This window comes from Muscardinus avellanarius, assembly GCF_963383645.1.
Source record: "Muscardinus avellanarius genome assembly, chromosome: 19".
Lineage (NCBI taxonomy): Eukaryota > Metazoa > Chordata > Mammalia > Rodentia > Gliridae > Muscardinus > Muscardinus avellanarius.
The window spans coordinates 7,929,067-8,001,155 of NC_137805.1; the positions used below are offsets into that span (position 1 = coordinate 7,929,067).

Sequence of the window (72,089 nt, forward strand, 5' to 3'; positions counted from 1 at the left end):
CCTGGTGGTTTTTTTGTTTTTTCTGGTGATGGTGTTTTCTGGCTATGAAAGGCGCTCTTTTTGTGGTAATGGAGATTGGTTGTTAGCGGGACTCTTAAGCCCCGCTTTTCTCGGTCGCCATCTTCCCGGAAGTCCCTTATTGCTATTCTCAATGTGTCTTCCAAACGAGCGTGGTTTGTAGAAATGAAAATGAATTGCAGCTCTTCTTGGTTTAGAAATGTGGGCAGTTGATGCTCTGGTGAATGCATGTCCCGTTTTCCTCCTGTGTGAAGACAGCGAGCTCTCTCCTTCTCCTTGTCTGTCTAGTGTTCCTTTGGAAGTACGTTTTGCAGAGGGGACAAGAGGAAATTTTGCATTATGGAAACTGTTTTAGAAATCGCAAGAAATCACGATCAAGTCAGCTGTGGAAACAAAGCCCTGCAGTCATTCTCCCCCAAAGGCCCTTGTTCCTAGTTTTTAATAATTCTTGTCATATTTCTCATGAAGTGAACCCAGTAGAAATTAAGGAATGAATATGGAGATCGTTTCAATAAAGACTATATGTGAAATATGGATATTTTTTATTTTAAGGAGGCAATTCAAGTATACCCAGATGGAACATTTGAAAAGTCACAGTTCTGCATCAACATTTTTTTTATCAGTAGCAGCAACAGCAGCAGCACAGATGGTACCTTTCCATTCGCACCATGTGCCAAAGTAGTCAGTAAGTCCAGCTGCCTGCCCCACCCCATCCCAATTCCAAGTTCACAAGGAAGAGGATAATGTTGGTTAAGTCAGAAACTCCTGGGAGACCGCACGGCCTGGAGCCCTGACATTATTCTTTTATAATGTTTCCTTCTTGAAGGAAGTGGATGGGATTGCCAGACCATGACTTTAATCTACGGTTCCTGACTAAGGCCTCCAGGGCTTTCTGCCCTTTCTCAGAGACAGGCCACCGATCTGCAGCCATGGACAGAGCCAGGCGACATCTGCAGACTTGAGAAAAGACTTTGTTTGTTTAAATATCCCATTGCCTGGCTATTTAGCATCCTAGAAATTAGGGAGATCCTTATCCTTTCTTGTCCCAATTAAAGTTAAAAGTTATATTGATATCATCAGGGGCCCATCATTTATGTCACGAGTTTAAATATTTTCAGAAAAAGAAATAGAGGGGAAGCATACTGCCCCCAAGCGCTACCCCACTCACCTTACTGTCAGAACAGGCTGTGTGGGAATAGGAGCAGAAATTCTCCCTCTCTAGAAGATTCTGTGGTCTTCTGGGGATAATGCAGCCAGGGAAGGCAGCAAGTAACTAATTACTGGCAAGCATTATAATTGTGTTTAAAGGGAACGACACAGAGAACAAATTGTCTGCCATCTATGTCATGCTGAACTGAAATTTCTGTTTCATTGTGATAAAACAGCAGTGTTCAGAGAGCAGAGAGTCCCTAATTTTGGCATTCTAGGGCCCTGAGGCATTGCATAGTCTAGCATTGACTTATCACTTAATTCTTAGCTTACTAGGCTGACTTATTTTACTGACAGGGATAGACATTTATTTTCAGCATTTCATAACGACTTAACCTCTGTTGTCTCCTCTCCTTGGCTATTACTAATGCGTTTATGAATAAGTTCTCTGAAAAGTACTGTCTGCCTGTTCTTCCTTTTCTTTATTTTTTCCTGCACTGGGGCTTGAACCCAGGACCTTGCACATGTTCGGCAAGTGATCTCCAGCTGAGATAGAGCCCCAGCCCTATATTTTCCTTCTTCTGCCTTCCTGTGTCCTGCACTTTGCAGCCTGTGGAGGCAGCTCCAATTTCTCTTCCTTGATTCTAATCTTTTTAAAAAAAATTTCCCCTTATGGTACCGGAAATCTAACCCAGGGGCACCACCACACCCAGCTCCTTGATTATAATCTCACCATGTAATTTGGTTTGGCCAACAGGATATTAGCAGACAAGTGTCAAGCAGAAGCTTGAGAAAGAACTTGCTTGTTTCTGGATTTCCCCTGTGGTCACCAGGAGCAGGTGCTCAGGCTTTCCTGCTGGGGATAAGAGACATGTGAAGCAAGATGGCTTTTTCCATCTGCCCCAGGAAAGGACAGACTAAATCAGCTACCAAACAGACAGACTCCCAGACGAACACATTATCTTTCAATCCATGGTCAAATTCTAGTTTTATCTCCCATATACTGACAAGTTTGATGTGGGCCCCTGATATAGTCTGTAGAATTTTAACTTTATTTGAAGCAAGAAGAGATACGCATCTCCCTGATTTCTAGAAGGATACATAACAAGGAAACAGGATGTCTAAATGAACGAGGTCTTTTACCGAAGGTCTGGAGATACGAGCCTACCTTATCCATAAGATTACATAGCATTCCTTTGACTGAATCCATCATAACTTGTTTTGCTTGCCTGAACTAGATCCGAGGAGTTCCCATTGTATTGAGGAGTAAACAGAGGATGAAAAAGGTAGTGTGCCCAAGCCAGCCAACACTAATAGATTGGGTCTGCGTCCCACTGGTGGGCGAGGGCAGCTTAGAGCTAAACCCACTTGCCCACAGCATGTTCCTGGCTGGAGGAATGTTTGTCGGATGTCAATTCAGTTTCTGTTGCTGCTGTACCTTTTTTTTTAATAGTCTGTGATTTTTCTGTTGTCCATTCTTTCTCCAATAAAACGATCTCTCAGCACGTTGAAGGAGATGCTATGTCCGAGCCATTTTCTAACATTAATGCCTATAAAATTCCCCAGAGGTCTTGTTAAAACACAGATTGCTGGAGCCAGCTTGAGACTCTCATTCAGCAGATAAAGGGTAGAAGCTGCAAAGCAGCCTTTCTAGTAAGTTCTCAAGTGATAAGATGCTACTATTGCATGGACTAGACTTTGAATATGTGAGGTGCCTCCGATGTTCCTGAAGGCACACAAACCCAAGAGCATGTGCACTGTGAGCCTGTACACATGGGGACAGCCCCGGGGACAGGTGTGATGGGAAGGAAACGTTAACACCATGTGGAACCCCATTCATGACAATTGTGAATTTAGTTGATGAAAAGAAAGCATGGATAAAAAAAAAAAAAAAAGTTTCGGTTCAAGGAAGAACGAGACAAGTGCCAAAGGAACTGTCTTTAATTAAAAACCAGTGATGGGGAAATACTCCATTTAGTGCAGACTACTGGACTGGGGACATCTTCTTATTGACTATCAGTTTTGTTCATAAAGCTTTCTTCTCTCACATGAGTGTGAGCAGAATTAGCACGCGTCAGAACTCAGTGATGATTGGCTTGAACCTCAGCTTGCTGGCCCAAATTAGGTAAGACTTTTCCAAGGGCTGCATCTCTGGAAATGGAGGTCTTGAGTCAGGTTCCCTCCCCAGAGGCCGAGATAAGGATTCTGGGCAAGTGACTTATGTATGGAGTGCTCACAGAAGAAATCTGAAATGGGATGAGGAAGCAGGATGGGGAAGGAACCGGAGCAGAGGAAGGATGTGGTCTCAGCTGATACCACAGCCTGACCCTGTGGGGAGCTCTGGAGCAGGAGAGGCACCAACAGCAGCCCCAGCTGGCACCTCAGTGTCCATCGGCCACTGAGGGTGGGGTGCCCTGTGGAGGGCATTATCTGCAGGGCGAGGTGGCTCCAACGGGCACTGACTCTTCCATGAGAACCTTGTAAGCCAAGTGACCCTTACACTGTGTCACAGGTTCCTGAATTCTCCCCATTTTTTTAAACCTCAGTTTTCAAGTCATTTTTAGAACTAGAATTTTTCTCTTCTCTCTTTCCTTTCTTTTCCCTTTCCTTCCCTTCTTCCTTCCTGCCTGCCTGCCTGCCTTTCCTTCCTTCCCTCTTTCTCCTCCTTTTTTTTTTTTTTTTGTGGATTGAACTCAAGGGCATTCTACTTATGAGCTATACCCCTAGCCCTATTTTTTTCTTTTAATTTTGGAACTGGGTCTCACTAAGTTGCTGAGGACCTTGCTCAGTTACTGAGGCTGGCCTCAAACCTGTGATCATCCTGTCTCAACCTCCCAATTATTGGGACTACAGGCATGTGCCACCACACCCAGCATTAGAATTCTTGATTCTTATTTAGCAAGTGTGTCTTGCATACATGTTCTAGGTACTATATGTGGACTTGTGAGGTCCTTTGGAGGCCTTGATCTCTGTATTTCAAATTCCGTAGCATTGCCGGGCGTGGTGGCACACGCTTGTAATCCCTGCGCTTGGAAGGCAGAGACAAGAGGATCGTGCTGGTTCGGAGCCAGCCTCGCTGGCTTAAGAGACCCTGTTTCCAAATAAAAAAATGTAAAATAGGTCTGGGAGTGTAGCCTGGAGGTAGAAGGGCTTCCCGGAACCCCAGCACCACCAAAAAAAAAAAAAAAAATTTGTAGCATTATAATTTGATGACAGAGTCTGACTTGATGGTTACAAAAAAGTCTCTGGTCCTTCCTTCTAGGACTTAACACCTGTATTTTATCTGTGTGTATGTGTGTGTGTGTGTGTGTGTGTGTGTGTGTGTGGTACTGGGGTTCCTGGAAACCCTTCTACCTCCGGTTACACTCTCAGATCTATTTTATATTTTTATTTGGAAGCAGGGTCTCTTAAGCCAGCTGAAGCTGGCTTTGAACCTGCATGATCCTCCTGTCTCTGCCTCCCAAGCGCGGGGATTACAAGCGTGCGCCACCACGCCCAGCTCATTTGTGGTTTTTGAAAGATAATTCCTAGTGTAAGATTTAGCAGCCTGCCATAGTTTACTTCTTTTCTACTCTACTCTACTTCAGTTACAGGAATCTCCAGTATAGAGAATCTGACACACTTAAAATCTTATTTAAGGATGCTCTTTGGCCTTCCAGGGAAAGCCTGTATTTCTTGTCCTGCTCTAAAGGACCTCTCACTCTGATGTTTGTCCTCTTTGTCTTTCACTTCTCCTGGAACTGGAGGAATGATGAAATGTCCATGCTCTTGAGCACCTGCCTGTCCAGGGCTTAGTTTGTTCTAATAAGTTGAGTAATGACCACATGAGGATCTCAGGGCCTGATCTCTGGAAACTTCCTGTTGTTTAGGAAAGAAAGTATCTTTAAAGATGTGATTGTGTGTGTTGAGATAAAGAGATTATCTTGGGTAAACTGGATCGGCCCTAAATACAATTACAAGTGTCTTTTAGGACATACACTGAGGGCAGGTTGACATACAGAGGGGGGCTTGGAGGGAAATGGCCACAGCTCAAGGAATTCCAGCAGCCACCAGGAGGTGGACAAGGCAAACAGAGAAACCCTCTGTTAGAGGCTCCTTAGGGAGCATGGTTCTGTCAACACCTTGATGTGGGACCTCCAGCCTCTATCAGTGACAAAGTAAATGTCTTGTGGCGATTTGTTACAACAACTATAGGGAAATGATAGAGTTGAGGTTTTACTCTTCCTGGGTGACCTTGCCCTCCTGGCCCCTGGCCACAAACACCTCATCAGATGATGCCCCGTCCAGCTGCTCTCAGCCACCTCTTCCGCTATCCTCAGATCTCTCCTCCTACCACTTCTCAGTTTGGACTTAAACACGCTTGCTAGCCTATAATTCCTTGAGCACCATGTTCATTGCCACGTGTGTTTTTTTTTTTGTATTTGTTACTGGGTCAAGCTCCTGTTAAATCCTCAAGGGCCTTAATCATTTTGTACTCTCTGGGTTTGGCATGATGCCAGGCAAGAGCGGCTTCTTACTGAGTCTTCCCGCCATGAAGGGGAGCTGCCTCGTCTCCTGTCCCGTGCTCACAGGACCTCATATCACTGGACAAAACTCTCTGTACGTGGGTGAGTAAGTGGCTTTCCCCAACTGCGTCCAGTGCAGCCTCTGGAGCTGTCTGAGGCCCAAGGCTGGGATGCTTCCTTTGGCTTCCTGTCTGCAGAGATGGTGTTGTTGTTATTTTTTTTTAAACTCAATTCTTTTTATATTCTCCTCTTCTTTCTGCTCTCCTCCTGCCTCCTAAACAACAGTGACTCACAACCTCAAGCACTGCTCTCTTTTTTCACTATTTTTAGGAGCCCATGATTTTATCGCCTCTGGGCTAGGCCAGCGGTGGCCTGCAGGGTTTTATTTTCTCGGGGCAAGCTGCAGAGTGCAAACCAAGTGATATTCTAATAAACAGGAGGGCATGTTAGTGTTCTAGTAACCTAGTCTCTGTGAGAAGGTAGCAGCTGATATTTGAATTTGAAAAAGAAGGATTTGGCTTCAGGGATGATCCTATATTTGTTTTTCAATTCTTCCACTACAAATAAACTTCTAAATTCGGAATTCTTGGCCAATAATTATAGTCCAATTTGTCATTCTATTCCCCAAACTTGAAAGTAACTTATTAGACTTAAGTAAAGATATATAATTTTTTTTATCTTTTCTAAACATTTCTAAATAAAGGTATTTCAAGGTGGGACAAGAGTAGATATAGTTCATATACTTTTTGTTATACAGAAGCAGCAGCAATATTATAATAATGAATGAGCTTTGGAGAATTTAATAATGTATTCACAAAGTGACTGAGTTAGCTCATCCTATAGGGTAGATTCTACCCTCCTAAGCCCATATGTCAAAGTCTTAGTCCCCATGATGGCAATACTGGGAAATGGTGGAAACTTTGAGAGGCGTGGCCTGGTGGAGGCGTGGCCTGGCGGGGCGTGGCCTAGCAGGAGGTCTTTTTGCTGTTGGGGGAAATGTGCTGGAAGGGACTATTGGTGCTGCTTTGCCATAGGACCAGAGCAATGGATCTAACCAATTAGAGACTGAACTCTCTAAAACTATGAGTCAAGGTCAACCTATTCTCTTTATAAGTTGATTATCTCAGGTATTTTTATAGAAATGTTAAAGCTGACTAACACAATTGTCTCTTGCCACACAACACATTATTCTCACACTTGGCAGCTGAAAACAACAAACGTGTTAGCTCATGAAGTTCCGGAGACTCAGGATGCAGGAGCGGCATAGCTGGGTGGATCTAGCTCAAGGCCTCTCATGAAGCTGAAGTCTAGGTGTTAGTTGTGATGATGGTCTCCAGAGGATGCTGGATTGTCTGCTTTCACAAAGGTTTACTAGTAGGGCTGAGGGCTGGAGGCTTACTTCTTGTCTTAGGAACGTCTCTAGGATTGCATGAATGTTTATATGACATATAGCTGGCTTATTCCAGAGCAGGTGATCCAGAGTAGGGTCTTCTGAAAGCCTAGTCTCCGAAATTACATACATTATCACTTCTACCATATTTTAATCCTTAGAAGTGAGTCACTAATCTCACAATTAGGCTTCCCCTCTTAAACAGAACATCAAATAATTTGTGGGCATATTTTAAATCATCAGGATGACTCCTTCAAAGAATAGTTCCAGGGAAGGAAAACAAGTCATTGTTTAAGAAAAAAAAAAAAAAGCACCTGGCATTTGAATGTTCTGTTAAGAGACTGAGAAAGATGAAAGTCTTTTTTTTTTTTTTTTTTTTTTTTTTTTTTTTGGTGGTGGTACTGGGGTGGTGGAACCCAGGGGCTTTCTACCTCTAGGCTATACTCCCAGACCTATTTTATACTTTATTTGGAAACAGGATCTCACTAAGTAGCTGAGGCTGGCTTCAAACTTGCTTCCCAAGCGCTGGGATTGAAAGTCTTATATTCCTTGAGAGAGTGAAAAACAATAATACCTATCAGGAAGGGTGAAAGGATATTTTTCTCCCTTAGGTATGGGTACAGGAAGAGTTTGAAAAGTATAGGGGGTATAAATGGCTTTAATTTAGTATTTTTTGCTTAATACATGTAATATTAATCAGCTCTGTCATCGTGCTCTTTGATTCAATAATTTCATACCAGGTACTATAATGAATAAAATAAAATTCCTTACTTCAAGGATGAGAAATAGATGAAATGAAGCTAATCCAGCTAAGTTGTCCAAACCCAGCAAAGCCTACATAGAACCCTAGCTAACCCAAAGATGCATGCATGAGCCCAAGAGAGACAAGTAAAATTGCTTGGCTGAGCACAGATAATATCTGCTGAACCCTGCAGAAATTGAGCCATCAATACTTATTGTTGTAGACCATTGAAACTGAGTGATTACTTGTTATGTGCCAATAGTAACTAATATAGGTTTATAGTATCATAAAAGAGGCAAGCATAAAGATAAATTCTGCAAAGCAATATGATAAATATCATTACTGATTATTATATTAGGCTGCTTTAAGGAGAGCAAAGCAATGCTTAAGTCTGTTTTGAGGTGGTCAGGCCAGTTGTAGACTTCCGTTGATGCCTGAATGAAGTCTTATGGTTGAGCAGACATCTCCCAGATGGAGTAAAACACACAAGTCCTTTCCAGGTAGTCACAAGCATGTAGTACTAGAGAATGATAGTACTGGATGGGCCCAAAACGTTGATTTAAATGAATCACCAATAGCTTCGTATAGTACATATATGAATTTGTACTTTATATTAAGGTAACTTTTGAAGGATTGAAGAAGCAGAATGTGAGCAGATTAATGGGTTATAAGCTCCCCTCAGGAGTAATGTGGAGGAAGGGGCTAGACTCAGGCAGGAAATAGCGGGAGGGGTTTGTCTTCAGTCTGTGCTTTTCCAGATACGGCCCTGGAAAAGGAAAAGGTAGAGGAGAGAGATATTCTGAGGTGGTATAGACAAGGCTTAGAGACTTACTTAATGAGGGGGTGGTACCTGGCTTCAGTCCCAAGGCAGAGAAGTTTAGAAGGAGGTGGTGGTGAACATTTCCTTGTAGGTCTTGACGAGTTTGAAGTGTCTGTGGGTGATCTAGAAGGAGGTGTTTAGTAGGCAGGCAAAAATGTGGTTTTGAGCCTCAGAAGAGAAACCTGCCGCAAATACTGTTTGGGGGCTGCTTCTACATAAAGGTACTAGCCAAAGCTACTATAGACAAAGCTGGGTTTATATACACTGTACTTTGAGAAGAAAACCAGATTTAGTACCTGAGGGAAATACCAACACCTAAAAGATGAGCAAATGAGCAGAAATCAAAGAAAATTGAGAAAAAGGCCAGAAAGTAAGAGAAGGTTCAGGGGAATATGGTTTTATATAAAAACAGGAAGTAGCTTTGAAGTAGGAGATTAATTTTGTTAAATATCCCAGAGAAGCTGAGGATTGAAACATTTTTGTTAGTCGGTTTTTTTTTGTTTTGTTTTGTTTTCTTTTTTGGTGGTACTGGGATTCCTGGAAACCCTTCTGCCTCTGGGCTACACTCCCAGACACCTATTTTTTCTATTTTTATTTGGAAACAGGGTCTCCTAAGCCAGCACGGCTGGCTTCAAACCTGCCTGATCCTCCTGTCTCCTCCTTCCAAGCGTGGGGATTACAAGCGTGCACCACCAAACCTGGTTGTTTGTTAGTTTTATACCCCCAAACTATGTGAGTTTCCTGGTGACTTGGGCAAGAGTTTCATCAAAGGACAAAAGGGATGAGAACTATATTGCAGAAAGTAGAACAAAAATAAATAACTATATAAAGAAAGAAAGGAAGGAAGGAAGGAAGGAAGGAAGGAAGGAAGGGAGGGAGGGAGGGAGGGTCAGGAAAAGAAGACAATTAGAAGTGATCACACTTAGCAGAAATGAATTAGGGTTCATCTTTTAAAGGTAATTTAGTGCCTGGCTTGGTGGTGCACGCTTGTAATCCCAGCATTCGGGAGGCTGTGACCAGAGGATCGTGGTTCGTGGACAGCCTCAGCTACCTAGTGAGGCCCTCTGCAACTCAGTGAGACCCAGTTTCAAAATAAAGAAAAAAAAATAGGGCAGGGAGTATAGCTCGGAGGTTGAATGCCCCTGGGTTCTATCCCTAGACCCTCAAAAAAAAAAAAAAAAAGATAATTTAGTTACCAACTACTTCTTAGTAGTAGAACTATCTATAGTCTCTTGGCCTTCACCTTGACTTCAGCCATGGATGGGTAGACAGTTCTCTGCAAACTTCAACTTTTTCATGTTGGCAACATCTTGAATTCAATGTGTACCCTGGGCTTTCTGTTCTATCCCAGGGCTTCTCCAGCACCATGAGCAAGAGAGGACTAAGTCCCAGGCATGCAAGCTTGGCAGTGTGGAGGAGCCTGCACTTCAAGAAACAACCTTCCACCCAAGGAGATGAGTGCTGACGAGCAAATGCTTCGCCTTCCATCTCTCTGCTGGACGGTTCTTAGGATGCTCTGTCAATTCCTCAGCAGTCCCATGGAACAGAGCCACATTGCTCAGAGTAGCGACCTGGACAACAATGCTTATTTTGACTTATCTTGACTTTTATTCCATCACGAATCCCTTACTTCTTCTCCCTAGGATTACCTAGCAAATACACTACCCCAATCTAACTTTAAATCGTAGGCTCTATTTTGGGAACTCTAAACTAAAAAGAAAATGTTTTAGAAGCACTGCAAAAATTTCAAAATCTTAGCGATATAAGGTAATTATGTTGATATCAAAAGATACCCATTGCAGGTACTCTCCCAAGGACAGATTTTCCTGCGTCGGTAGCCATGCTGGATGTCACATGACCTACCTCTCTGGCTACAGCGATTTGGACCAAGGGTCAGCACATAACAGAAGGCAGCCAATCCAAACATCGGTTGTTCAGAAACTCATGGCGAACTCCCATGGTACTTTTCACCAGACATCAGAAAAGATGGGGAAAAGAGTCAGTGGTGAACAGAGATTACAGAGATTGGCAGCATCCAGACTCAGAATACACTGTAGAGGGTGGACGACCTCTAAGGTTGCCTGTTGTTAATGTAAGGCAAGAACCAAGAGGTTCTTTGGGGGGACTTTGATCAGGAGATAGATATTTAGAGAATGAGAGTAAACAATGAAAGCAAAAGCCAGAGGCCAATATGGAAAGGAGGGATGTGGAAAATGTGGCTCATGGCAGAGCAAAAGCAGGAAGAGTACAAGGACTGCTGGGCGTTTTGGTGCACGCTTGTAATCTCAGTATTTAGGAAGCTGAGACAGGAGGATCGCAGGCTCCAGAACAGCCTCAGCAAGTAGGGAGACTCGCAAAGTTAGTGAGACCCTGTTTCCAAATAAGAAACGTTTGGGGCGTGGTGGCGCACAGTTGTAATCCCCGTGCTTGGGAGGCTGAGACAGGAGGATCACGCAGGTTTGAAGCCAGCCTCAGCTACTTACTGAGGCTCTCAGCAACTTAGTGAGACCCTGTTTCTAAATAAAATAGAAAATAGGTCTGGGAGTATAGCCTGAAGGTAGAAAGCCTCTGGATTCCACCCCAAGTACCACCAAAAAAACCCCAAACCTGAAGCCTCTTTGTCTTTGCCTGGCGTGGTGGTGTACGCTTGTAATCCCTGTGCTTGGGAGGCAGAGACAGGAGGATCGCGCAGGTTCGAAGCCAGCCACACGCGCTGTCTTAGGAGACCCTGTTTCCAATAAAAATGTAAAAATAGGTCTGGGAGTGTAGCCTGGAGGTGGAAGGGCTTCCAGGAACCCCAGTACCACCAAAAAAAAAAAAAAAAAAAAAAAAAAGAAAGAAAGAAAGAAAAGAAAAGAAACGTTTGGCTTTTGGTGGGCTCACACATGGAAGTTCTGATGGGGCTTCATACACTGGAATAAAAAGGTCTGATAGCAGAGGGCAGGGAGACTGTGGCATTTATTCCCAGCTTCTCCACTATGTTGCCATAGCTGGCTCCATCTCTACCAAAGGCTGACTCCAATCAGGTTCAGGGAAACTGCTCCCTTTCTTGCCTCTTTGGGACCAGGGAGGAGAAGGGTACCCCGCTGTGGCCAGTCCCAGGGAACTGCTCTCCCTCTTGGTCTTCCTAGACCTGCCCACACTTTCACAAATAGCTCCTGTTATTAAGTTCTTACATTACCCAGTCATACCAGGAGATTGCTTCATGTAAAAAGGCAATTCCACATCACTGGAAAGGAGACATTCTGAAACTAGGCAGACAGGAAATGGATGTACTTTCTGCCAGATAAATGCAGGCTGTGACATTGTTCTACTCCAGGAAGCATTTTTCCGCTTTGGGTTGGAATTATGTAACCTGTGCCCCTGCTGGTAATTTCACTTTTCCTTTTCAAATACAAGGTAAAGTCTTGATAACAGAAAGGAAAGGAAAAGGGTGGAGAGGGCGAGGTTCCTTTGTATTTAGAAGGCCTTAGGAAGTGAAAGGAGAGCCAGATGAAGGTGAGGACTGTATACTTTGTTCTTGTTTTTTTAATAACTATTTTAAAATTTCTTAAGCCAGGCATGGTGGGGAATGCTCGTAATCCCAGCATTTGGGAGGTTGAGACAGGAGGATCATGGTTGGAGGACAGTCTCAGCTAGTACTTAGTGAGGTTCTTTGCAACTCAGTGAGACCCTGTTTCAAAATAAAACAGTAAAAAAATAGGACTGGGGGTATAGCTCGGAGGTTGAATGCCCCTGAGTTCTATCTGCAGTACTGCAAAAAAAATAAATAAATGAAATTTCTTGTTGATGTATAACGTACACACAGAAAAGTGCATAGATAATATATTGTACGGCTTAGTGAAATTTCCCTAACTGAACTTAACCAGGTCACCAGTACTCATATCAAGAAGCAGGATATTAGCAACATCCCAGAAATTTCCTTTATGCCTTATTTTAGTCATTTACTATTTATCCACAGGCGAAACCCACTATTTTAACTTCTAACACTATTGATTCATTCATCTTGTTTTTGAACTTTGTATGCAAGAAATAAAATATGTTCTTTTTTGTATCTGGCTTCTTCCCTTCTGCATGGAGCTAGAAAGGTGTTTATCTATATTGCTTTAACTATTGCTAGTACTTCTGCTATGAATATTCTAGTACATGTCTTTTGGCTAACAAAAGTATATATTTCTGTTGGGTAGCTATCTAGGAATGGAGTTGCTAGGTCATAGTGTAGGCACATATTTAGCTGTAGCACATCCTGCTAAATCATTTTCTAAAGTGGTTGTACCCATTTACACTGTCACCTGCGAGGAATGAGAGTTTCAGGTGGACTATATGTTTTGTAATGCCACCAGTCCAGTATTTGCACACTTTTCTTGGAGTTTCTTAGGAGCCCAAGCATGAGAGGGGAACAGGCAGAGAACTGCATTGATTGAGTTTGGGGTTTATAGTCCAGAGTTGGAGGGCAGAAAAAAAGATGTGGACACGAAGGTGGAGGGTTTCATGCACTGGGGCTGTTGGTAGGACTGGAAAGTAAATTGGATGAAAAAGTGTAGGAACAATGCTAGAAGTTTAGGTGAGTCCTGAGATATATACAATTTTTAAATATTTTTATTGGTGCATTGTAGTCACACATCTTAATGGAGTACAAGATGGTAGAGGCACCATGCACACATCACCCAATGAGCCCTTCCCCCATTCCCACTCCATTCCCTCAATCTCTTTTTTTCCCTGACTCTTACTCCAGCCACGGCGCTGGCCACCAGCGTCATGCAGCTTCAGCCATCCTTGCAGAAGGATGACAATGCTTACCACAGCCCCACCTCTCTCTGTTGCCCTGGAGTTTTTCTGGCCCTCTGGTGCAGGGCTTCTGTGACTTTTGTTTCTGGTCCTCTGGTGCAGGACATCTGTGACCCTTTGGCTTTTGTGCACACACCCCAGGAGAGCGGGATTTAATGCCCTGACCTGTGGTGGTCCTTGACCAGAGGCAGATGGGAGCTGAGAGACGAGTGCCTCTCCTGTCTTTGCCTAGGAAGCTGGGCCTGGCGCTTATTTCATAGACTTTTCAGCTGTGCCATGGGATCAGACACCAAGGTGCCTGAGAACACTGACTGGCTGCCCCCTCCCCGTGCTTTCCCACACTGGCCTCCAATGAGTCTCTTCAGTTCACGTCACCACCCCCCCCTTCACTGCTGTTGCCTGGAATTACATTCCCAGATAAACTACTTATGGTTATGCCTCTATCTCAGGCCCCTCCCTTTCTCTCTTCCTCCCTTCCTTCTTTCTTTGTATCTTTCCTTCCTTTGTTCTTTCCTGGGGTTCCAGAGATTGAATCCAGGGACATTCTACCTCTGAGCTACAGCCCCAGACCAATTGTGGGGAGCCATTAAGGCTTTCCCCTAGATTAGTGTCTCTGACTCAGCTGACTGTCCTTCGCCCAGAGTCAGCAAAGTTTGGGGAGAAGATCAGGTGGTGATGGCATGAGGGTATTGATTGATCTACCTGTAATGTATGTGTTTTGTATTGGTCTGTATTGTATTCTGGTGGTGATGGCACGAGAGTGTTGATTGACCTGTAGCTGTGTATAAATACCTGTGGAAAAACAAAACCGTCATCGGTGCAATAAAGATGAGGTTGACCCAGAAGTAGGCATTGGCCAGGAGCATCGGCACAATAGAGAATACTGACCCAGGCATAGTCGTTGACCAGTAGGAAATATTGACCGAGAAACAGGGGTCCACCACTAGAGATAGTAGGCTGGCGGCTCTCCCACGTTAGAATTAAAAATTTGTCATCCCCACGCCTCTCTTCAGAACCCGTACTCTTGCCGGCTGGCTCCAGCAACCAATTTTATTTTTTATTTTGAGACAGGGTGTTGAAAGGTTTGAGTCCCCCTTCCCCGCAGGGGGCAGGGCCGGAAGCTAGGAGGTGGAGCTCTGCGATTCTGGGAGGGAACCAAGCCTCCCGGTCAGGAAGAAGAGAGTGCAGAGTTCAGAGAGGAGCCCGAGAGGGAGGCACGCACTCTCTCCCCGCCACCAGCCCCCGCGGCCATGCGGGGGCTGGAGGCCGATCTCCCACGAATAAAGGCATCCATAATATCTACTATTGATCTCCGCATGTCTCTATGCGACTGGGGGACACACACGCTCATCAACCTTTTATATTGGTGCCGAAACCCGGGTCATCAACCTTTTAGGTGTCACTAAGTTGCTGAAGGCCCTCCTAAAGTGCTGAGGCTTTCCTCAAACCTGTGATCCTCCTGTCTCCGCCTCCCAAGTTCTGTGATGGCAGGTGTGTATCACCATACCTGACTGCAAGCTTTGTTTTCTGAGAAGCCGGTCTATAACATCCTCTAATTTAGGAAAAGCGTTTCCAAGGCACTCCAAAATATCTTCTCGGCTTGAAATCATTGCCCAGGAATAAAATTATGCTTGAGATAGTGGGTAGAGACATCTTGACTGAAGAACTGCTATTTATGCTCAGAGGTGAGCAGGCTATTTGCATTAGAGGTGTTAAATAGAAGTTCAGAGGGTAGATGCTCAAATGGGCCACAGTTAAGTCAATAGGCATGGAAAATAGAGTTTTAGGGGAGAGGTTTAAAAGCTCCAATTTTTCTGATAATCTATGTGGCCTAGTTTGGAGTCCTGCCCTTTAATAACAAATAAGTGCAGGGATTTAGGCCTCCAGGGTTTTCTATCCCCATAGCCTCTGATGGTTTAAACACACACACACACCATTAGTAGATGCCTCATCTGTCCTAAACTGGCGATTTCATGGTTCCTTTAAAGAAGTAGAGGTGCGACGAAGACAGCAGTCACCTCCCACACCACACGCCCCCAGACACCCGAGATACATCTTGTGTGTACTTAAGCTGTCGCTGACACACATAATTTCGTTTTCATCCTGAGTAATCAGTCTCTTTTGTCCCCTCAGCACAGAGAACAGTGTATTTTTGTACAGAAGTGATTGGGAAGAAGATAAAAGTATATCCCCCGCCCTGTCAAATCCAGTGTAAATTTCCACAGAATAGCAACAAATAAAAGATGGGGAGGGGAAATCAACAGAAGTTCCCAGAATAAGGATATTGGTTAAGTGATGGTTGAGGATCCGGTTCCATTTTGTATATTTTACAAGTTTTTCTTTCTATGTCTGGGTGTGGAGGGGTTAACAATGGAGACTGAAATCCTATGGCTTTGAATAGGAGGGATTAGTTTTGTTATTTCAGGATTAAGGTCATTCTTATGGACGGGCAGCCACATCCTGTCAGCAGCCACCCTGCCTCTGCTGCTCTCAGCTAATGGTTTTCAAATCCTCCCTTTGGGCTGCTGACCCTCTGAGCCACGTCCTTTTTCTTTTGAATGGGGAAGAATATTCATATATGCCTAGGCTAGAAACAGAAAAAACTGGCTCACCCCGGTCTTTGGTTGCTGTTAAGATTCTAAGGACACGGAGGAGAGAAAGAGATTTCCATCTGCCTTTTTGAGATGGTTAGACTGATTGCAAAGATTGCCATATCATTCACCACTTTTTGTACGCACATCCTTTGCAATATGACTTGGAAGCCCTTCCCATCAAGAGAGGGCAGTCTCTTTCCCTGGCTTTCGGTGTGGCTGGCATGTGACTTGCTTTTGGGTGGCAGGCTGTGGCAGAAGAGAGGGGCCCGAGCCTCGGCTGGACCCTCGTGCTTCCTCTCTTTCCTGGACTCCTGCTCCTCGAGCATAGCCCCAAAGGCCAAATTGCAGAATTGTGAGCGAAATAAGTGTTTATTGTCTAAGACACTATGTTTGGGAGACAATTTGTCAGCAGCAATGGTGAGCTGTTAACAGGGTTCATAGCTTCCACTATATTCTTTGAAGCCGTAGCCTGGTTTCCCCTTATCATAAGTAGTATTGACAAAAAAAATAGGGGATATTTGGATAAAACCATAGAGGTAAAAACACTAAAGATAGGTAAGATTTTGAATATGCCATGTTGTTCACAAAGAAACACCTAGGGAATCATTCTAGTTTTTGGACATGAATAATATGAAAAGCAGTACTAATGCCCTTGATTTTTTTATGACCTTTGGGTATAAGTCAGAGGGACCCACTGAGCTTAAGTAGTGAACAGTTCAGCCGACCAACTGCTTGTTAGGAAAATGCAGGTACTCCAGGCAAGAAACATACTCAATGTAAAATTAATTTATTATAACCCAAGCAAAGTCCAGTGACTACGTCCTAAGTACATGCGAGGAGTGAACTCTAATTGAAACGGGCCAGTGAAGCCCCTTCCTATCCCCAGTGGTGCTGTGTTTCTGGTAAACACAGTCATCTTGTCATCTTGGTGGCAAGTAGGATGCGCAAGGCATTTAAGTGACTATTAGGCTCAGTTGGTCTTCTCACTACTCTTAAATCGGTAGGGTGAGCCTATCGTTGCTATTTTGCTTGGGCACACATGGACTAAAGCTCCGGGAGATCCTGAGAGTCCTGGTTGAATTCTCTTTCCATAGTGACTGTGTGCTGCTCTTTATAACATTGGGAGGCAGTGTACTATTGTTTGCTGTATATTTTCAGGAATGCAACCATTGTTTGGGGAGGAGAGCGGGGTGCATGAGGGGCAGAGGCTGGACTTCACTTACAGGGCATTGGCTTCGGGCAATAGTTGTTACTACTTTGCATGGGGTTCCCTGCTCCCTAGTGAGGAATGCTGGTTTATAATGCAGTCAGTAAGTATTCAGGGGCATTACTAGAAGAATGACAGAGCCCAACTGCTGGCACGTAGGCAAGAGGCGGAATATTTGTGTATCTCATGATGGTGTTGTCTTAGGTGGGACTTCCTTAGATGTGCACCCTCGGACAAGGACTTCAGGACAAGTCATTGATTTGAGAAGAGATTCTAGGGAGCATCAGTCATAAGGCAGGAAAGAGACAGAGAAGGTAACCGATAAAGACAATGACAATTATCAGATTAAGTTATCATGGGAGCAACTAGAAACTGGTTGAGCCGGGGTGCCCTGGGAAATAACACGGAGCACATACCTCAGGGTCACCCCAATCAGGACCAAGGATGCTGGGGTGTCCACCCACTCATCCCCATCCATCTGGGGCTAAGCAGTTTCTCAAGATTGAATTTTAATGCATGCAGAGAATTTCCCCCAATTGGTTTTTGTTTCCATTACTGATGTACTCATAATACTTAGAACAGGTCCTGGCACAGTATTTCTTTCTTTTCTTTATTTTTATGGCATTGGATATTAAACGAGGGGCATTCTACCTCTGAGCTACATCCATAGCCCTATTTTATTTTGAAACAGGATCTCGCTAAGTTGTGGAGGGTTTCACTAAGTTGCTGAGGCTGTCCTTGAACCTGTGATCCTTCTGTCTTAGCCTCCCAAGTTTATAAGCATGCACTACCACACCAGTAAATATTTCTTGAAGGAGTAAGTAAAAGGCAGGCTCCTGAGAGCTCCCGTGAAATCCAGTGATTTTGTCTTCTTTTCTCCTCCTGGAGTTGCCTGGCTGGCTGAATTTAAAGAGGTACAGTCTTGGAATGTATCTGGCAGTCCTTTCTATAACATGTTTAGAGCTACACACATATGGCTTGAATCACACCTTTTTGCCACTTATTAGCTAAAAACTCTTGTTCAAATATCAATGTTTCTTTTCTGCAAAAGATGTGAATCTCACAGGGTTTCTAAGAAGGTTTGGCTGGGCATGGTGGCACATGTCTATAATCCCAGTACTTGGGAGGCTGAGACAGGATGATCACAGGTTCGAGGATAGCCTCAGCAAGTAATGACACTCTCAGCATTCTAGCCAGATCCTGTTTCAAAGTAAAAATAAAGTAGGGCTAGAGGTGTAGCTTGGATGTAGAATGCCCCTGAGTTCAATTTCCAGTACAGAAAAAAAAAAAAAAGGGGCTTAACAGTGTCTGGCAGGCACTCAGTGATCACAACACCTGAGCTGTCTTTTCTCTCAGATCCAGTGCAACAGTCAATTTGGTAATGGATTAGTGATGCAGAATTTGGGGAAAGTTGGTCAAAGCAGATAGTAAAAAGAGGGGCAACAGAAAAAAGATGTAAAAAGAGGGATAACAGAAACTAGAATGGAGAGGAGGACAAGAGGCCAGGACTCTGTTGCTAGGATTGAGGGCCACCCTCCAGCTTCTGGTCCTCTGTAGAAGGGTCTTTTCCCTGGTGTCATGTAAGGGGAAGTGGAAGATTTGGCTTTCACGTTGTTTCGTCTTGCCCTAATCAATGCGTTTCTCATGTCCTGGGTTGACACGTTGCCCAAGATGGCTCCTCCCTGGGGGATCTGTCCTGTAGCCAAAAGTTACTGAGTGCATAAGGGCAGTGGCCACATACATGCCATCATCAAAGGAAATACACTTCACAGTGAATTCTGTGACCGGCCTTAAAGCAGTAGGCATATATCTTACCTTTTGTGTGTCCAGTGTGTGATTTTTAATTTCTCAAACAATGTGTAACCACACTCACAAGCCTGGCTGAGAACAGATGAAGTTTGGAATGGACGTTTTTAACATGGTTCATATCTGACCCTTTGGTAGCTTTGACATAGACAGTGCATATTCACTGTCTCTGTCTTCTAGCATCCTTTGTGCCACCATAATGTGTGTGTGTGTGTGTGTGTGTGTGTGTGTGTGTGTGTGTGTGTATTACTAGGGCTTGAATCCAGAGGTATTTTACCTTTGAGCTATACCTCCAGCCTTATTATTATTATTATTATTATTATTATTATTATTTAAATTTGGAAACAAGGTCCTTCTAAGTTTCTAAGGGCCTTGCTAAGTTGCTGAAGCTGGCTTCAAATCTGTAATCCTCCTCCCTCAGTCTCCCAAATATTGTCATTACAGATGTGTACTGCCACATCCGGCACTGTACTATACCATCATTTTAAGGAATAAATGAGTTCGTTTTGCTGTTCCTTAGCATAGCTTCTCAGAACGTCTGGAGACCTCCTGGACCTATTCTGAGTGTTGGGAAGAGGTTAAAGAACCATCAACATTTATCAAGAAGGACAATGCTGTCATCTCTGCTCCTGCACTTTAATCACTCACCCCAAAACTCTTGGAGGCACCTTCATGGGTAAAATTATCTGAAGTCAACCAGGGGACCAGGAGAAACTTGTCTGCATGCTACTGTGGGGTTATGGAGAGAGGGAGTGGAGGTGGGTGAGGTGATGGCGGTGGAGGCTGTGTGGTGGTACAGGCAGTGGTGTGATGGTGGCAGTGGGGATGGCGGGACATGGCTTGAATATGGCAGTAGAGGGGTGGACATGGTGAAGTGCTGGTTAAGGGGGTGTTGAGGTGGTGTCTGTGGTATAAAAACCGAAGGTGGTAGCAGTCAAAGTGGTGGTGGAGGTGATGTTGGTGGTTGTGGTGGTGGAGGCCATGATGTTTGTAAATGTGTGGGGGCAAGAGAATTGAAAACATCTCTCCACCTAAAAACTTGTACATGAATTTTCACAGTAGTATTCCTTAGAATAGTTCAAGCAGAAACAACCCAAAAGTTCATTATGTAATGAATGGATAAACAAAATGTGGAAGATCGATTTAATGGAATGTTATTTGTCCCTATAAAAGAAAGTACTGATACATGTTGCAACACGAATGAACCTTGAAACATGCCAAGTGACAGAAGCCATTCTTAAAGGACTGCTGTAAGATTCCTCCCATGAGCCGGGCATGGTGGCGCACGCTTGTAATCCCAGAGCTTGGGAGGCTGAGACAGGAGGATCGCACAGGTTCGAAGCCAGCCTCAGCTACTTAGTGAGGCCTCTGCAACTTAATGAGACCCTGTTTCAAGGTGAAGAATAAAAAATAGGGCTGGGGTGTAGCTTGGAGGTGGGATCCCCTGGGTTCCATTTTCAGTTAACACTTGATTCACATACATGTATTTCTTTTCATTTTTTTGGTGGTACTGGGATTCCTGGAAACCCTTTTCCGGGCTACACTCCCAGACCTATTTTATATTTTTTTATTTGGAAACAGGGTCTCTTAAGCCAGTGAGGTTGACTTTGAACCTGTGCGATCCTCCTGTCTCTGCCTTCCAAGAGCGGGGACTACAAGTGTGCGCCACCACGCCTGGCCACATACATGTATTTCTAAAAGAGATTATGAAAAATGAAGCCAAGTTGTCAGGTGCCTTTGGAATCACATTTAACAAGACCTCCTCGTTTTCCCCACCATTGTCCTGCTCACTTGCAACTGGCTTCTCGGAGGCAACGGACTAGTGTAGCTGGGCTTTGTCTTCTTGGGTGAGTGCCAGATCAGACGAGTCCATGAAGAAATCAAAGCGCAGATTTGGGGTCTATAATTTTTAATAATTTTAAACTAGCTACAAAATGTCAATCACTTCACAAACCAACAGAGGAGACAGGGGCAATTTAATATTACATGCTGTAATGATATTTATCTCACAGTTTATCTATATTTCATTCATTTATATTATTTTTTAAAGGTTTCTTTATCAGCTACTAAACATCTCAGCAATTTGGTGTGCATAGCTCTAGATTAAGCAACAGAGAATTGCACTGATAACAAACCACAGGGGAAATAGATGGTGATCGACAAGAGTCAGCCTTATAAAGTGTACGTCTCCACACTGTTTCACAGCAAGGTTGTTTTCTCCAAAACAGAGCCTTCAAAAGCAGCAAACAAACCCTATATTACATCTATCTGACATAATTTCAGCTGAACATATATTTTGCTGGAAATGATTAAATGGTGAATGTGTCAAATCCATCTTTCTTTAAAAACTTTTTTTTTTAAAAAAAGGATGATTTTATGATTAGTAAATCTCTATGTTGACAGAAAGAAAGTGACACTACTGCAGTTTTGCTGGTAAAACTTAATCTCGACAGTGTCTCGATACTGAGCATGCTTTGTTGTTCTGTTGTTATTGTTGTTGTTGTTGTCATTGTGTGTGTTCTCATCAGTATGCTACTGTCATGGAAAGTTTTTGTTTAAGTAGGAATCTAAAAATCTATTTAGTTCTCATGCATAAATGCATAAATCACATCACTTTTAGTGCAATGCCTGTTATGTAATTCCACATTGTCTAATCATGAAATCATAAAGACAGACAACAGCCGTGAAGAACCAAAGACAGCACATTTTGAGAGATTCAGAGCCTGACACCCAACGAAAGGACCGTGGCAGTGGCTCTGTGGAATGTCACAGTTTTACAAGAACAATACTGTGTACTGAGAGAATCAACAGCACATGGAGCATTCCTAAAGTTTTGTCATTCAGCAAACGCCACTGAGGAGAGAAGAGGAAAAATGAAACCCAGGACCTCGTAGAGAGTCAGAGCCACCGAACGACTGCTATATACAACCTTTGGAAAGAAAGAGACCCAGAGAGAATAAGAGACACGTAGCATTGTCAGGAAGCTGACAAATGACACAGGACAACATTCATGATGGGGTGGACTGGTGTGTGTGTGTGTGTGTGTGTGTGTGTGCAAGACCTACTGGGTAATACCATGAGAAAAGCATGAAGGAGCTATCTTGCCCGACAGCATTCGGCATAGAGCACAGGTAAGCACATTTAACCACTTCCCAGCATCTTTGTTGCACGTTGGTTGGCCTCATCGATTCTGGTTTTGTTGGAATCAGCCTAGAAAAAAGGGAAAGAAAACAAAACTTGGGTTACCCCTTAAGATCCCCTTCATCCTTCAGGGTCCCACTCATATGCTTCTCTTTGGGTGAGATCATTTGAAGCTTCTCTGATCAGGAGTGACCACCCTTCCTTTGTGTGACCAGAACACTCGCTCTTGCTCTACTTGAACATGACCACAAACGCTTGATCTGGGTTTTAACTTTTTTCTCCATCAGATAGCACTCTTTTGAAGGCAGGGTTATATAATTTGCCCTTCTATCCTGGAAGGACGCTCAGCGACTACTATGATAGCTATCCCAGCGGTCAGGCTGAGTTGAATTACCACCACTCGTACAGCTGGATTCAAATCATGGCTAACTTATTAGTAGTGTCACTTCGAACAAATTACATCTCGGGGTTTCAGCTTCTTTGTTTACCTCATGGGGATAAGAAAAGATATTTCTAATGAGCACGAATGTCCATGTTCTACTTGTTCAACCTTGGTAACATCAAGTGTCAAGTGTGTTCTGTATGATTATAGCTCCTTTCTAAGTGAGGCAACCGGGCAGTCAGAATTCAGGCGATTTGTCTAAAGTACTTGGGGGAAACCATAGTCACAATTCAAGCAGCCTGGAGTCAAAGACCACACTATTAATCACTCTGCTACATAGGTCTACTTCAAGGAGAGAACCTATCAAATTGAGTTTAAAGATGTCGTATGTATTCTTATGGAATATGCTTAGGATGATGTTTTGCAAAAATTAAGGGCTCAATCTATTTTATCATGCACATACTCTTACCGGGTGAAGATATAGCTTTGGACACTTAATCAGTCATTTAAAGCCCCATCACTGAAGACTCTCCCCCATGAGTTTGTTAATTGCCTTGTCTTTAACAGGGGCACATTTACCACAATTGTGTGACTCACTTTAGTTTTTGGATTGATGCCTTTACTACTTGGGTTTTATTTTGCAGAACATGCAGCATGACACCCAGGAATGTTACCAGGATGGACTGTCAAAGCCCAGAAAATGTGTTAATCCCATCACGGCTGGGAAAGATGACTCAGTAAGTAGAGGTTAAGATGGCCGACGGTCCTGTCTGGGTTGCACTTTTATGGCCTAGACTGATTGGTAACTGATTGTCTGTTACTCCACAGCCCGGGAAGAGGAGGCATTTCCAAGCAGTGTCGGAACACAAAACTGTTTTCTAAGTAAGCATTATCACACGGTCATAAATGACTTTGCAACTACTATCGTGCTTTGTGTTTTCCAATCTCTACTGAGTTGGGTCGTCTTTATTCAGTTTGAATTGTGAATTTCTCTAACATTAGAGTGATCTATATTCAAATTGAAATTTGCAAAGTGGAACATATTTCTAGATTACTCATAACTCTGAGTTATCTGGCCATGATTGTCTGCCATCTGTTTGGTTAATCAAGAGTTGGTTTTCAAAACAAGTATTTATATCCTAAGATAGAACACTGACTTTCCTCGATTGTCCTGAACTCTAGACATATTTTGACTTCAGGTTCTTCATTTGATAAATGGGTAACCCTCCGATTTTATTTGATTCTCAAATCCTCCTTCTTAAGCTACAAATGTATCAGAAATAATGACACTTTGATGCAAAGGAAAATGATTAGCTTAGACCAATGAAAAATACCCCCGTAGACTGAATCCTGCTATGTTTCCAGACTGAAGTCTGAAGAAAAACTCAAATGAGAAAAAACATTGAAAATACTTTCTGAAGGCATACACTCTAGAATCTCTTGCATAAGAAAGCACTGATGAGCCTTCACAAGGGATATTTGAAGTGGAGCAAAAGCTCTTCTTTGAGTGACCTCAAAGGGTGTGGGAGGAACTGGAAGAGCCCTTTGTTCAATGGGCAGCAGTGATTTCCTGCTGAGTCCTTTCTGAGGCATATTAAAATTCCAACCCATCCAATACTTGACATAAAAGGTACCACATCTTTATTATATAAAAGATGTAGTGCCTTTTAGGGAAAAAAATGTCCTGACAGGATCTCCTTTTAGATGTTCCTGGTATGTGATGAATGTCTCTGTGTTCATCCTATTTATGTGTTGAGGACTTTATTTATGGACACTAACTCATTTCAGTTCTCACATTTCTATTTAGAGAACCCTAAACCTGCTGAAATATCTAACATATGTTGCACGATGTGCCCTTGTAAGAAAGCCGGGGTGACCACCCGGGAGCCAGTACGTGTGAGAAGGAGCTGCTGCTCCGTCCACCTTTCTGAAAAGTCTGGGAATATCCTTGACTGCAGAGCAGGGCAGGCAGCTTAGGCCCCAGCTCAGACTTTTAGAACTACCCATCCAACTGTTTATCATCTTTCATCTGAGGTAACCAGGTCACAGAGTTGGTGAATGGCAAAACCCGGTTACAGTCAAGGTCTTAGTTTTCAGATGCTGTTTCTTCACTAAGAGAAGAATCTGAGCCTGGCGTGGTGGTGCACGCTTGGGCTTGTAATCCCAGCATTCGGGAGACTGAGACAGGAGGATTGTGTTTCGAAGACAGCCTCAGATACCTAGTGAGGGTCTCTGCAACTCAGTGAGACCCTGTTTCAAAATAAAGAATAAAAAAAATATAGGGCTGGCTGGGGTGTAACTCAAAGGTAGAATGTCCCTGCGTTCCATCCCCAGTGCTGAAAAAAAAAAAAAAAAGAATTCGAGGACCTGTGAATCTGCCTTGCTGTTCCTCAATGTGACATTTATCAGTGACAACTAAACTGATGTTTGAACATCACTGTTACTTCCTTAGCAACTGTTTCCATAAAGCATCTGACACACTTGCCTCCAATGTAGTAGTTTTTTGAAAGAAAATTTTAAACCTTAGATTGTATGTATAAATGCCCCTAGGCAAAAAATGAGGTTTGTAAATACATAGAATAATTTCTTAACAGTCCATGGGGATGTATTAAAAAATGAATTTTTTTGGACTCCCAAAACTTCACTATCAATCCAAGTGATGAAAAAGTTTGTTTTCGATAAAGGTTGGTGAAGGTCACTGTAGGGTCATGAGAAAAGGTGCAAGAAACATCCCAAGATTCTCCTTACCCCTACTGTGTGATAGTAACCTGTGAAATATTACCTATGCAAAGACTTGTGCACATAGTTTCCTATTATTAGAAATCAGAGCTCCCACAAGATGATGGAAGCCAATTAGCAACTCAGTAACGAAATCACTGAAGGTCATATTGGGGTGAAATGGGCTCCCCCTAAACCATGTTCAGATTTTAACTTTGAAAAAAAGTAAAGGTGCTATTTAAAATGTTGACTGGAACAAACTAATTACCCAAAGGCAACCAGACAACCTCCCCTCCCACACACATACCCTTAAACAATTCAGCACTCAAGGAATGATTCGAACTGGAACAGCTATTTCCCACCCACTTGCCTGGGTTTGGGTTAAACTTTATACATGCATATGTCTCTCTGTAGTAAGCTGGGCCTGGAATAAAAGGTTTTCTCTAAAGATGAGAACTAGAAATGGAAATTGGCAGACGCAAGGTGCCACTTGTCTTTCCAGGAACACTTTCTCTTGCTCGAAGTCCAATTCTATCAATAAGAGTTTGACCCCACTGTTAGTAAAATCTCTCTTTTTGGAACCCTAATTGGCTTTGAAGCATTATCTACTTGCATCTGGGTAAACTGGGTCTATTAATAGAAAATGAATATTTTCTGTTTTCTCAAATCATTTTCCCATTGAAAAGCAGCCCGGGAATTATTTCTTAGTTCGTTTTTCTGGGCTATAATGGCTTAGGTCAGGTTGCGTTTGCTTCGGAGCTTTTTGAAAATCTCAGTACTATTCTAAAATCCATTGATTTGCACAGCTTTAAAAGCTTCACCACATCAAAAGCTTCTTAACAATGACACGCATATCATAACTTGCAAAAGTAAGCAAAGCGCAAGCATTTTGCCAACCAACTGACATTTATGTGGCTCAATACTGATCAGGAAAAATATTATGCAATTAAATTTTTTAAAATATGGGATGCATAAAATGAAATAAGGCAATATGTTCCCTTTATAAATAAATACTCATTCCTGTTCGAGTCATTGGGGCTGTTTGGGTATCAGGAAACTACTGGTTAGTCTTGTGATATAAGATATTGCTATTAATTATAATAGTTTTTTTGTGAGTCCTTAGAATTTTCTAAATACAAGATCATTTTGTCAGAGAGAGAGAGAGGAAGGAGAGAGGAGACAGGAGGCCTCATTCAAAAGTATTCTTTTCTGCTCACAAAAATAAAATGAATTACTACAAATTCAGAGTCACCAATGAAAAACTTCAATATCGCACAGGGAACAAATACAGAAATGGTAGCTATATAATTACTATTAATCTTAACATTTCTATTTCTCCATTTTGGCATTTAGACATTTAAAGAGATTATACTTAATATTCAACACTCTGCTGATCGGGGAAGACTACAAGAAAATAGAAATTATGTCAGATTTGTATGGTGTAGAATAACAGATTTTTGGTGGTCTAAATCTCTTTATAGAAAATTCCCAGTGTTTCTTCTCTTCTCTTTAAGTGTCATGCCCCCTAACCTAACCCTTTCCATTCTACCCTCTTCAATCTGCTTAATGGCCCTTGTCAACACTGTGGGTCTTACGGCCTGGTGTGAATTCAATTTCATCACATATGTGTCCCAGTTTGAAATTTGGGACTGGGAAGTGTTGGACTAGAAATAAAACTAGGTCCTTTTGAACTATCATTAAAGCTTTGGCATTTATAAAAAGCAAAACTCAGACTCACCTTCTGGCTAAGCTAATTATTTCCCCCCATTTCTTGATTCTATTCCTTTAGTATCTCCACTGGATAAGCTACATATTAACCTTCAAGATTTAATTCAAATTCAGTTTTTCTGAGATTTTTTCCCCCACCTCTGCCCTTGAAACCTTTCCTCCTATAACCCTGCTTAGCTTGGTATTTGTAGATCTCTCAGTGAAGTGTACTTTGTGTGGCCATAAATTCTTCTGGTCACCCATCACTTCCGATCCGCTGTGAATAGTGTTTTCCCCATTTTTTATATCTTGCGGTATGAAGCATAATATCTGACATGGAGGAACCTTTGAGAAATATCTGCTAGATTAAATTCTATAATTTAATTTACCAGTTCAGTGGTAGGGACATTGCCTAGCAAGCTCAAGGCCCTGGATGTGATCCTAACCCACCCCATTCTACTTTCTAATCTTCATTCCATTCTATTGCTGAACCCTGTGTCTTCATCTTAGAAAATTAAAGGCAAAGTTTCCAGCAGGTGGTATTCCTGAATCCAGGTCATGGAATTGCTGCGCCCTCCATGCTTCCTGATGGGTATTTCAGAAGCAAAAGCAGTGCGCCTGGTGGAGTGCCCCGTGCTCACCTTCTCCATGATCCTGTCGATCTGGCGGTTCTGTGTATCGATCTCATTGCCCATATCCAGGGCCATGTGACGGAGATTTCCGATGATGCCGCTCACCTGCTCCAGGTTCTCATCCATCTCATTTTCTCGGGCATCATTTGTTACCCTGGGAGCCAGAGAGCAATTTTTAGAAGATAGAGGGTGGGAAGAAACTCAAATATTAAGGACCAGGGTGTAAGGCAAGGGTGTGGAACTCAGGCATCCATTTTATCTCTCTTTAATCTCCACTCGATACTGGAACATATTTAGTCTATATATTAGAAAATAATTTTAAAAATTGGATTTTGAGCTGGGGTTTTAGCTTAGAGGTAGAGTATTTGTCTAGCATGAGTGAGGCTCTGGGTTCAATCCCCAGAACTGCTAAAACATCCCAGAACAAAAGTAAATCCCTCCAAACATACAAAAGTTGCATTTTGAATCTCAACATTTCTATCTTTAAAGAAGTGTATTAAGTAGATTAATTTATTTACTTTTCTGACTTGTACCTGCACATCATTTCCCCCTTCAGGTATATGTTCAGCCCAATTTTAATTCTTTAAGAATGAAATCATTTTAGTTGGAGGGAATGCCAGGATACGGAAGGTAGAACTACATAGAGACTGTTTTTCTTTCTGAATCAAAATCTCCAAGACTCAAATGGAGAATGAAAGAAAAATCTTATTATGCTAAGAGAGAGACTCTCCTTAATTTCATTTCTGAGTTGGGATCACTATAGATGGGAGGAGTGGTGATAATCACAGTCTGCTCCTTAGTCCTGCAATTGGAGCTACTGGTTGAAGATTTTTATTTGCTCATTGTTTTTATGGTACTGGAGATGGGCCCAGGGGCATTCTATCTCCGAGCTACACCCCCATTCCTATTTGGTTTTATTCTTTATTTTGAAACAGGGTCTCGCTGAGTTGCAAAGGACCTCACTAAGTAGCTGAGGCTGTCTGCGAACCATGATCCTCTGTTCACAGCCTCCTGAATGTTGGGTTTACAAGCGTGCACCACCACGCCTGGCTTATTTTTTAATGGCATTGTGAATGGGTGGTTTCAATGTCGTAAAGTATGATAAAAGATTAGTTTCAGCTTGGATAGGGTGTGCCTAGAGAGGAAGGAGTAGAATTAAAAGGCACCTTTCCATTTTTCTACATTGCAATTTGACGGCTAAGAACAGGCGCTATGGCATACAGCAAGGGGCACTGTAAGTACAGCAAAGGGCTAAAAAATATTCAGAGAGGTTTAAATCCTCCCCCCTGGTAACTCCCTATGTAGATTGACCCATTATGGTTTTGAAATCATCCCAGGCTAGAGAAAATTCAAAAATTAATGAAGAATGTCTTAGACTTCTCATGTAGGGAAGAAGCTTATTTAAATGTGATCATCAACTAAGAAGTACTTCTATAAATGTTTGTGTTGCACATCAAGACATTCTGATTCATTTGATGTAAACTGGGCATAGACACTGATATATATGTTTTAAGTTTTCCTATTTCCTTCTAATATGAGGTCGTTAACTTGAGAACCCCCAATAGTCTAGATTCCTTGGGGGGAAGATAGAGACAGAAACAGACTTCTTATCTGTAGGTGTTTATCTAAACCTGACACCCCAGTGATAGTGACCCTTCATGGGAATATCACTAGGGTGTTGGTTGGACACAGCCATGATGGCTTGAGTAGATAGTTGTGCAAACAATCACCTTAGACACAAATGAGTCTGGGTATTGTCATCTATAAGAAGAAATACACTTTTTCTTTCCATAGGCATATTTAGTTGTTATTCTGTCTTCTGCTCTCCTAAAAGCTGAGTTATGAATTGGCTGAACTGTGTAATTTGAGATCTTAAAAATAGATTCTTAAGTTGGAGTTTTCCTTTTAGATCTCAAACAACGAAAACAATAAGAAGTTCGTTATTCTTTATTTCACCATAGATGTCATCTATTCTTTGACATGCTCTGGCTGACCTCCATGACTGTATCATCCAGCTCCTCTTACCCTCTGGCTTCCAGTAGACTTTGGCTAGTGACCTGTGACAGAGTAGAGGGCAAGAGGAGTGAGGAGCTAGGACATCTGGTTCTTTTACATTAGCTGCTAGCTTTGGCCATGGCTACATTTCTCTAACGAGTCCCTTGCCACAGCTATCACTGTTGGGTTTTGATAACTGTACCTGTTCATTGGTGGTAATAGCTTCTTGCTATTGTTAGCTGATGAGTAGATCACTGTTTGCTGTTATGAATTCGGCTCATACCTCTGTAAGTAGTCTCTTTCAGAGGCTCTGTCCAATTAAATTCATGGAATGAGATGACTGTTGAGTGCCACATTGATTCTGGATGTGGTTTGTGATTTGCCCTAAGTGAAACTTCACAAACATGATTCACGTCCAGGCTGCATGTGCATTGGAGCTGACGCCGACCCCTTGGTATGCTGCTCTTACCATTTAAACCTGGGCTATTCTGTTGGAAGACCAAGTAGAGGAGGGCAGAAGTGCCCAGATAACCACCAGACAAATGAGTAGAGCCATCTGGATCATCCCACCCTTAGCACATAGCCCCACCAGCGATCCCAGAAAAGGCTTGAGGAAGAAACTTTCAGACAACATATAAATCGATAAATAATGAAATGAGGTCTTAATAATGAAATAAAGTCTTAAGATCTGCTCAGTGTTGGGAACAACAGATAATTGTGACAGCCTGGGCTGCATGAGGCTTACCTGCGGATGAAGCCACCGCTAATGGCCATCTGCTCCCGTTCATCCACCACGCGGGCAGGCTGGCTGGCCACCACTCCATCCTGATTATTGCCCCAGGCTTTTTTGTAAGCATCACTTGATTTAAGCCTATGAAAAAAGAGGGTGAGTGCGAGGCACAGGGCGCAGCCACAAGCTCATAGCGATGCCGCGTCTTCAAGCGAAGAACCGAACCAAGCGAATGAGTTTTAAATCGAGGCATTAGAGAATACCGATATATCATAACCAGGACCCAAACAGTTGGCCACCACCATGCCTCAGCTACTTAGCTCGTCATTTCCAATTGAGTCAGTTAGGATGGTCAAGACTGCAATTTTTGATTTGTTTTCTGGTTTGACTGGATTTACGGTAAAGATCAAGGTAGCTGGAGAACACTCAGTTTTATTACAGTGATATTTTGAGACATAAAAACACAGAAGAAACATACTGGCAGACACACATGAAACAAGACTGCCAAGTAGAGTGTGTACACCACACCACAGCAACACAGTGTCATCAAGAAAAACACACTTGACCAAAGTTTTTACACACCATCATGCAAAGACCCCTATTTAATATATTTTGTCCCCAACACATGTGTGGAACTAACATTTCCAACATTTCATGAAGGGCACAAAGGACTGGTGGTTGGCCAAGGGTGATGGTCTTTGAGTTGCCTCTAGAGTGATCTGAATTAGATAATATATCGGTACTTCCAAACAGTCACCATACATCCAGAGTTGATGTACAAACCTTTGTCCACAGAGACAAAAAGTAAAAGAAGCATTGTGAAATGAATGCAGGAAAAGAGAAGAGAGAACAAGCCGCCTAGCACCAAAAGGGAACCCGCCTAAGTCTCCTTCATGCACCAGCTACAGGCATGAGTGGAAAGTGAAGCATTCCCATTTAAAGCCAAACTACTCCCAAAGTTGACCATTCTCGAAAAAGGCACTAGCAGGACAGTAATAGCCTTCATGAGGAGTTGAAACGCAGTTCAGTAGCTTCTTTGTTGGGCTGAAGGGCAGGTGGAGAGTGCTTACAAACTCCTGCTTCACACTAGCCTGGGGGTGTGACAGAGGGAGAGTGCTTTGGAATTGGTGTGGTCTCCATGGGCTAGATTTCACTGAACTGCCTTGGAGAAAAAACTTAAAATCCAGGCATACCTCTTGTGCCCAAATAGAAACATGGGAAGCATATTTGGGGGGGGGGTGTTGTAATTTAAGGCCATCAAAGATGTTTTTAGGTTCTTTGCATAGTAGAAACCACATTCTTTTTAGTCCAAGAACAAGATAGACATCCTTTGGTTCCATTTTCACATTTTTTTTTAAAAAAATTCTAAGACACCAGAATTTAACTCTTTAATTTTTCCTTTCACTATAGGACCACAGCCATCTTTTAAAACTGGCTCTAATCCTTGCAGATTAGGGACTGATCAACCATGGCAACAGATTGGAAAATTTCACCCATGGCTACACATTGGAAAATTTCACCCATGGAATTTCAGCAACTCCCACAATTTAGTGAATAATGCTACAGCCCATTGAGGAGTTAGATTTTACTGCACCAAAGGGCCAGGGGCTCAGCCAATAGGACAAGATCCCCAAACTGTTTATAACAGAATTTAGAGTTAGTCCCTGCCCCCAACTCCTCATCTCCTCCACTCTTGGATTCAAAGAAGTTGTATGGACTTTGTGATGTTTTCTGCTATGTAAAATATCTGGTATAACCATCTTTGGCAAAGTCAAAGGAGGGGGAAATATGCGTTTCCAGAAGAAGGCAAACCACTGCACCCACAATACTGCACATAGACTCACATCACTGCTGTACATCTACCATAGTCCTTTGAAACATGCCGAGACAGGGCGAAGCCCTCAGAGGGTCCAGGCCACCGCCAGCCACTGCGTTGTGACACATGGTTCTTAAAGCATTATTTACACATATTAGGGAACACTTCGGTCAAGCTTTGAAGCTCAGTTAGGGTCTCTTGTGTGTTAAGAAATTAGTTAGTACTTATATGTGGAATTAGTAGAGGTCACATTTTATCGTAACCCTAGAATCCAGCCCAGGGGCCCTGTCTCCACCCTTTCTTCACACACAGTTGATGAAGGGGCAAAAACATATTTGTTGGAACTCACCACAAAAATGAATGAAAATCTCAAGGGGGGGCAAGTTGCCACTGAAAAGGATATACAGTCAAATCTTGACTAACTGGAATGCCTGGCCATGAGTCATTTTGGTGAATTATATGACTTTTTTTTTTTTTAAATAAGCAATGGGCTCTGAAGGAAAATATTATTTCACAGGCAACTGGTTAGATTTTTGTTAGACTTTTGAACCAATTTTCTGCCTGAGATTCTTGCACGATCAGATATGTTTGTAGTTATGGTTTTATGTTGATATGTCTAATGGTCTTTCTTTTCACAATGCAAACTACCTAATCTGCCTTGGAAAATATTTTTTTTTTAATAATTTAGGATGTAATTTGCTTTTCCTTTTATTTTTTAATTTTTATTTTTTGGCTAAATATGGAAAGGGGCAAAAGCATAATGAAGCATTCCATTTACCTGGATTCCAGTTAATCAGGCTTTACTGTAGATCACTCTTTAAAAAAACATGCTTTTTATTTATTGGTAAATCGAGCCCCTCCCCCTCCTAAACAGGAAGTGGGATATTTTAAATCAGCCTCAAAGTTTAAAGGATGTGAATGGTCATTTAATTCACTAAACAATGATGTCAATTTCTAGTCTAAAAGCTGGGGCTAGGAGAGCTTTTAGGAAAAAGGCTTCTTTTAAAAGGGGATGAGGGAGGGGTGAGGGAGACCAGGTAATGAGTTTAATTTTCCAAATGCATGTTGGACAACCCACTCATGCATTTTTTTTTCCACTGCTAGTTCAAATGAGACTACCACCCAGAACCCTCAGTTTCAGGTTCCTTCTGTTGCAAACCTTTATAACCACATGTCACATTTCTGCTACATTCCAAAGAAAGCGTTGCAGAACCTGAGGGCAGTCGAACGTTTTGTGATGTCGTGCATGCAAAATCTACACATTTCAACATTTCAGCCAGCGTACGGGTAGAGCTTCCAAGGGGAAGAATTTGAGAAAAATGGGTCCAATTTGGGCCAGGCTCTTGGCACTTCTGCTGAGGAGTGCATTGCCTCTGCATTGGGTAGAGTTGTAGCATCTCATGACCAAATTTGGTTGCAGGTGGGCAGTAGGAAGATAAAATCTCTGTCATACTCTCTAACTTGTAGAGTACTTGGGCCAAATTACCTGTCTTTTTTATTTCTAAAAAAAAAAAAAATCAAACCTTGATATATGTGTTTCTTACCTTCCAGACTTACCCACAGCCTTTTTATAAATCTTTAATTTTGGTTTTCGGGTTTGGGAAAAATAAAGGTCCCTGAGTGCCACTGTCTCAAAGTACACTCTCTGGAAAATGTTGAAACGTTCATCAATAAAAGTTGCTCGCAGCGAAACTTTCACTGTAGTATGCCTGATTTTTAATGCATCAACAGTAATTCCCACTAAGATCATCTATGCTATGAGATGAATGCATTGGAGACGTATTGACCTGTTCTGCATGCCACATGCTCATCCTGCCCATGAGCCTGCAGGAATGAGCTTGTCAAGGCTTGGAGATGGGCCTTGGGAAACCAAAGCTTCAGGCAGGCAGGCAGCACCTACTTGTTACAGGGACACACACAAAGCCCGCAGAATTTTCCTAGGTCCGTCAAATTCTTTTCTGCTTCTTTCATGTCCTTATTGATTTGGTCCATCCCTTCCTCAATGCGTTCCAGTTGTTCTGATTAAACACAAGTATTTTATCCCCACAGAATGAAGCAGATGGAAAAGGACAAAGAAAAAAAAGACAAAACTTCAGACATTCACTTTGACATTAAAAAAGAAAAAAAAAAAAGGAAAGAAAGAAAGAAAACTGGACGCCACAGATTAGAGCTGGTACCCAGTACCTACTTGTTACAAGGACATATGAAAAGGCCACAGCATTTCCCTAAATCTTTTAAATTTTTCTCGGCCTCCTTCATGTCTTGGTTGATATGGTTCATGCCTTCTTCGACACGATCGAGTTGTTCTGGTTAGGACAAAGGGATGACAGTGTGGAATGAATTTTTTTGGGGTTTCCAACGGAACATGAGAAATGACTATGTGAAACAGAATTTGAAAGAGAGAGATAGTACAATGCATTGTCCAGGGGGATGCATTGCTGTAGACGGCTGCCGCTACCCTGGGCAGCCATGGTAGGGAGAAATGAACGAAACAGAGAGCTTGTAGTTCAAACGTGATGGATGGGGTCAGAAGGCCTGTTTGATTCTGAGCGTCCAGGGAAAAAGCACAGCATATTCACTTACTCAGACAGCAGTGAAACTCCAGAGAAAGAAAAACAGGGCGTTAGTTTATGTTTAAAGCATTCCCATCCAGTGCTACTAGAGACAGTATCTGTTTCAACTTTAAGATACCCATATCATTTGGTTTTTAAAAATCTTTGACCAGATAAAAGTAGAAATCAGAATACACTTTCTTCTTTGGGGAAAACAACAGCAGCAGCAATAATGAGCCACGGCTTTGGACCATTTTTCTTCCCCTAGGAGTGGCTGAGTAGCCAGAGGTAGCCCATGGCCTGGTCTTGGTTTTCTGTACTTAATTCATAGAAGCTGTAAAAGAAAGTAACATCAGCACAGCAATAGTATGAATACCAGGATGTTTCCATTTCAATTTCTCTCTCATCTTATGGTTTACTTGCTAAGAAAGCTTTGGAAGCCGTTTTATTTTTGGGACTTCCCAGGGTCTAGGCTGGGGGAAGGGTGCTAAATACCAACCCCAGGCAGAGAGCAGGGGCCTGAATGTCTTTTTGGAGGAGGGATGATGTAACACAGAACAGTGTGGTATCATTTCTGCTAGCAAAGCTGACCTTAGCGTAGCCAAGCCATAGATCCACAGACATGAAAATGAATCGTACTTCGAGGTTACCAAGGTTACATACACCAAGTTGATTAATCTTTCAAAAATGACACCATCAAATTGTGGTGCCTACAATTTCAATGAAGGGAATTAAAAAATTAAAAAAAACCAGTTTTTAAAACTGCTAAAGGAGCACAGCCAATGAGATGCCTTGGTGTCTAGTTACAAAAACCTAATTAAATCCCCATTCTTCTCATCTTCATTTCATGTGTGCCTGCATGCCTGTGACTCCAGGAATAGAAACACACTTAGAATAAAACTAGTGAGTCCATTTTCAGCCTCAGGGTGTAACTAATCACTTAAAAACAATTTCACGTTTAATTATACAACAGAAATTGTCATTCCAACATTTAAGATAGGTTTACTGGTGACGCAAACCAGGAGGACTATGAATCTGGAAAATAAGAGATTATTGTGTTCTATCTTGTGAGGTCAAAGAACAGAATTTAGCATAGTATAAATCTCTGCTCTACTTTTCAAGTGACTGGTGAAAACAAAATTTCAGTATATATCCAGCTTCAGATACCCAGAAAAAATAACAGTGGAGTGCTGGAGAAATTTTGCTTAATAAATACAGGAATAAAGATGCCTTTAAGAAAATCTTTTAAAAAGGTGTGTGTGTGTGTGTGTGTGTGTGTGTGTGTGTGTGTGTGTGTGTGTACTGAGGCTACTGTGGCTTCATATATATTTAGAGATTTTTTTTTTCCTTTTCCAAACGCATTACTCTAGTTTCCTTTCAAGAATGCAATAGATCAGTTTGCAGGTCAAGTTAAGTACCTGATTCCTGGATGTCAGGAGGAAGATCAATGTAAAGGTTTCAGTGTTATCAAATAAAAGACCATCATAGCCGGGCATGGTAATCCCTGCGCTTGGGAGGCAGAGACAGGAGGATCACGCAGGTTCGAAGCTAGCCGCGCTGGCTTAAGAGACGCTGCTTCCAAATAAAAAAAGTATAAAAATAGGTCCGGGACTGTAGCCCAGAGGTAGAAGGGTTTCCAGGAACCCCAGTACCACCAAAAAAAAAAAAAAAAAAAAAAAAAAAATCATAGGTACAGACAGAAATAGGGTGCCAGGTTCCAATCAAATAACTGCTAATGGCTTCCAGGTGCAATGGGTTGAGATGGACTGAAGGAGGTATCTGGGCTCCCAGAGAAAGTACGGTGGACTCCTCTAAGGAGCTGAAATGAGCAGATTATGGTGGAGGGGTACATATTTGGGTACTTTTCCTTCTTGAGCGTTTCTCTTGAGTCAGAAAGCAAACTAGTTTGCTTTATTTTTTTAATTTTTTGGCCAAAATATGAACTCAGACAAAATTTCTGAAACACTATTCCCTGTGCCTCCAGAGATTAGGAGGTAACAGATTTATGTAAATTGGTCTCTTAAGTGTTGAACCTCTGAACTAGAGGATTGAAATTAAAAGGTAAAAACAAGCATGTACCAAATCCATATTTCTGAGAGCTGGGCTCTCTGCGGATTGCCAGCTCAGTTTGGCAAAGGGTTGATTGAAAGAGGAAATTCTGATGCTGAATTTGATTCATGAAACGAATCAGAAAATAGCTGATTCAGTAAACTACTATATATATATATATATATATATATATATATATATATATCAGTTGAATATATCTTTATATGCAAAGTATAGGTCAAACCCTTAATTTAAAAAGTGGTATGAAATCATTTTGCCACCGGTATCCTCACAATAACATTCCTTTGTAGAGTTTACTGAATTATGTTTGGATACTTGGCCTACTGAGGCTTCACAGCACTTGAATGCTTTCTGTGAAGACACTTCTCAGGAAATGTTTGAGAGCAAGCAATATTTCACTTCATTTTGGGGTGAACGGCTGCATCCCTGATACAACACGCCTCCTGCAGCCCATGCTTACCTCTCTAAACATGTTTCCTGGCATTTTCTATTTATTCTTGGAAGCTGGGAGGAGACCGTTTTGTATTGAGAGAGGTCTTCCAGGACAGAACACTACATGTTGGGATGGCTTGATTTTGTCATTTGTTGAATTTGGATGATTCGTTATTTGTGATAGATCTACCAATAGTAGGATGCTTAGGGATCTAAATTTAGACTTTTCTACTAACCTTATATAAGTAATACGGAGCCCTTAAAATCCTCGATCTGGTTTTAAAGAAAAAAAAAAACATATACGATAACAAGACATAGGTGTTTTGCTAGGGTACAAGCTTTCATGAGTATATATAGTTATACGATGTTGCCTACATGATCTTAATTTTCATTAATATTGATGAACATACAGAAATTCATGTAAACAAAGCTAAAGAACCACATGTGACCAATGGCTACCACACTGGACCATGCAGCCTTAATCGATCATGACTGATATTTGATAAGTGGACATTAGGAAGACAGATATTTTCTCAAATGCTGCCTTGTAGGGTCATAAACCTTCTAAGGTAATTGTCTGGATAAGGATATACTTTGTCTTTCCTCTGCCAGGCAGGTGTCAGAGGTTTCACTATTTAGTTTGTAGGTCATTCCTGGGTTGTTCCCAAAGAGCCTCAACTCAACTGTTGAAACAAATGCATAACCCACCAAAGACCAACCAGGGAAACAGAAGAGAGGTCAGATCATCCCCTGCTAGTGCCGGGTTTGCTTTAGGGCATTTCCCTTGGAGACAAACTTTCTAGGAGAATAAAAGTCCCAGAGCTGGGCATATCTCCAGGGCTGCCTGCCATTCAGTCCTCCTTGAGACCTTCTGACACCTGGGTATAAAGCAAGAATCCCGTAAGAAATTTAATTGTTCAGCTAGACAACCTGCAGTGGCCTGGCCTGACCCGACAGTGGGTGGAATGTTTCTTTAGAAGGATGACTGCTGCTTGGGGCTCTTTGCGCAGCTGTGAGGTAGAAAGAGTTAACACTTCTGGTGTTCAGGCATAGACAAAATTAGTAAAGCACAACAGAAAAGAAATTGTGAAGCAGTTACTGATCCAAAACAACGAAATATGACACAGACAGAATTAAAATGCATTCGTGATGGCAGTGAACATGGTTGGTGACCTATGCTTGTATGTCATTTTAAAGGCCCAAAGTTTCAATTCAGTATAAATGGAAAGTATACCACCGAAGTGATATCAGTCCAGCACCAGCTACGTCGGGCAGGTTTTACACTTGCAAGTTTCTCATCATTATCAGCTTATTCACGACACGTCTACTAAAACCCAGGGTCTCCTAGAAATTGGCATTTACACTGGTATGCCCACAACTGAAATGTTCTGGTTGAGAATAGTCACTATCCATGAAGAAATCTGTCAAACAGAGATACTATTCTGCTTTGTTTTCTAGTCAACAAGATGTAGCTGTTCCTATGAATCATTTGTGCTTAAGAGTTTTATATATTTTACATTTTATGGGGATATGGGACACATCCTATCTCTTTTCTTTTCTTTTGGTATGGGATTAAACCCAGGGAAGTTCTAACTTTAAGCTACACTTCGAACCTTTTTAATTTTAATTTAATTTTAATTTTTGAGACAGGCTCACGCTAGGTGGTGAGGGTCTTGTTCATTGGCCATGGCTGGCCTTGAACCTGTCTCAGCCTTCCAAATACTGGGATTACAGGCACATACCACCACATCCAGCTTGCATTTTTTTTTTTTTTTTTTTTGGCCGGGTCTGAGGATGGAACCCAGGGACATTCCGAGCTACATCCCCTGCCCTGTTTTTTTTTTTTTTTTTTTAATTATTCTTTATTTTGAAACAGGGTCTCACTGAGTTGCAAAGGGTCTCACTAAGAAGCTGAGGCTGTCTGCGAACCGCGGTCCTCCGGGCTCAGCCTCCCGAATGCTGGATTACAAGTGTGCGCCACCACGCCTGGCTCACATTACATCTTTAAATCTTTATCAAGTACAATGAAATAAGCAACTCAACTAAGCATATTATTCTCTTACTTATTTATTTATTTTTGCGGTACTGGGGATGGAACCAGGGGCATTCCACCTCTGAACAACACCTCCAGCCCTATTTTTTTATTCTTTATTTTGAAACAGGGTCTCACTGAGTTGCAAAGGGCCTCACTAACTAGCTGAGGCTGTCCAGGAACCATGATCCTCTGGTCTCAGCCTCTCCAAATGCTGGGATTACAAGCGTGCGCCACCATGCCTGGCTCTTCTAATTACTTCTTAAAATTTGCTTTTCAGAGACAATTTTTTTTTTTTTTTTTTTTTTTTTGGTGGTACTGGGAGTGGAACCCAGGGGCTTTCTACTTCTGGGCTATACTTCTAGGCTCATTTTTTATATTTTATTTGGAAGCAGGGTCTCACTAAGTTGCTGAGAGCCTCATTAAATAGCTGAGGCTGGCTTCGAACCTGTGTGATCCTCCTGTCTCCGCCTCCCAAGTGCAGGGATTACAAGCGTGCGCCACCCGGCCCGACTCTCAGGAGGCAAAATTTTAATGTTACACCTTCTTGCCCCACCCCAGCTTCCCAGAAGTCAGCACATATTTCTTCATTTATTGTACTGGCTGCAGAACATTTCTTTCTTGGCCATACTACAGCTGATTTAGTTACTCTCTCCCCTGGCAGATATTTAAATGGTTAGGTTGTTTCTGGTCTTATATTATTACAAGTTAGGCATGTACATTTTTCTTTCTGTAAGTGCAAATTTTCATCTCCAGTGCAAAATTCCAGGAGTGGAATGTATTGATCAAAGATAGGTGGACTTTTAAAATTTGAAGATATTATTATTAAAATTATTCTTCAAGATATTTTTTATCAGTCTACAGCATCCATCTGTAGAATGAGAGTTTCTGTTTTCCCAACATACTCATAACATTGGTTAATATCAATTTTAAAAATTTAAGTCAGTCTGCTAGATAAATTTGGTATCTCATTATTGGTAGCTGAAGCATAATTTCCTATGTCAATTTGTAAACTGATGATTCATATTTTATATCTGTCTTTCTTTTAGGTCATTGCCCTTTCTTTTAAGATATGTAAGGGCTTTTATATTTTCGATAAAGTATTTTGTGCCTGTCACCTATATGGCAATTATCCTCCATGTTTGAGAACTCTGCTTAGAGGTTCTTTTTTTTTATTATGTTGTAAGTTTTATAGTTTTATCTTTGCCACTAAACAAGAACACTCATAATTCTAAAAAATTTGCTTACACTTTTGCCAACAATGAATAAAGAGAAAAACATCTCAAAATCCATTTATTATGATACGGATTCAAAATGGGATCAAATAAACTAACTGGGGCTAGAACTATGTACAAAACCATAGCTATATCTACTGGGACAAAGAAAAGTCATGGTGTTATTCTTTCAGGCTCCACCTTAGGGTATTGAGATGCTGTACTAAAACACTGGATTTCAAGGTTTCTTTGCTTCTAGTATTTCTATAATGAGTTTAAATACAGGCCAAATATTTCAGTGGTTTTAAAATTTTTTCTAGATGATTCTCCTTTACTTCTATCCTATTAAAATAGCTTCTAATTGTTTAAGGAATCTTCATAGTGCTCTGAAAATCAAAACTGCCAGATACTGACTTAGGAAGGTCAAAAGAAGTGGACAACACGATATATGTTATCTTCTCATTCTAACTAGGCATTATTGGAAAAAGCTCAAGTTCACAAAGTAAGAACTTTGGGGGCATAAATATAAATGCAAGGGCAAGGAAAATAGAATTCTCACACTGTCCAAATGCTATCCTTTATAATTACATAAACATGTGGCTATTGTCTTAAGAATTTTGTTAACACAACACATTTATCAGAGCTAGTAGTACCATTCGTTCAGTCATGAAGAAGGCCTCAAAATTTCTACACGTTTACCGATCTTTTCAATAAAAGGAAAAAAGCAGCAGGATGAAAATTCTAGAACTCTCACACTCATACACATATACAGCATGCCAAAATGACCACCTGTGCGTGCACAAAAAGTAAAAAAAAAAAGGAAAGAAAGAAAAAAACAAAAAACGCACTTTATTCAGACAAGGAATTGTTCTTACTGAAGAAATCTGAACTTACCTCCTTGTTCATCCAACATAACCAAAGTCCTGATACCAGCATCTTTACTCTATATTCCAGTAATGGTAGCAAAGTTGAAAAGGAGTTAGAGGGAGAAAAGAGAGAAAGAGATATCAGTAAGGGGACAAGTAGCCCTAGAAATAGAAAATGAAGGAGGACCGAGGAAAAAAGGGAGGAGATATGGTGAGGACTTTAAGGGTTGAGGATGGGCTCACAGGATGGATAACCTGTGGGCTCACTCTGTCAGTGACTCTCAGGGGCAGGAGGAGGGGATGGAGCACAACCTTCATAGGGTAGGGATGAGTCTGGAGTGTTCAATACATCAAGTATGTATTGGGACACACATACTTAATATTACTCTATTAATTTTATACCTGAAAAACAAAAATGCCTTTAGTTTTCATAAAGCCAACCACAGAAAGCAAATCTGTCAAAATCTTCTGGATTGTATTTTCTTCTCTGGCATGATCTACTGGAAAGCCCCCAATTGTGAACCAGGGAGGGAGGACCCACGAGGAAGGGTGTTTAAGAATCTTAAGGGTGAAATGTTTCCTTATGAGAGAAGATCGTAACTTCACAAAGGCTGAGACTCACAGCTCAGAATGAAACTTATCTGCCTATTTTCTCTCTAAGAAATTCTGCAAGATTCAGAAAAAGGAACAAAATCAGAAACAAGGGACTTTCATTCTGAAATATAAAATTCTGCACAATGATACAGTGTGGGAAAATAACTCTATGGGCTTAGTGAAGTTCCTGTGTTGCAGGGGAATCTTTCAAAGTCATTCCTCATTTCCACTCCTTATTCTCCAAAGAAACCAATACTACCTGGATTATCTGGATGAGGGGAGTGGGAGTTAGTGGGCAGGGGAGAAGGAACAAAGATATTCTTATTACTCATACTTAGGAGTCACCATTTCTAGAAACTTTAACCCGTTAAGTAAAGACTTCGCATTTTACAGGGTGACTGTTAATGAATATAAGATGGCATTATCTACAGTTTGGGTTAATTAGCTTTTCAAGGAAAGCTTGTGGACACTCAGAGAATAAATTAAAAAATAAGCTATCCCTCATAACCCCATTTTTCCCCCTTCAAATTTACTTAGACCTAAGAAAGAAAAAGAGATGTTGGTGGAAGCCAATAATTAAATTCTGGTCATGCTTCTAAAAAGTCAAGGAAAATGCTGCAAATACTCCTGTGAGCAGTTATAAACTCATCATTAGAGAGTGGAACTCTCCAGGACGTAAAGGCCTACGCTGCTTTTGAACACATTTCACGAGGTGGAGTGGCCACGGCGGGCCACGGCGTGAACAGTGATAGTCCAGGCTGACTTCCGGAGTCCTCACTGAGCGTGCAGATTCTGGAACCAGCTTCCAGGCTGCATTGTTGGTGATCTCATTTCCTTGCTGCAGAACCCTAGGCAAGTGTCCTAATCGCTCTGTGTCTCCGTTCTCTCATTTATAATGCAGCAGCTATGATAGTTTATACCTCATTGAGTTCCTATGCAAATTGAGTGAATAAATATGTGAAATGTTCTGGAATGGAGCTCGGCCTCTGGTTAGCACGACATGAAGTCTTTATAAAGGAAATAAATCCATAAAATACATCTATAGGAGGATATCTAGGTAAACTAAAAATATTGTCATCACTTCCTTCCATCAGAAGCTTCTAGAACCACTCAAACTTTATTATGCATATAAATTCACTGTATAGGAATCCTCTTGTTAAAATTCAGATTCTGGTTCAGGAGCACCGGGGCAGAGTCTGACATTCTGCATTTTTAACAAGCTCTCTGATGCATGCCGCAGGTGCAAGGACACCTCGAGCAGCAAGATTCTAGACTGCAAATGGCATTTCATCTATAGTAGCCTAAATTTTAATGATTTTATTTTGCCTTTTAGCCATTGCTTAAGAGATAAAATTACAAAAAGCAGATGGCTTATTCAGGAGCATGGATGTGGCAATGCACGTTGTCATGAGGACAGAGGCATTGCACAGAACATTTTCTCCTCAAGCCCCAGTCAAAGCCATGCTTAAGCTCCCTGATCCATTCTATGGGGGAGAATGGATGCAGAAAAGGATAGTGATCTTAGTGTGGTCAAGCCAGCTCTTATACATTTATATATTTAAATATTCAGCTATACCCATGGAACCCTGCAAATACAATTTCACATTTGCTCAACTTGGTGCTGAATGTTCCAGCACTAGAATGATGCGCAGAACTAATCTGGAACTAGAGTTTGAAGTTTCTCCAATTTGATAGAACAGGAGCAGAGAACGCTGATGTGGGAGTCAGGGAAGCTGGGCTGTATTGTAGCTAGTGGAGATGCCATGAAAGAGTCATCTGGGCCTTTGGGAAACTCCTCACATTGAAGATGAGGATAGTGAGCCCATGTCAGGTACTGTGCTTGGTAGGTGGGTTCAGTAATTTCCTTATTCATTTATTCAATAAATGTTTAATGGGCCTTTAATCTGCCCTTAGACACTAAGGATAAGAGGTAGACATATGCAAAGCTTTTCAACTATGCTTCTCAGTGTGAGAGACAATTTGGTGAGTGGGTAGTCCTGGGAACCGTGACCAGAAATTCTGAATTCTAGACCTATCTGTAGTCTTGTGGCTCTCAAGTCAATTGTCTTGTGTCTCAGCTTCCCCAGCGGACAGTTGGGGGCAGAAAAGCTCCATTTCCCCCCTAAGTCTTTCTGAGGATAAAGTGGATTCTAGGAGGTAAAGCTTCTAATATTTAGCTCACCTCAATGGGAGGCTGGGCTAGATTTGGAAGGAGCATACTAGGAGGTAGGACTGAATTTCAGTGTAATTTCAATCTGTTAAGAATGAATTGTGCTTCCGTAGATCCTTTTACCTACTGTGGGATTCCTCCACAAAAAGAATAAATATTTTAGGAGTTGCTGGTGGAAAGGAAGTTAAATGTAAGAATTCATACTCTGGAATCATGTAGTCCTAAATTTTAATTTTATCTGCTATTTATCGCTGTATGGCTCAATCAGGTTATTCAACCATGGTGTACCTCCTATTTCCCCCATGATAAATTTGGGATCAAACTAGGAGTAAATTATGGCTGCAACGATTAAATTAGATAATATATGTTAGGATGATGATGACGATGATGATGAAGACGGCGCTGTTGCCCTCCCATTCCTAAGCCAACTACCTGGCACATGGTAGCTTCTCAGTAAATGTTAAAACTTATATTCAATTCCACTATTTTGCTGATGACTTCAATTGAAATAAATGGGGTTGATCTTTGGGAGAACCAGAAGATGACAGGAAGGTCAGGGATGTGACTCTATTTCAGGGGAGACAATATTACTTTCTCCTATTCTTAATTAAAAAAAATATTTTTGTGGGTCTGGGGATGGAACCTAGGGGCACTCAACCTCTGAGCTACACCCTCTGCCCTATTTTTTATTCTTTATTTTGAGACAGGGTCTCACTAAGTTTTGGAGGGTCTCACAAAGTAGCTGAGGCTGTTGGCGAACTGCATCCTCCGATCTCAGTCTCCCGAATGCTGGGATTACAAGCGTGCGCCAACATGCCCGGCTTCTCCTATTCTTAAAAAATGAGTTCTCTTTTAATATATAGGAGTAAGAAGAGGCGGTCCTGTTTTTGCCTCAGCCCAATTCTTGGTTTCTGTTTGAGATTTTAATTATTTTTGCCCTTTTCTGCTTATTTTAACCATTGCAAAAACATGTTAGAACATTTTAAAATCTTTCTTTTGTAATTTTGATATGCTTTCTACAAAGTCCAACACACTTGCCTCAAAGCTAGGACACTCCAGGCACACTCTCTTGAGTTCCAAAAGATCTCACATCTGCATATCTGAAAATGACTGTCCAGCCTAAATGTTTTTATTTTTAGCAAAAAGTCTGGCAAAATACAAACATAGCTTTCGAATGCTTATTTCTTCCATGGGCAAACTGTTTTGAAAGATAAGTTGGCATAAAAGGAAAAAATGTTAAAACCTTCACTGAAGTTTTAGTGGTTTAATAACCACTCTGTCAAAGCTTTCAAACTGGTTTGAAACTGGTGCTTTCAAACTGGTCTGTCCTAAAGCAGGGTGGCTGTTCTGGGCGTAGTCTTCTTAGCCCAAGGCATTAATGTGTAGACTTCATTTCCTACACTTAGCATTTGCAGTTAACTTTTTTTTTGCCCAGGATTGAATATTTTCTCCTTGATAATACCTTCAGGATTCTCCTGTCAGAATCAATCACTTCTTCTATGTTTCCAAGGTAAGTATGACCTTGAGTTTGGAAAGTTATTTATTTATCTGTTTCCCTAAAAGATAACAATTCACACCCCCCCTCCTGTTTCCAGGTCTAGGCATTCCATAAATATTTGTTGAAATGTATCCGCCAAAAGCAAGTTCCCAACTCTAGGGTAGGAACCATGCACTATATGATTTTTTTTTTTATTTTGGTGGTACTGTGGTTCCTGGAAGCCCTTCTACTTCCAGGCTACACTCCCAGACCTATTTTTATAGGTTTTATTTGGAAACAGGGTCTCTTAAGCCAGCGTGGCTGGCTTTGAACCTGCGCGATCCTCCTGTCTCCGCCTCCCAAGTGCGGGGATTACAAGCGTGCGCCACCACGCCCGGCACACTGTATGATTTTTAACCTTTCCACCTTTTTAATCTGTCTACTGTATTCAGCTCTTCTGAACTTTCCTCACCAGCCTCTGGGTAAGTTTTCATTGTCCTTGAAATGCTGATGATGACTTCTATTAAAAATCAAGTTGCTACCCCTGTTACACCCTGGAGTCTATCAGGGATGGTGCCAAGGTGTATATTCCACTGAAAGTGGAATTGTTTGCCCCAGGGAGATTTCACAATTTTTGTAACCTTTCCCGTCTTTGAGACTGAATTTCAATAAGGATTCAGTTCAACTCAAATTATACAGCACTGATGAACTTTGGGAACATGGGCAAGACTTTGGTATTTCAAAGCTCAGATTTTCCAAATGATTTCTGCCCTTGATGAATATTTAATGCTGATTCTCTTTAAAGAGAATTTCCTTTTTGATTGAAAAGCCGAGTATCCTCTGAATAGACAATGCCCTAGACATATGGGGTGTTTGACCATAAATATAAAATAACCCATGAGGAAGTAAGAGCCAATCAGTCTACTCTAACAGTGTCTTGCTCACAATTTCCTAAGGATGGGAAGTCTAATAGCCTCTCCTTATTTATTAGAGGAAGGAGATTGCTCCCATCTGTCTCTCTCCTTGTTCTAAGATGCAACTTCATGCTTGACCGAGAAACACTTGAGGAGGAAACAAAAACACATAATTTGAGGATCCTACTTCAATCAATAGAGCTTTAGAATGTTTTTTCTCTCCGTGAGAATAAATGAGAGCAGACACTGACTTATTCAAGACCGGGTGACACTGTCTGCGGTTTAAGAAGACATGAAAAAGAAGCGCCGTGTCCCTGAGAGGGGTTCCAGGCGGTGCAGGGTGATGCACTGGGTTCGCCTCCTTCCATAGTCTGGGCAGCACGTGAGCATTGCACAGTCAGGCAAACTAGTAATAGACCCTGTCTTTTAGAAATGTTCATCATTCATGCATCCATGTGAATAAAAATGAAAATTAGCTTGGAGTTGTTGGCTGAAGGCCGTAAGGTGTATTGTGATACTGTAACAGTATACAATAAGACCATTCTGTCAGTTGGCTTCTGGGCACTACACGGGGTCTCATGAGAGCACATGTAGGACTGTCACTAATGTTTTTTTCCTTTCCTTTATTTTTTTCCTGACAAATTGGGGGAGTACAGTCCATGTTGAGGGTCTTACTAGTTCTCCTACATTTAGAATATCTCCCTCCTTCTCGCTCCTCTAGTAGTTCTGCATGGACAGGGTCCCCAGAACAAAGAAGCATTTCTCTCCATTTAGAGATGGAAGCTGTTTTCCTGGGCTGCCAAGGGCTCCCTTGCTGGGCGGTCCTCCCGGTGGAGGGGCACAGCAATCTGTGCTACAATGACGGCTTAAACAGTTCATTTTAATTTTTTTTTTAATTTTAGGAAGCTCATCGTCGGTACTCTCGCCTGTCTCTGTGGTAGCAATTCACATCTAGTTGTATATTATTCCTAGGTGAGGAGCTGGAGCTGCAGAAACCAAGGGAAGACGTCAGCTTCTGCAGCAGGAAAGGCAGCCGCCTTTCCTTTTTAGCCTCTGTCAAATTTATCTCTCTCTTCTTTCCATGTCATAGCATAAGCAATTTACAGTAACATGAGGTGGGTAGGTTCATTTAATCATTGTGAGAGAAAGCCCAAGATCTCTAAAATGATAATCGCACGTGAATTTATAAGTTGATAAGCAGCATCGTTCAAAGCATAACTAACACCGCATCTCACTGAATAAAAACCACTAGGCTTGTTTTAGTAGGTTAAGATAAATATAGTCCAACCCATTCTTTTTCCACTTCATCGCTCCCAATGGGCAAGTTCAATTAATCCATTTATTCTTCCTGGTTGACTGCTGCTCTACCAAACGGGAATGAGTGAGATGTACTGCAAATGCCCTTTTGATTCCATTATTGCTTTCTGCCCTATTTTACCCATTTAAAAATAGTTTGGGATTCATTAACCATGCCTCACAATGGATGTGCAATCCAGAACCAGGAATATAAAAGAGCCTCTTATGCTTTTCTCTTTGTTAAAGATTTTGCTCATTTTTTAAAATAAGTTTTAGTGCCTGACTCTAAATACAACAATTTATTCAAGCGATTTATCTATATAGATACACAGTTTTAAGGGTCCTGTATATGGCTAAAGTCAGAACAGAATTTCAGGATTAGATATGATTTACAGGCACCTAAATCATTACAAATGAAGATTTTATGGAGATGATTTCTTTATGCATTAAAAATTGCTCTGATTTGCTTAAAGTGATTTCTTGGCAGCATTGGCTTAAAAATACTATGCTTCTCTGTGTCCTAGCCTCTAAATAGGCCTGAGCTTGAAGAGGCTGAATTCACCCTGGTAGCTATAGGGCAACTTGAATACTGTAGCTCCTTCCCCGTGTGGCCTCCCGGGGGCTATAGTAGCCTGGAGTTGATGGTATCGTATCCTTGGGAATGGCAATAGGGGCTAGGAGAAGGACACACTGCACAAGGGACTATTTTATTTTTAAACGGTCACTCCTTACCTCTTCAACCAGCTGCAGCATACGACGGGTGCTTTCCAGTGACTAAGATAAAAAAAAAAAAAAAAAAAAACAGAATAAGAATCAGAGATCTTAAAAAAGTCAGAAATACTTTCTTCATTTGAGGAACACAAAGGCTCCCTATCACACATCATTTAAAACGTGCAACTGAAACACGAAATGCCTTTCCATTTTCAATCTCTTTTCTGTGGGGCTTTCTACATGAGGAGATTCCCTAAAGCAATTACATGAAAGCTTATCTTCATAAAATCAAAACCATATGAAGCTGATCTTGATATCAAAGACAAAGTAATCTGGAGAAGATAATTTCGCATGCTCAGGATGCATGCAAAATTATCTCAAATACTCAGAGGACTAATTTGGCCTCCCTGGGCTAGGAATATTGAATTTTAAACACAAACATAATTTTTCATGAATTGAGATGAATATAGCAGCACGATTCTTATAATGCTCCTAGAAACACAATTGGAGGTTGCTATCAATACAAATTAAGCTGTCGCCTTAGGGTGAGAAAAATCAAGCATGTTTGAAATAACTAGCCTATAGCAGATAGCTATAATAATTATCTTCATCCTTAGATAAGAAAAAGGGGGGAGGTGGGAAGTCTGAGCTCCTTGCTAGCTCCTCTGGCACTGAAATGCAACTTTTTTCTTATTGCTTTAACACTACTAGAATCCAGCAACCAGTGTGATTTTTCAAAGCCGTACTTTTAAGTGACAGACCTATTTTGGACAAGATTCTGCAGGAACCCAGAGAATGTTTAACTACCCTGGATGAGACCTATATAGGATGCTCTTTGAAGAAGAATGGCTAAAGCAGTGGTATGTTGGTAAAGGTTTAACAATTGCCTCTCTGGAAAACATACGTGATTATGTAAAGAAGTATTCAAGTTTATTATTATGTAGACTGATACAGATGATGAATAGCCATTATGCAATGTGCATATATGAATGTGTCTCCCCAAGTCTCACTATAATGTCCAATTGTGATGCACCAATAACTTTTTTATAAAAGAATGTGATACGATTTGCATATAGAATGTCCCCCAGAAAAGTTCATATATTGGCAGTGCAAAATGTTGTGGGGCTAATCTTATGAGCGAATGAATTAATTGTTTCTGTGTTGATAACTTGAATGGATTTCTTGGGTGATACCATAGGCCAGGAGGGCAGGCTGGAGGAGGCATGTGATCGGGAGCATGGCCTTGGGGATCATATCTATATATATATTTCTAGTCCCTTTCCCTTCTCTCTCTCTCTCATCTTCCCAGGCCCTGCAACCACAGTGTTTCAGCCTTAGATCTGGGTGATCATGGACTGTACCTCTGAAACTGGAATCCCTTTTTTTTTTTGGTCAGGTATGTTGGTCACAGTGACCAAAAAAGCTAATACAAAAAAGCTAATACAGGATGAGTACTATAGGATTTACAAACAATAAAATACTCACCCCCCCCCCTTTATGATAAATCCCATGTGGTTAATTGATTCTCCCAGAAAGCTTTTGCTCTGTTTGGAGCTCTGTGTCTATAGCTACCATGTCATAAGTAGTGTGGTCTTGTCATGAAAGCTGGCTGGATATTTTCATTTACGTTCATAAATAAGAGGAAAATGTAAAAGACACGTTCTAACTTCACTTGTCAATAAGGAAAGTGGTCTTTGCTGAGAGAATCGTGCTGAAGAGTTCCTCAGTTTACTTGTGTGATAGTGGATGGCTGCAGATGTACACACTTCTAAGTTTAATCTGCATTCTTAGTATTTTACCCATGTTCTTAACTCTAGGTAATTGACGAAACAATGAAGTAAGCCCTGATTTGTCGTGGATGCAGATCCTGTGGTATACTTACTCTTACCCTTTCTGATTTCTAACTAAAACATGATGCTGAACATGAAGCTGGGAAGTCTGTGGTGAAGTACCATCGAATGGTACCCCAATGGATAAAAAAACTCAAGAGATAGTAGTAAAATGTGATGAAATAATGAAAGAGTATGAGTTTTGAGTATTATTACCTTTGATTTTAATGTAACCTAATTGTCATCTTATATAATTCAATTTTAATAATAGCTTGCAGCCAGCTTAAAAATTATTGAAGCTGTTAATTAGCTTTCAAGATGAAGCCGGTTCTTTTAGCCCGTCGTGGTGGCGCATGCTTGTAACCCCCATGCTTGGGAGGCTGAGACAGGAGGATCGCAGAGGTTCAAAGCCAGCCTCAGCTACTTAGTAAGGCTCTCAGCAACTTAGTGAGACCCTGTTTCCAAATAAAATAGAAAATAGGTCTGGGAATGTAGCCTGGAAGTAGAAAGCCTCTGGGTTCCACCACCAGTACCACCAAAAAAACAAAAAAAAACCCCAAAAACAAGATGAAGCTGGTTCTAGCATACCATTGCCTGCAAGACACTCAAAGACATTGCTTTTCTTAGAGGACCTTGATGTCTCGATATTTCTAGAAATTGAGAGTTAGGGCCAAGATATTAATATGTAAACCGGTTTTATAATTGACCCATTCCGGTCTGCAGAAGCCTCAGACGTATATTAAATTGGAAGTCTTGTCACTTAAAATGTTCCAAATCTTAGAAGCAGCTTTTTCTCAGAACCCATCTACGGCTGCCCTTCCCAGGTCGCTGCTCCTTACCTCATCGGCCAGCTGGTCGGCCCTCCGCTGCATCTCCTCCAGCTCATTGCGCATGTCCGCATCTTCGGCCATGGCGGAGGTTGGGGGTGGCTGGGTGCCTGGGCTGGGGAGTCAGTGACCGGTTTGGCCACAGAACCTGGGAAGAAGCAGATTTGAAAACGTGAGTCTTTATGAGTGTCTATATAGCTGTGTGCAAAAACTGGAAGATGTATAGGGCCACACTCTGCCCCATGGCTTAGTTGTCTTCTGACCTGGAAGCCACCCTCATACAGTGGTCAACAGAATCAGAATCATGCCTTTTCTCTAAATGGGCCACGAGCGCACACTTTCCAACTTTACCGTGGAGACCGATACCAGGTCTACATATGAACTGTTTTTAAGGACACAACCTACACAATAGTTGGGAATGGTGGTGGTGTTGGGGGAGTTGTAGTTCTGGCTTGCTCTACTTTTAAATGCCATATTTATCTATTTTTTATGTTAACAGATGTATTGAACTAAAACTGATATACATTCAACCCCGCATATTTGAAGCATACAATCTTAGAAGTTTGGCATATGTACACATGCAGAGTCATGGCCACAGTCAAGAAATAAATTACCAGTCATTCTCGTTTCCTTTTATTCTTTGTAATTTACCCACCCACCGTTCCCTATCCCACTCCAGTCCTGTGTCCAGAAAACTACTGTTTTACTTCCTGCCTTTCCTATAGTTTGCATTTCTTAGAATTCCATATGAAAGAAGTCATATAGTATATGCTGTTTTTTGACTGGCTTCTTTTACTTTGTATAGTTATTTTGAGATTTATCCACACTCTAGCTTGTATTAATTATTGCCTTTTGTTGTTGACTAAGATTATATTATATTTAAAAACAAAAGAAAGACTTTGGTTTTGGTCTTTCAATTGTAATGAGAAGTTGTCAAGGTTTATGTGTTATCAAGCCACAATATTCTGAAGGGGAATGGGTCCTGGGCCCTAAAATGCGACCAGCCTATTTCTTGGTTATTTTCTTTAAATTCCATAGTGTGCAAATTACAGGTAGCAGGACTGAGATCCCTATAAGAACAAATTTATCTCCTTTCTTTCTCTCTCCTTTCCTTCTCTGATATTTATTGAGCACAAGTCACGACAATGTTAGACAGGTGGGATGAGGTGATGAACAAGACAGGGCTGTTCACAGCCTTCTCATAACTGCAAGCTATCTGGGAGAGGTGCAAGGAAAAGCAGGAGATAAAGCTATTTGGAGTGATAGTAATGGCACCAGTGAGCGAACCTGGTTCTCCGAGTGCCCCCGGGGCCCCAGAAGACCTGCCTGAAGAAGTCATGCCCCAGATGTGCCCAGCAGAGGGACTAGGGTAACGGGCTGGAGGAAGGGTTTGAGATGATAAGCATTCGGTGTGATGGAAATTTCTCCAAGTAGCACAGCTGTAGAAGGCACAGGCTCTTGCTTGTGGCTGAGAGGGTTAACTATACACTGAAATTTGTTCTCCCTTTCACACAGCAGAGCACAGTTTCTGGGAAATTCTAGTAAAGAATTACATTCCCAGTCCTCATTGCAAGGAGCTGGTATCATGTGGCTTGAGATGGCCCAGGAATTCTAGAGGAAATGGAGAGGGTCCCTGTCAGACTAAGGCAGGTCAAAAGCCAGTATTCTCTTCTCTCCCTCTCCCTCTCTCTCTCTCCCAGCCAAAACAGGGCCCCAGGGGATGGCCATGCCATAAAACAGCAGGAACTTGTGTCCTCTGAGCCCCTAACTGTGGAAAGCTGACTGCTAGTTAGAGACACCGGAATTCTGCTGTAAGTGAGTACACTTCCACTGTGTTACGCTACTGAACAACGGAGGGTTTTACCTTGTTTTGTTAAAGCAGCTGGTGTTGCACTATCTATTAAAGGCCTGAAGAAACTTAAAGTGGAACAGGAACATTGCATATGAGAATGATTTCCTAACTGAAAAACACATCTGTGTTTGTCTTTCTGCAGAAAACTGAAGCCGGGAGAGGAAATTAGATTTTGTGCTTTGGGCAGTACCATGCTATTATTATTATTATTATTTGGATGAGAAATTTTTTTCCTTTTTTTTTCAAAAATCAAATGAAAACTCTTCATCAAAACATCAGAAATGGACTTGTTGGGGGACAAAGGAACCAAGATTGACAGGGCCTGGCCCAGAGGCTGAATCTGGGGAAGGCGCCAGTCATCCTTTCTCCTGAGTCCACAAGTATGCTGCTTTTTCAGCTGCTGAGACTGAACTCCTCTGGGATTTTAATTTAGTACATAGTATTATAATCATTCACTTTACCACTCTTGTTCAGTATGTCTTACTATTTAAGTTTCTTAAATAGGAGGAATCCCAAAGTGAAACTTCTTTGGAGATAACAGATTTCACGGTTCTCTTCTGCCCTGTGATTCTTGGACAAAGTATCAAATACAAAATCATAGTAAAAGAAGAAAAAACAAGTTTCAGGGCTATGTTCTACAACAGCATTAAAAGAAAAGGTAGTAGGTTACATTAGATTAGTTTTATGGGCACTCTGTCGAAAAATCCATAGGGTGCCATGGACCCGTGAATTTTCAAATTTCCATCTTGGCCACTAGAATATATGTTGATAATATGACATAGAGATGTAGATGGTTTGCGTTTTACTTAAATACAGGTTACTATTTTAGAAATTAGGAACCTAGGAAAGAGAAACTGATAAGGATTTATACCAAGTCATCCCTGAACCTCAAAGATGAGCAGAAACAAAATTCCAACATCCTCCTACGTGATAGATCTATGCTCCCAATAAGATGGAGGACCGCTGACTGGTCTAATTGGGTAGATTCTGAGCCAGAGCTTAGTGGAGTGCACAGGGACTTTGATATGTAAAAGAGTTGGACTGTTGGCTCTGGCACTGAGGAGCTGGGTGGCTCTGGTCAAGTTCATCACCCTCTCTGAGCCTTAGTTTTCTCAACAGGGCAAATAATAACAACTTCATAGGCTTACTGAGGGAAATAAATTTTAAAGAACTCTCATCAACTCCATAAGGATGTAGAAGCATTGATTCAGAAAGGCTTGCTCATTCAAAACAGCACCAGAGCCCATGCTAAGAGTGGAACAAATCCAGCCTCTGTTAATTAGTTTTCCTTTACCGATGGCCGGGTCCCAGACACGTTACTGTGGTGCTGAGCTTGCACGGAAGCCTGAAGCCAGGGCAACGTCGCAGTGCTGAGCCTCTAGTCTTCCAGGATTGCCACAGGGAGACAAGAGCCCTTCTAGCCTGCTCTCTGTCTTTTATGGTTTGCTGCTTGTTTTGTTTTTTCATTTTTACTGGGGAAGGGATGTCTTCTTTCAGCCTAATCAAGCACCCGACTTTTCCTTTCAACAGGCCCGTTTATTATAAAGCAGGAGTCCATGGGAAGTCTGGCTGGGGTAAGGCAGTAACTGCTTGAGCTAATGAATGGATTAAAAATTGTGCTATGTACATACAATGGAATTTTACTGAGCCAATAGGAAGAACACAATTATGTTATTTGCAGGAAAATGTGTGGAACTAGAGAATATCATGCTAAGTGAGATAAGCCAATCTCATCAAGTAAAGGGAAAATATGTTTTCTCTTATGCTTGAAGGCCTGAGAGAAAATAGGAAACAGAAGAAGCCTTAGGGAGATAAACAAGGAGGGAGACCGTGGGACAGCAGAAGGGGGTTGGGAGAGAGGTGGGGCGGGAAAAGGGGACTTGAGAAGAAGGCAGTCGCGTCCACACATGACGGCAGCACTCCCAATGTCACTGAACGTGTACAGGGAGGAAGGAAGGAAGGGGAGGAAGGAAACTCATCAAGAGATGACTTTCACTATCGCTCTGACTTCCGCTATGATGCATAACTGCAATGCACCAATAAAAGCAAACATAGAAAAGGATGCGGGCCTCCGTGTGCTTTCAGAGCTGTGGTACCACTGCTCTTTCCACTCTTGTTGGTTTATTTGCTGATGGATATTTGTGCATTCTCTCTGCTGTCTCTTATTCACTTACACACACACACACACACACACACACACACACACACACACACATACACACACATTTCATATGTTTCCTTGGCAATCTCCTCTCCAAGTTGCTATTCTCAGCATGGGGAGAACAGCTGTGGGGCCCCCTGTCTCCTAGCCCATAGCAACCTGTTTGTGTCTGGTTGATGGGCAGGTGGCATGCTGGTAGAAAAGCCATGTGGTAGATACATTTGTTTTTGTCACTGTCATGGTCCCCCAGGAGCTCCTGTACCTTTGTCTCACTCGACAATGCAGAGTTTTATGCCTGTGCTTTGGAAGAATGTGACTTGGTGCATCTAACACTTCTCAAATACACAGTTCAGGGCTAATAAATCAGCATCCACCCTCCTAGTGTGAATGGCCGGCGAGTGCTCACTGAGTGTACCTTCAGGTCACTGGTTGGGACACTGACTGCTGACCCCAAGCCCATGCCTATTAGACAGGCGTAAGGAGGGTGACTAACACCACTTCAGCAGCTGAACATATGTCGATGATGAAATGGCACTGATTATCAAGGTGGCGCGGGCATCTCACTGCTCTTAGCTCATTAGACGGCTGTCTTGCGTGCTGCCTGGGCTGGTGGAGGGCCCCGACCAGCAAAGCCTGTTTGTTGAGTGAGGAAACTAGAAAGCAGAGCCACACAAAGCAACTCCCTGGGCCCTGATGTAAGATAATCTCCCAGTCCATTAAAGGCCCAAGAATATCTAATTAATTATCCCAAATCGCTAGTGCACAGAGAAGGGTTTGCACTAGTAGATGTTCATTCATGTTAATTGGTTGAATGGACCAATGGTCTCACATTCTGAAAGTAGTTCCTTAAATGTTTTCAAATCTGCACGCTTCAATTTGTCATTTAGGACTGAGATCTATAACTCCAACAGGAGACAGGACCACTAAAAGAAAATGTGAAAATAGACTGAGGAGCTTCTGATTTGTTAGTCTGAGATGCGGGTCCCAGATTCTTTGGTACTGGAGGTTGAACCCAAAGGCATCCATCGTACCTCTGAATTACACCCAAGACTTTTTCTTTTTTCTTTTTGTTGGTGGTACTGGGGTTCCTGGAAGCCGTATTACCTCTGGGCTACACTCCCAGATCTATTTTTTATATTTTTATATGGAAACAGGGTCTCTTAAACCAGTACAGCTGGCTTAGAACCTGCGCAATCCTCCTGTCTCAGCCTCCCAAGTGCGGGGATTACAAGCGTGTGCCACCACACCCGGTATGACTTTTTCTTTTTTCTATTTTTTTTTTTTTTTGTGGTACTGGGGGTAGAATCCAGGGGCTTTTCTACCTCCGGGCTATACTCCCAGACCTATTTTATACTTTTATTTAGAAACAGGGTCTCACTAAGTAGCTGAGGCTGGCTTTGATACTGTGCGATCCTCCTGTCTCAGCCTCCCAAGCGCTGGGATTACGAGCGCGCACCACCATGCCTGGCTTTGATTTTTTTATTTTCAAATAAGGTCTCACTAAGTTCCTGAGGCTGGCCTTGAACCTTTGATCCTCTGGTCTCAGCCTTCCAGTAATGGATGATTACAGGTGCGCTCAGGTTCTGTGTTTCTAACAAGCCCCCAGATGATGTTGCAGCTGCTGTTCCAGAGACCACACTTTGTGCACCTCTGAACTATAGAAGATTACACTTACTAACCAGAAGGTAGCATGTGTCAGTAGATGGGGTAAGGGATGATTCCAGAGGTAGAAAGAGTGGGAAACAGTGGGTTAAATAAAAATAAGCCAGGGGGCTTTGGGGAATTTAGAACTTAGGGGTCACATCTTGCTCGCTGCCTGTCTGGGTACTGGGCTTGAGCTCAGGATGGTTTCTACATTTTTAAATGGTTAAGAAGGCTCAGATGTGAAGGAACTTCATGGCATGTGAAAATTACATGTAACCCACATTTCAGGGTCTGCAAAAGTTTTATTGGTGTAAGAACACAGGCTCATGCCCACCTGGCTCAGCACACAAACTTATGTAGATCCCTGGCCTTAAAAAGAAAGCTGCTGGGCGTGGTGGCGCATGCTTGTAATCCCAGCGCTTGGGAGGCGGAGACAGGAGGATCGCGCTGGTTTGGAGCCAGCCTCCCTGGCTTAAGAGACCCTGTTTCCAAATAAAAAACTATAAAAAATAGGTCTGGGAGTGTAGCCCGGAGGTAGAAGGGCTTCCAGGAACCCCAGTACCACCAAAAAATAAAAATAATAAAAGAAAGCTAAACATAAATCCTTAGACATTCCTTGTCAGTCTTGAATAAAACCAAAGCATTGCATACTTCTTATAGACAAATAAGATGTAGTGTATTTCATCTGTTTGTATAAATCTGTAAAATCTAATTTTCATGGACCATCCTGTGGTGTTTCTTGGAACATGTTTTGAAACAAGAAGTGATATGTGGAGTAAAGATATAAAATATGAAAATGAATTTGCCTCTGGGTAAAACTGCATTCGCATTATAGAGTCTGAACAAATTTGGGCCAAAGAAGAAGAGGTGAGTTTGGATACATGCTGTGTGGTTTGTGATATACAAAGTGAACAGGACTAGCTCACTTGGGACATTGTATTAGGCCAGGTACATAGAGAAAGAGTATCTTACGGGAGGTGTAAGGAGAGTCTACCCTGACCTAACAATTGATTTCTCCCCATGTTTTCTCTCTATAAATCAACATCTGTCATCTAAATAACACATAGGACTGAAATCTATATTCTGATGTCTGCCTATACAGTTAGTCATTTAAATAAAACTTCTCTTCCTACACATCCAGAGATTTATGAACAATGAGGCTCATGGGGCTCAAAGACTAACCAAAGGGCTTCATAAGCCAGATCAGACAATTCTCATCAGATATTAATAAAAACAATGTTAACTAAAATTTATTGAGGTTAACTCTTCACTGGACACCAGGTGATTTTCATGTAATATATCATCTTCTGTAAAACTTATGATGACACAATGTACATAATATTACTATTTCTACCTTGTAGATTAGGAAAATGACTCCGATGACTTATGAACACTGCTAAATTTAAAGTCAGGAGTTTGACCCATTTTAAAAAATATTTTAAGCTGGGCGTGGTGGCGCACGCTTATAATCCCAGCATTGGGGAGGCTGAGACAGGAGGATCGTGGTTTGTGGACAGCCTCAGCTACTTAGTGAGGCCTCTGCAACTCAGTGAGACCTGGTTTCAAAATAAAGAATAATAATAATAAAAAAAAATAGGGCAGAGGGTGTAGCTCGGAGGTCGAATGTCCCGGGGTTCCATCCCCAGAACCTCAAAAAAAAATTAAAGTATGTTATCAAAGCAAGTTATATGGATATTTTATCTGTTAGTTAAAAACTGAAGACTATTTTTAGTTTTGGTTATATGTTGGAAAATAATACAGTGACTTGACAGGAATATCTGTTTCATATACTTAGCTTTTTATTTTATTTTTTTTTTAAATTTTATTTTATTGGTGCACTGTATTCATACATCATAGTGGGATACAAACTTTTGTAGACATACATGCACACATCGCCCAGTCAGCCCCCACCCGATCCCCACCCCATTCTCTCCCCATCCCTCCTTCCCATGCTTGGCTTAGTGGTTGACATCTAGTATTATAGCAATTTATCCAAAATTAAAAATGATAATCTCACATAACAGTTTCATTTGTCTGATACCAAGCTTTTGATGATTTAAAGATAACATTTCAATATTTCTTTTTGCTTTCTTTCTTACCAGAGCATATTTTTTTCTGTTTTTTTAGGTGAAACTATCATATATTTATATATTTATTTTTCAGAAAAAAAAATCTATCCTAATATGGAATATGAATTCTAGATACCCAAAACGATCTTGAAAAAGAACAAAGCTAGCAGATATATATTTTCTGATTTCAAACCATATAAAGCTACAATAATTGAAACAGTGTAGTACTGTTCTAAAGGCAGATATATAGACCATTGGAGTTAAATACAAGCCTAGAGCTAACTTCTTCCCTATATTGTCAAGTTATTTTTGACAAGGTTTCCACGAAGATTTGGTGGTGGAAATAATAATCTTTTAACTAAATATTGTTGAAAAATAATAATTACATGGAAAAGAATAAAATTGGACCCTTACCTAATCCCACATACAAGTATTAACTCAAAATAGATAAAAGACCTAAATATAAATCTTAAGACTATAAACTTTTAGGAGAAAATCTGGGTCATAAAACCTCACAACATTGAAATTGGCAGTGATTTCTTGGATATGATTTCAATGGCACAGGCAACAGAAGAATATACAAACTCCCTAAAAAATAAAAGAAAATATTGTATATCCAAAGACAATGTAAACAGAGTTAAAAGTTACTAATAGAATTGGATAAAATATTTCCAAATGCTATATCTGAAGGTATATTAATATTCCAACTAGAAATCCTAAAAATTAACAACAATAAAGGCAAACAATACAATTTAGAGATAGGTAAAAGACTAACATAAATAATGTATCTCCACAGATAACCAATCTTAGTTGTCTGTTGGATGGAAACTCTTGTTTCTCTGGTTCTGGTGAGTGTTACCTATTTCTTCTTTGTAGTTAATCTCTTTGAGTATTTTCTCTAGCGCTGGTTTTGAAGACATAAATTCCTTCAGTTTCTGTTTGTCATGGAAGCTTCTTATTTCTCCATCTAATTTGATAGAAAGTTTTGCTGGATAGGAAATTTTTGGCTGGAAGTTGTTTTCTTTCAGAGTTTGGAATATGTTACTCCAAGCCCTTCTGGCTCTCATGACTTGGTTTGGGAAGTCTGGAGTGATTCTAATTGGTTTGCCTCTGAATGTCACTTGGCCCTTTGTTTTTGTTGCCTTTAAGATTCTCTGCTTGGCTTCCACATTGGTCATTTTGACAATTATATGGCGTGGGGATCCTCTTCTCAGATCCTGTCTAAAGGGAGTTCTATAAGTTTCCTGGATCTGTGTATCAACCTCTTGCTCTATATTTGGAAAATTTTCTGCTATTACTTCCTTGAAGAGATTGTTGATCCCTTTGGTATCACTTTCTTTTCCCTCCTCTATTCCAATTATTCTTAGGTTAGCTCTCTTAAGATGGGCCCATATTTCTTCAATGTCAGATTCCTGCTGTTGGATATCTTTTTCTAGATTAGAAACTATGCATTCATTTTTGGATTGCTCATCTTCTAAGAGCGAGATTCTGTTCTCCATATGGTCTAATCGGTTGTTTGTGCTTTGAATTGAGGCCTTTACTTCATTAATTGCATCCTTTATCTCTTTTTGGCTCTCTCTGAGTTCTTTTCGAAGCACCTCTATTATTTCTACAGTTATTTTCCTGATTTGATCTTCTAGAAATCTCTGATTTTCTGTTTTATCAGGTTCTGATGTTGTGGGGTTGTGCACATTCATTACTCCAGTGTTATTCCTCTTTCCCATGATTTCGGAGGTTTGTGCCTTCTCTGGGTTCTTCCCTTGGGTCACTATGGCTTCACTTAAGGTGCTCTGGATCTCGAGTCTGTATTATGTCAGACCCCACTACTCCTTTACTGGGTTGTATCACAGAGTCTCCGACCCAGGGAGTCGATAGAGGCTGCTTTAAACTATGGGGGGTGCCAGGTTGCACGCTCTCCTATGGTGTGATATCTCTGCCACCACCACTCCCTCACTGGGTCAAGTCCCAGGAGGCACAATACTGGGATTTCTCCTCTGTGGCCCGCAATTTGGCTCACTGTTCTTGAGTACGTAGATGTAGCTGTACTGGACTCGGTGAATTCACTGTTGCTGCCGCCGCCGGTGGCAATATGGCGCCTCTGCCACGCCCTCGGCCATGAGGCTGGCGTATTTTTTCTTCTCTGGTTTTGATTTCCACTCTGAATTTCTGCAGCGTGTGCTGAGCTCAGCCACTGGGAGCTTTAAATGCTGTCTGCGCCGAAAGATCCCGCCTGGCTGTTCCGCATCGGCTCACCTCGGCTTGCTGTAGCCGTCCTTTGAGTTCGCCGCTGCCGCCGGCAGTATGGCGCTGCTGCCGCGTCCTCGGGCGCGTGTGTCTCCTCTGTGGCTCTGAGCTCTGTTCTCAGTCCGCTTTCTCTCTGGAGCCTGGTGGTTTTTTTGTTTTTCTGGTGATGGTGTTTTCTGGCTATGAAAGGCGCTCTTTTTGTGGTAATGGAGATTGGTTGTTAGCGGGACTCTTAAGCCCCGCTTTTCTCGGTCGCCATCTTTTATTTTTCTATACTTAGCTTTTTAAATTTATCATCTCTACCTATGTGTTTTATCTTTAGTTCTTTTCTTCCTTTGTCTTTATTTTTGCTATTTCTTTTTCTTCCTAAGATATATTATTGTGTTTTTCTTTTCATGTTTTTTGAATTGAAAAGTCATTCATTTATTTTACATTTTTTATTTTTATTTTTTGCTGTATATTTATTACTATAAATTATCCTCTTGGTGCTATGGTGGCTGTATCCCACATATTTTAAAATACAGTATGGCCTTTGCTATTTATTTCTGTACAGTTTTAAATTTCACTTTTAATTTTTCTCTAACTTAAGCATTACTTGAAAATGTGATTTTATTTATTTATTTATTTATTTATTTATTTATTTATTTGATACTGGGGGTGGAACCCAGAGGCTTTCTACCTCTGGGCTATACTCCCAGACCTTTTTATTTTTATGGAAACAGGGTCTCACTAAGTTGCTGAGAGCCTCACTAAGTAGCTGAGGCTAGCTTTGAACCTGTGCGATCTTCCTGTCTCAGCCTCCCAAGCTCGGGGATTACAAGCATTCGCCACCACGCCTGGCTCATGAAAATGTGATTCTAAAACTTAAATATTAAGGTATTTTATAACTTCTAATTTTATTTTCACTATGGTACATGAAGGTGGTCCGTATGATTTTTATTTTTGTCATTTGTTTTAATTTCTTTGTACCCTAAAACATGACAAAGTTTTTAGAATGTTTAAATCATATTTGAGAAGAATGTCTATTCTGTCTTTGACTCTAGGCTGACCACCTATGTCAAATCAAGCAGAAATGGAAGGTTTATGTTATTCAAACATCCTACATTTCTTAGTAAACTAATCTAATGACTTCTGAAAGTGACTATAATGTAAGATTTCTTTTATTTCAGCACATTTTTTTTTACATTTTGTAGGTGTGTTGTCATGTTTACAAGTTCATAATTATTACATATTCATAATGGGTAAATGCATATGAACTTTTGTTATATATCACCAAATTCTGTAAGATAATATATTAAGAATTTTCATCCGGGCATGGTGGTGCACGCTTGTAATCCCTGCGCTTGGGAGGCTGAGACAGGAGGATCGCACAGGTTCGAAGCCAGCCTCAGCTATTTAGTGAGGCTCTCAGCAACTTAGTGAGACCCTGTTTCCAAATAAAGTATAAACATAGGTCTGGGAGTATAGCCCGGAGGTAGAAAAGCCCCTAGGTTTCACCCCCAGTACCACACATACAAAAAGAATTTTCACATCAATATTCTTGAGCATTATTGTAATAAAATAATGATCTTAAGTAAAAGTTAATGTCACAAAGTAATAAAATTAATTTTGCCACTATATGTGCCCCATTTTGCTTTGTTATGTTGCGCAACTTTGATCTAACTAAGAGTCTAGAATACTCTCTGTCTTAACCTTACCCTTTCATCTTCATAAAGCAAATCTAAACATTGGCAACTTCAAACCAGTGTTAACCATCTAAGTAGCAGGTGACTTGGCTCAAGACAGACTCCAGCGGTGTAGTCATCACCTATTTCCTCTGGGGCTGCGTCCTTATCCTCTCATAGGAGCCAGGACTTGGATTCCTTTGGAGGCAGGAGCTAATGATCTCTTTGGTCAACTCTAACGGCATGCACATGTGATCAAAGATGGGCCTCGTACTGTTATTTTTCATTGGATAAAATTTCTCCTCAAAGTTAATGCAACCATGAGAACCAAAGCGTTCATGCTAAGAGAATAGTTAGGCACAGTGACTGCTGCTGAAAGGAAGCCTCTGGCTCCTCAGAGGTATCGGGAGCAGGTGGGTGAGATTGCTGAAGAGGCGAATCCTTTGCTTTTCAAATTCACCAGACTTTGCCACGAGTTTAAAGCACGTGCATGTGAAATCAGCTGCGCATGCTCCAACTTTCTAGGCAACGTAACTCTTACTTGGCAAAATATTATTCATAATAATAGTCATTTATCAAGAACTTGCTATGCAAGAGAAATCAAACTTTGTATAAGCCTAAGGGAGTTAGTTACATAGGGTCCCCCAATTTTTGCTAATCTCAGTGTGGTCCTCAGACTCACATCATCGCCACCTGAGAGATGGTCATTACTGCTGCCCCCAGACCAGCTGACTGAGATCATCCTTTGAACAAGAAGCCACATACCGGATGTTTGAGAAGTGTTGCCCCAAGCCCAAGCATAAAAACAGTGAAGTAGGAACAAACTTGAAAACACCACAGATCCCAGAGCTGGAAGGTGGAAGACGCTGGGCCTCCGCCTCAGGGCTGACTCCACAGCTCTGCTTCCACCGTGCACATTGTCTCTTAATTTAATTTACTTTAATTTTTGTTTGCCCCTTAGTAATTGTATAAAAATATATGAAGTGCCGTGTGATAATTTGATACACATATACAAAGCATAATGACCAAATCAGGGTGTTGTTATACTAATTTCTCCAGTTTCCATGTCCTGCAGACTTCCAGCATCATCTGCTTGCCAAGCAGTTTGGAACCTCACGGGGCACAGTTCTAAGTGTCACGGTTTGGAGTATCACCAGTAGTGTGCTCTGCCTACTAGGTGTTCAAACTGGATAATTTCCATGAGATAAAGCCTTTCTTTCAGAAAACTAAGTGAGGATGGTTATCAAAACAATAAAGATACACCTGATACTTTGTTTTCCCTAACTAACCGTCTATGAATGTTAAAATTTGTTATTTGCAATAGAGGAAAGAAACGCTGTAGATTTTGAATATTAAAATTTAGCCGGGTGTGGTGGCACACACTTGTAATCCCCGCGCTTGGGAGGCAGAGACAGGAGGATCGCGCAGGTTCGTAGCCAGGCTCGCTGGCTTAGGAGACCCTGTTTCCAAATAAAAATATTAAAAATAGGTCTGGGAGTAGAAGGGTTTCCAGGAACCCCAGTACCATATATATATATATATATATATATATATATATATATATATATATATATATATTAGAACTACCTATGGTTCTGAAAAATTCTTATTTCTCTGAAAATGATAAAGTCCATGTCTCAATGCTAAACACAGGATCAAAACAAAGAGTACTTTTGACAAACAATAAGTAGCAAGAATCGGTTTATATATCTTTCATTAAAATTCCTTTTAATTTATTTTTTCCAGTACCGGGGATTGAACCCAGGGCCTCACATACGTTAGGCAAACACTCTACCACACAGCTGCATCTCTGCCTGCCTCCCCCCAAATAGCCATTTCTTCCATCCATTGTGTCCATGACTGTAAAATTTTAAGTATGTAGATTGGGCACGGCTCCTTGGTGTTTTATGCAGAACATTCTTGTGCTTGACATTCAGTCTCCTCTCTTTCACACTGGACCCTGCTGCTGTGTAATACACTTTTCAGTTAAATCAAGGAATCATACTTCAAATATGGGAAATACACAGCTCATGAATAAACTGATTTACTGTCTTGCATATACTTTATGCTCATAATCTAGTAATGGGTAAGTCACAGCTGCTCACTACTGGACTTTGAGTAGCAGGGTCTAAGGTCTCCTTGCCTCCCTGGCTCCTTTCTAGTTGTGTATTAAAAATGAAGATTTCCCTTTTTCCGTGGAAAGAGGTCTGTTGAAATAGGGCTGGAATTTGCATTTTTGACAACCACCACAGGTCCTTCTTATGTCCACCAGACTGGGGTGGGGTCTGTGTGTAGCATCAATTTGCAAATAACCCAACGAAACATTCTGGTAACTCTGTAAAGAAAGCCTCTAGAAACACAAGTGTGTGGCTCCTCAGCGTTTAGAAGGACACCTTTATCTGAGGTGATGGCCCCTTTTTTTTTTAACCCCCTTCCATGTTATTTTCCAGTACAATGTCGCAGTATGTGCTAATGTTAAACATCATAGATACATTTCTTATGGGAAATTTTATCGAAGAACTATCTCAAGTGACAGATGCTTTAACCATTTCACAAAAATATCATCCTCTCCCTTGGAATCTCTGAGAACAGGCACTGAGCATCATTAGAAGGCCAATGTCTTTCAAAGTTGGCTTATTTATTTTCCACATAATTTTACTCCATGCCATTTCGAAATAGAAGTCTGTAGAGCATATATGGATCCAGGTAGATAAAGTCCTGAACTGGTTTCTTCTGAGAAGGGCAGTCTGGCTTCTCCAGTGAGTCATTTCTGTAGGATATTCCAGGATTAATGACAGTACAGCTGATAGGGGGCTTGTGTTTTGTTCTTTAAGATCTTGAGTCTTGGATGTCCTAGCATTTAATTGGCATTTCTTAATCATAACAGGGCAGCCAGCCACAGTCAGTACTGATTATGCCTCAGTCTCTCTTTTCCAAAAAAGCCAATGTTTCTTTTGTCTGTTTCACAAATGTGGCTAAATGGGTATTTAGCACTGTGGTTTGTATTATGCAACCGTTCCTGATTGTTTAGTTGGGAGCTGGAGCATGGTGGACTAACTGACCTGGAGAAACGGAGGAATAGAACTGAGCCTCATCTCATCAGTCATGATCGCCACAATCACAGCAAACCACAAGAGTGGATTCACCCACGTCAACCAGGTCTACTGAGTGCTGCTGTTAGCGCAGCCTCATCCAGCAGCAGCTCAAGTGGAATGACTGCCTCTGAGGGATGGTTCTAGAGACTCTAGCTAGAGGCCCTTGGCTTTCAAGTCTTCCCTCTGGGCTAGATGTGAACCAATGAAAATGTTTGCATTCTGAGGTACATGGGAGGCACTTGGGAGATGGGTGGAATCCTGTAGGACTAACATTTGGTTGCAATAAAAACAAGCCTTTTTACTCGCAATGGAATGATTCTACTCAAAGGTGCATGAGTGGACAGACTGGACAAACCTCCCCAAAAGACCTTCCATTCTTATGGAAATCTAACTATTTCTGAGGGCATATGGCCAAATCAACAGAAGTAAGATCTCCATATTCAGACCCACCAATGGCTTTGCCTTCAGTAGTGCCTACAGGGCTGCTGTGCTCAGCACCCCAGCTGCTGGTACTTTATGGCCATCCCCCATTTCTGCACCTGTAACTCTGTAAAGATTACCCTAAAGCTGCTTTGCCTGATCCACTGAGATCTGAGAGTGCCTGGGAGCTGATGCTCCCTCCAGGGCAGGCCCACAGCTAACAAATGACCCAACTCTTTTGCCTTCAGGTGAGACAGATAGCAGGTGTAATGTATGGTCCTCTCGGGATCCTGCCAGCAATGGCTGCTCGTTTGGCTTCTACCGATCCACTCAGCCCTTCTCCCACTCTCACTCTGGATTCTCCTAGGAACACTTCCTGAATAAATCATTGTACACAAGTCTTTGTCTAAGTGTCTGCTTTTGAGGAACCCAGACTCAGACAACTTCCACTAAGTGAGCTATATTTTATCACAAATGGATGATGAGACGCCGGGTGCATAAGAAATCACCTAATCATTGCATCAGAAGAGAAGGAAACAGCAACAGCAACAGCAACAACAACAACAACTCCTCAGATCCCCAGCCATGCCAAAGAAAATGGCAAATCCCGACTGGAGTTACTTAGATTTGAAGACTGTGTGTCCACATGATTTAAGAATGAATCAAAACTTGAGATTATCAGAGCATCGCTTCCCCACAGGAGGAAGGGAAGCTCAGAAAGGCAGAGTACTTTGTTTGAGACTACAGAGCCATCTGGAACCTGAGTCTTCCAATGGTCATTCTAGGGCTCTTCTTAAAAGTGTCTTTGAAAGACAAGATACCAGAAAACTTGGAAGGAAGGGACCTGTCTGTGCTCATTGGGAATGTCTCAGGATGTATAAAAATAATACATAATATGCCTGAAGCTGGGTATTGTGGGGCACACCTATAATCCCAGTACTTGAGAGGCTGAGACAGGAGGATCACAGGTTCAAGACCAGCCTCAACAACTTCGGGAGACCTTGTTTCCAAATAAAAAATAAAATAGGGTAGGAAGTATCGCTCAAAGGCAGAAGGTCCCTGAGTTCAATCCTCAGCAATTCCACCCCCCCCCATAATAATAAAACTGAGGCTGATGTGGCCTGTGCTTTTCTATACTGCTATTTGGAAGCAATCATTATTTTTTTTTAATATGGCATCCTTCCACTTTCTTCTAGCTTAGAGCTTTTCTGGAGGGTACTGATAATGACATAGTATGGTTTATCTTCTGAATTAAAAGGAAACAGAGCAATATGGGATTTATCAAATTCAGTTGTTGTTGGAATTCTTTGTGTACTAGGGATTAAACTCAGGGCCATTCTACATCCCAGACCTATTTTTTTTTTCATTTTATTTTATTTTATTTTATTTTTGTGGGTCTGGGGATGGAACTCAGGGACATTTGACCTCTGAGCTACACCCCCTTATTTTTTATACTTTTTGACGCATAACAGTCTCACAGCATAAGGTAATTCGTACTGACATTGATATACATGCACACAGAACTTGGTGGGCTATCTCCTGGATGCTTCTCAACTCCCTGCCCCCTTCCACCTACAGAATATTGAGATTGGCATTGGTGTTCTCAGATAAGTACAGAATATCAATAGGAGTGATTCTCTCATTGATTCTATCTCCTTTCTCCCTCTCTCCCTCCACTGGAGTTTCTTCTCCATTATTATATTTTTTTATTTTGAAACAGAGTCTTGCTAGGTTGCTGAGAGTCTCATTAAGTTACTGCGGCTGTCCTCAAACCTGAGATCCTGTTATCTTAGCCTCCTAAGTACTGGGATTGCAAGTGTGCATCACGGTGCTCAGCTAATTCAATGTTATTTGCACTTCTAAGATTATTCAGTTTTGGAATTATCTGTTATTTTTCTTCTTGAGACAAAATGAGCAGTGTGGTGGGTGAATGACCATTGATCAACATGTCTTCAATGTCCTAGAAAAGTTACTTATGGTGAAGGCAACTATGGTCAGGACTCCATATTCTGAATCCATTATCTTGTGAATAGTTTTTCTAGAGCCCTGCGTTTCTTGTTCCTACTTCACAATTCAGGCATAAATGTATTAACTATTTTGAAAAAAACTGAATGGACATACCTTAGAAATTTAGCCTCATTCTAAGTAATAATATCTACAAATCAGAGGTTTTTATATGCTTATTTTATGTAATATAATATACATCAAAATACACAAACAGTTATTAAAATTCAAAAAGCAGACGTCATCTATCATCCTCCGGAACTCTTCCGGCAAGCCAACAGGTACATGTGTTACATTTGGGAATTCATCGTTAAAGATACGGGGTACAGTCGTGTACTTCACATTCTTGACTACATTTCCACATGTCCTGCCCATGAAGAGAGTACAGAGATAGGCAAGAGAAGCTCCAGAAAGGGAGCTCTGAGTTTGGGCAAAATCGTGCGTGTCATAGCCCAGGGCTTAGACATGGAGCATGCGAGGGTTGTGCGTACGTGCAAGCACCTTTTTCCTGTGATCAGAGAGCCCACAGGGCAAGTAATTTCCAGGCAATGCTCCTACTCATTAATTTGTGACTAACTTAAGAGGAGAACGAAGTGGGCTTTGAAATCATACTGTACTAAGGATGACTGATAGTCCAAGGGAGAGAGGTAGGCGGAGCATGACTCAACAGTTACCCCAAAGAAAAAGTATTAGGCTTATTCTTTGTGAACCATTAAATTATTTGTAATTTAACTTAAAATTCTTTGGTACCATAGGTGTTAGCTGTACTCTGTACCCTAGAAGTGGTTGATAAACACTGAAGTTACTCTAATCAGAAACACACACCTCTAGGGTAGTTAGCATTTGAAAGATTCTGATCAGGAACTCACCTTGAGACACGACTCTAAAGGCTTCACTTCTCTTTGTGAAACAGGAGGATCGTTGGTTCAAGTCCAGCCTCAGCAGTTTAGTAAGATGCTTAGCACTTAGCAAGACCATATTTCAAAATGAAAAATAAAAAGGGTTGGAGATATAGCTCAGAGCTAGAATGCCCTTGGTTTCAATCCTTAGTACCTAACAACAACAAACAACTCCCAAAATAAAAAAAAATGTGAATTGGCGGGAAATACTTACAGGTACTAACATCCTACATAATAGAAACTGCATGCATGCATGCATAGAGAATCTGGAGCTAGTCTATGAACATAAAGCTTAAATTTGCTCCGCTGTTCTGTCTTAGTTACTTTGCCTACTTTTCTCACCTGTAGGGCTTGTTATAATGCAGACAGCTGTTACAGTGGTTCTATGGTAGTTTCCAATAATTACTCTGCATTGTAAAATTCTCAGGTTATTGTTACTGCTGCTGGCTCAGGGAGTACACTCTGGGAAACACTCTTTTTATCTGACTGCAAGGCCACCTGATTCCTGCAACTAGAATATTGTTGTATCTTTCCTGTAAACCTTTTATGTAAGGCACTTATGGAATGTCCAAAGAATTGCAAAATGGGTGCGGCAGTTTGCATCAGGAAAGTCCTCTAAAGGCTCATGTGTTAGGGCTTGGTCCCCAGCTTGCCAATATTGGGAAGTGGTCGAAACTTCAAGAGGTGGGGCTTAGTGAGAGGTCTTTATGTCATTGGAGATGTGTGCTTGAAGGGGATTGTGGGATCCTGGCCCTTGCTCACTGTCTTTTGCTTCCCGGTCATAAAGTGAGCATGTGATCCTGCCATGAGGAGCTGCTTCATCACAGGCTCAAAGGCAACGCTGCCAGTTGATCCTGGACTAGACCCTCCAAGCAATGAGCCAAAGTAAACCTTTCTTTATGAGTTAATTATCTCAGGTATTTATTACAGTAACAGAAAACTCACTAACATGCTAAGACATCATTGTGTTTGGAGAATGCATGGTCAACTAGCATTATGTCTGCTTTTGAATAAATATTTAAATGAAAGGAAGAATCTATCCTCATGCTTGCTTTCCTTATACTACATAGTTTTCAGATCATGGAGAAAGGTGTCTACAATTTCACCTACTTTGACTACATGTACTAAAATAATTACTGAGAATGACCAAGTTGGCAGAAAACAATTTGCATCACACTTTGAGAAAGAAAACCATCAGCTCTGGTAGGAAGTTACAGAAAAAAAAAAAGGCTTTGACCAAAACTTCTTAAGGGATGTTGTCAAAGTGCATATTAGAGGATTAGGAAAAATCAGTTCCTCATTCTTAGATATTTAAGAAAATGCTGGTTAACCAGCTGGTGGATCATAGGGGACACAATTCATTCATGGAATGAAATCTTGGATCAGATGATATGCAAACTACCTTCTAAACCCAAGGTCTCTGGCTCTGTGAAGGACACCAAGGTGCACACATGAGGCCACAAGCCCAGGTTCCCCCATAGGAGTGGGTTCTTCATAGTAGTGGGAACTTGGGATTGCTGATTACCTGGGGTAAATCCTTTAATATGATCCTCAGTACCCACTTCTTCCATGATACTGCCATAGAGATTAGAACTTTGGTGGACCTATTTCTTTTTCTTTTTTCTTTTCCTTTTTTTTAGTAATACTAGGGATTGAACTCAGGGGCATTCTACCTCTGAGCTACCCTATTTTATTCTTTTTTTTTTTTTTTTGGTACTGGGGATGGAACCCAAGGCCATTCTACCTCTGAGCTACACAACCAGCTTTATTTTTTATTCATTAGTCTTTATTTTGAAACAGGTTCTCACTGAGTTGCAAAGGGCCTCACTAAGTAGCTGAGGCTGTCCTTGAACCATGATTCTCCTGTCTCAGCCCACCAAATGCTGGTATTACAAACATGTGCCACCATGCCTGACTTATTATTCTTTATTTTGAAGCAGGGTCTCACTAAGTTGCAGAGGGCCTCATTAAATAGCTGGGGCTAAGGCCGGGCTTAGTGGCACATGTTGTAATCCCTGCGCTTGGGAGGCAGAGACAGGAGGATCGTGCAGGTTCGAAGCCAGCCGCGCTGGCTTAAGAGACCCTGTTTCCAAATAAAAATATACAAATAGGTCTGGGAGTGTAGCCCGAAGGTAGAAGGGTTTCTAGGAACCCCAGTACCACCAAATAAATAAAATAGATAGATAGATAGATAGATAGATCAATCTGGGGCTGGCCGTGAAAATGTGATCCTCTTGTCTCAGCCTTCCAAGTACTGGGATTACAAGCGTGCACCACCACACCTGGCTATTTCTTCTGTTCTCTCATTCTTTGGGGGAAAGGTTTGTCATGCCAGAAGAAACACCATCTGCTCTTCAGGATTCACTGTGGTTGAAAACAAGGAAGATATTTCCCAAGCCAGAAAACTCCTAGGAAGAAACTGGCAAATTTTACTTCACTTGCAAATTCTGCTTCCATGGAGGGGAGAGAATAAAAAATGCCCTTTTAATTGTTATATCTCAGATTCATCTGACAATTTCATACAAAAAATTAATCCAGAGAATCTTCAATGGAGATGATTTTATTTTGCCTCTGATAACATTCCCGGTATATCTCCTTGAAGAAACCAGGTCCTTCGAACATACCTCACTCCACACAAACCTGCTGCTCACCGACCTACTAAGCAGTTAAGCTAAAAGACTCACTGGGAAATTATTTGCTATTGAAACTAATTCACTGCAGAGTTGCTTTAAAAAGCAAAGCCCTTGGCTTACATTCTAGCATTTTTTTCAAATCATTGAGTACTTGACACAGAGAGAGGAAGAACACAGAAAACTGGCCGTCAGGAGGCCCAACTGAGAGCAGCAGAGCTCTAAATGATAATGAAGTGTCTCCGTGATGATTGTGTAGTCAATGGGGACAGCAGACCAAATG

At 41.4% G+C, this 72,089-nt stretch overlaps 1 protein-coding gene across 6 annotated transcripts; it reads right to left on the reverse strand.

Moving 5' to 3' along the window:
• Nucleotides 1-22,160: 22,160 nt before the first annotated feature.
• Nucleotides 22,161-51,208, reverse strand: SNAP25 (synaptosome associated protein 25; the record flags this gene model as incomplete). 6 transcript variants are annotated; one of them, XM_080716119.1, is made up of 7 exons in its annotated part: nt 22,161-22,229; nt 27,609-27,753; nt 30,340-30,453; nt 34,041-34,158; nt 41,335-41,383; nt 48,490-48,531; nt 51,137-51,208. In XM_080716119.1, 7 exons carry the CDS (start codon nt 51,206-51,208, stop codon nt 22,161-22,163), a joined length of 609 nt encoding a protein of 202 aa, XP_080572245.1. The 6 variants fall into 6 exon arrangements, with proteins under 6 accessions (XP_080572245.1, XP_080572243.1, XP_080572244.1 ...); XM_080716117.1 differs by having other exon boundaries at nt 30,340-30,465; XM_080716118.1 differs by lacking the exon at nt 34,041-34,158 and adding an exon at nt 34,329-34,446 and having other exon boundaries at nt 30,340-30,465.
• Between the last annotated feature and the right edge of the window lie 20,881 nt (nt 51,209-72,089).